This window comes from Cupressus sempervirens, chromosome 4 (genome assembly GCF_028749045.1).
Source record: "Cupressus sempervirens isolate cs-2001-9-10 chromosome 4, ASM2874904v1, whole genome shotgun sequence".
NCBI classification, from domain to species: domain Eukaryota; kingdom Viridiplantae; phylum Streptophyta; class Pinopsida; order Cupressales; family Cupressaceae; genus Cupressus; species Cupressus sempervirens.
Window position 1 is genome coordinate 916,269,556 of NC_143121.1, and position 72,089 is coordinate 916,341,644.

Below are 72,089 nucleotides of genomic sequence, written 5' to 3' on the forward strand. Positions count from 1 at the left end.
TTCCTACCTGAGGTGTAGTCGGATGAGTGGGATCTAGAGACAAAGACACATAATTGGAGTTCTCCGAGCGAGCATATTTCGTTAGGTTGAAGATGTGGATCTGGTTGTCTAATTGATCTACGGAGAAGATCTGAAAATTTGGATACTTAATATCTTCAGTGTGGAAACTAGGAATCTTCAAGGTAGGGATTTGAGCATGATTTGTCCTCATTTGATATTCATTCACTCTGATGCATTGTTGGCTGTGAGACTCATCATCAATATCATTAAAAACTTCAAATTTATTTGTTGTATTAACTGCGAATCTGCCATCATATATAGATTGGGAACTCTTTTGATGCCTTTTCTGAGCATTGGTTGACCTAGAGTTTTGCCAGTTCAAGCCCTTATCGTAGGAATTCCTATTCCACTTCTTTTCCAAGAATTTTCATCGTGACTTTTTCGCAGGCTGAGTGGAAATCAACATTTTTCGCAGAGTTTTTTTTAATTGCCAATTTTTCCTAAATTAGAACTTTTAATATTTTAATCAATAATAAATTATATTATTATATGTTTTATAATGATATCTATATTAATAAAAAAAATTATAATTATATAAATAATTATTAATGATTAATTATTAGATTTATTATAATTATATTAATAATTCTTAATTATTAAATTTTATTAATCATGTATAATTAATTCAAATCTATAATTTTATTTTATTTATAAATATAATTATTGATATATATTTTCTATTTATATCATATGATAATATTATATTATAAATAAATTATAATATCAATATAATAATAAGTAGTAATATTTCATAAAAGATTATATAATATAAATATATATTATTTTTAAAAATATTTTCATTGGATAATAGAAATTACTTTTTTTTAAATAGAAAAAATAATGATCAATTAAAATAATATCTTATAATATAATAATAAAAAGTATAGAAGTCTCATAAATATAATTTGAAATATAACTTACCTAACTAAAATGAATTGTTTGTCTGGAATTTAGATAAAAAGACATTAGAAAATTGTGAGAGGATAGATATTCAATTTTTGAAAAACAATGTTACACATATATTAAGATATAATTAGAAATATTAGAATAAAATATTGTTACTTAAAATATGAAATCTTATATAGAACTAATATAATTCTCTTTAGTAAAATTGACAATTGAATAATTTATGTCAAACTTGTACATGTGAAATAAGAAATTTTTAATATTGTATATATTTTACAAAAGATTATTCAAAATAAAGATGATTGAATGATACATGAAATACCCAATCACCCAAACACTTAGAATTAATTAATTTGATTCATCTAAATATGAAATCTCTTTCATTTTAATAATAGGTTAATAAAAATTCAATAGACTAGATGATTAATCTAGCATGAGATCATAAATAACTCAAACATCTAAACAAAATTATCGATTATATTCACAAAGCAAGCATCTAAGCCTCAATAATCTAGATAATGATTGATCCAAAAATAAAATCAATTTCATTTCGATAATAGATTATTAAAAACCCAATAAACTATACCACTGATTCAAATATGAAATCATTTTTGGCCATGATAATTTCAGTGATTACTTCATATTAGTTAGCTAGTTGAAGTATGAGATTTCTTGATTATAATTATTGACAATCTAAAGATCTAATTATTGACAATCTAAAGATCTAAATGCTCTCTTAGGCCCTATTTTAGCATTCCTTCCCTTTCATGTCTTATATGCTTGATGTAGTTCAATTTTGTATATAATTTTGATTTATCCTTCCTATGTTGGACCTCATAATCTATAATTATAATTTATTACTTTTTCCATAATATATTATGAATCAACCAAACATGTGAATCTAAATATTTAATAATGATTGATCCAAATAAAATATCATAATGATAGACTAACTAATAATAAGACACCTACACTTAAATAGATTGAATGATTATTCTGAAATATCAAGTTTATGTCATAACGCAAGTTTTAATGAAAGCTTAATGAGATCCAAAAAAGAAATTTCTAGATTGATCCAAAAAAAAGTTTAAATGACGATAGCTTAATCTAAACCTAAATAAATTAGATGATTGATCTGTATATAAAATTTATGTCAAAGATTAAATTTAACAAAACCTAGACAATTGATCCAAATAAAAATCCTCTATTATAAATATTAAAAAAATATATAATATATGAATCTAAATAAATTATATGATTATTTTTGTCAAGGGTAAAATTTAAATGATGGATAAAAAAGAAATGTGTTATGATAGATTGCTAAAACTCTAGATATAGGAACAAATTGGTTCAAATATGAAACTTAAGTCAACTTTAATTGTACTAAAATCTAAATGCTTTATCCAAATTAAAAAAAATCTCCATGGAAAGCCCAAACATTTAAACCTAAATAAATTAGATGGTTGATTCAAATATGACTAATTATTAGATGGTTGATTCAAATATGACTAATTTTATATTTTATGGAAAAAGTAATCCTAGAAGATTAGTGGAAATAGACTAGGTTTTACTTTTGCAACTGCATTGAAAAAATTAATTCTAATAAAATCTTTAGAACTTTTACCTATTCAATCCAATATAGCATTCAGAAATGAGACTGATTTATCACAAAACCAATTGTATCAAAGATTTCTCAAACAATTAGTATAGTGATGTTGATCTATCATAAAAGTTTCATGAATCAACTTGTTCAAGAAAAGCAGTGGAAACCTAGGTTTTTAGTTTCACAACAACGTAGAACATGATTCTTTTCTTTGTTATTACATGGAAATGTAATCTCTTAAATGCGAAGGAAAGCAGAGAGACCTAGACCAACTCTTTACATGCAATTTAAGTACCTCTTTGGCCTTTTGCTTGGTCTTCACACCCCCATCCATCTGCAACACCGTACAAAGCTTTTTCACACCTCCAAACTAAATCATATCATGAAGAGGAGAAGCACTTGGTGAAGAAATAGAAATGAGCCAGAGCACTTGAACCACTCTCCTAGTATCACATTTAGAAACCCTTATTATCTTCTTCAAAATAGCAGCAATACCAATGGCATGCTCAACCATAGCAACCCTCCCTTCAGCACACTCAACCAATTTGTCCAAAACATCCAAGAATGTCTCATCCTTTCTCCCCTTGGCCTATGGCAAAAGCTCTATCAATACAAAAACAAAAACCAGCTTCAACTACCTTGAGTTAGCTAGTTGAAGTATGAGATTTCTTGATTATAATTATTGACAATCTAAAGATATAAATCTAAATAAACTAGATGATTAATTTAAATATGAAATATCTCTCAAAACATCAATCTTTATGCAATTTTGTGCTCTCTTAGGCCCTATTTTTGCATTCCTTCCCTTTCATGTCTTATATGCTTGATGTAGTTCAATTTTGTATATAATTTTGATTTATACTTCCTATGTTGGACCTCATATCCCAATTTAGAACAAAATTGGAAGGAGAAAGATAAATTGGATGCCCTACCCTTGGCAACAATCCAATTAGGGTATCATTTTCCTTGATGTTTGCACCTAAATTCAAAGCATGCAATACTAAGTTCATTTGAGTCAGAATTTTAAGCCCTTTGAATGTTTCTCTAATTTTTGCACACCAAAATTCTTGGAGATGTATAAAAGGAACTCTTCTTTACTCATTTTGATATGCACACATAAGAATTAAATCTCTTAACTATACTTTTGCATCTAACTATTCAAGAGAAAGTTATAAATCATCTAAGGCATTGAAGAAAACCTAGCAAGTGTAAAGTATATTCCTCTTTCAAATGCACACATGAACTTGTGGATCCAATTTCACCTTGTACCACATACCTTAAAAATCTTAATATTAATTATGAAATATTGTTTTTGAAAAGAAATGGGATATAATCTATAATTATAATTTATTACTTTTTTCATAATATATTATGAATCAACCAAACATGTGAATATAAATATTTATTAATGATTGATCCAAATAAAATATCTTAATCATAGAATAATTAATAATAAGACACCTACACTTAAATAGATTGAATGATTACTCTGAAATTGGTTCAAATATGAAACTTAAGTCAACTTTAATTTTACTAAAATCTAAATGCTTTATCCAAATTAAACAAATTCTCCATGGAAAGCCCAAACATCTAAACCTAAATAAATTAGATGGTTGATTCAAATATGACTAATTTTATATTTTATGGAAAAAGTAATCCCAAAAGATTAGTGGAAATAGCCTAGGTTTTACTTTTGCAACTGCATTGAAAACATTAATTCTAATAAATTCTTTAGAATTTTTACTTATTCAATCCAATATAGCATTTAGCAATGAGATTGATTTATCACAAAACTAATTGTATCAAAGATTTCTCAAACAATTAGTATAGTGATGTTGATCCATCATAAAAGTTTCATGAATCAACTTCTTCAAGAAAAGCAATGGAAACCTAGGTTTTTAGTTTCACAACAACATAGAACATGATTCTTTTCTTCATTATTACATGGAAATGTAATCTCTGAAATGTGAAGGAAAGCAAGGAGACCTAGACCAGCTCTTTACATGCAATTTAAGTACCTCTTTGGCCTTTTGCTTAGTCTTCACACCCCCATCCATCTGCAACACCATGCAAAGCTTTTTCACACCTCCAGACTAAATCATATCATGAACAAGAGAAGCACTTGGTGAAGAAATAGAGACAAGCTAGAGGACTTGAACCACTTTCCTAGTCCCACATTCAAAATCCCTCATTATCTTCTTCGAAATAGTAGCAATACCCATGGCATGCTCAACCATAGCAGCCCTCCCTTCAGCACACTCAACCAATTTATCAAGAACATCCAAGATTGTCTCAGCCTTTCTCCCCTTGGCCTCTAGCAAAAGCTCTATCAATACAAAAACAAGACCAGCTTCAACTACCTTGAGTTTATTATTTCTTGACTCACCATAGATTCTTTTGACAACATCCAAGGCAGCCATTGTGAAGGGATCATGATTGTTTATTATATCTCCTTGAGAAGGGATCATGATTGTGACCATGAGTGGTCTACACGGTTGAGGTGATTTGATTTATGTTGTTGTATCTATTGCTTTGATTATGCTCAAAACTAATTTTTGAGATTATGATGTGATTTTTGGTTCACTGAGTTTTTCGCCAATGGTTATCAGGATTGATGTGGTATCATGATGTTATTCCATGATTACCCTGAGATGTGTGTATAGAGATTGCACTGCATACTATTACCATGCTACAGTGGACTAGGTCCTTGTAGTAGTGGTTATTCATGTTTATGAATGTCTTCTCTGATGTGTTTTAAGTGCCTTTTCATGTTGTTTAAAAAAGCCATTATTAAATGCTTAAATAATTAGAAATGGACTATCCATGTTGGATTCATTGGTTTTGTGTTGTAGATATTTACGTTGTTATATTTTGATCCAAGCGATATTTGTTACTCATGTTATGTTTTACTTTGAGATGACTTGAGGGTCGAATATTATACCTTGATTTCAGTATCATATATGTTAGACTACTATGTTATTCAATTGATCATATTGCATGATGATGTCGTTTTGAGATGATAGTGTATTTTATGATGATATCTGGTTATCTGGTATTTTGACATATCTCTGATTATGTTATGTGATGGATTTAATGTTATGGGTATTTACTTCATTCCTATGTTGTTATGCTTTATGTGAACATGAGTGATGTAAATAGATTATTTTGATATAATTAAATAAATGGTTAAATTAGTGATTTAATACATTTATTACTTCGGCTATGTTATTAAATGCAATTGCACTTGATCGTGTTGTTTAGTGTACAAGGTTTATATCCCTGGCAGTGGCACATGGAGTTAGTGATTCAACCATTCATATTTTACCAATGTCACCCTTGTATGGTCGATGTATCCTTATTTTAGTTGTTTAATTAATCCATTTGGTGATTATTAAATCTGAACTCATTTGCATTATGTGATTAGACCAATGAGTGTGTACATTTAGAGTTTTGCGTTATCGTGAAAGTTGTTAAGAAATTTTTTGTATTTTTGGGTTTTGAAGTTTTTTAATTGATTTATTTTAATTCCTGACAGCTTTCCCATAGATGAATTCCTATTTCTAGGAATAACCTCTTTTTGTTTGGGTTGATTTGGAGTTTAACTAGGTTGGCTAGTTATTTGTCCTTATCAATTATTCACTCAAAAAGTGAATAAATATCCAAAAAGGAATTTAATTCCTCACTTCTCACTTTTGAATTAGAAAGTTTGAGAGTAAAACCCAAAATATTCTTCATGAGGATTTACTATTTTGATTGTTGCAAGAGCTAGGCGCATGGGATCGTTGTGAGGTTGGTCTCATTGGATCCAGCTTAGGGAGACCTTGGATGGCTGTGATTTTTAGCTACTTTTGTGGGCCTTTTATTTTATGGCTCAGATTTTCATTTTTCCCTTTTGGCTGTGAGGTAGGGCTCTCCCATTTTATTGTTTCTACTTTGTTTATGCTTTTAGTTTTTGTAGCCATTTGTTAGGAGGCTTGGAGCTACTATTCCCCTCCATTTTTGTTTGTTGGTTTATGCCCAATTAGTGGATTATGAGCATTTCCCTATTTTTCAGATGAGGATTTGGGGTTTTGTGTTATCATGCTGGCCATTTTTGCATACAGTGTCAAAACTTAGTTATTTTTTGATTTTTTAGGTTTTTGTACCCAAAGGGAAAATGGGTTTTAATTTTGAAGTTTTCCAAAATTTGGGGGTTTTCACCTCGTTTTGTGTGCTACCTTGTTCTTGGGTTATGGACCTGGATTATCCATTTAGATATCAGTCAAACCATTGTTGCACCTTTATGTTTGCATTGGGATGCATGTCGCATCTGTACTCTGAATTTTGTGTTCGGTTGAGTTATTTTACACCTGTTATTATGGTTTCTTTTGGACCTTTGTTCTTGTTCCATGGACACTAGGATTTGTGTAGAATCCATACTCCTAGATTGAGGCTGATTGAGTGAGTTCACATGATGTTTTTTCTTCTTACATCAGTGGGATTTATGTAGAATCCATACTCCCAGATTGAGGTCGGTTGAGTGATTTCATGATGCATGGTTTTATTGGTTCTTGGGATTCATGTAGAATCCACACTCTTGAGTTGTTTCTGGTTGAGTGTTGTTTTGCACTATGTTCTCATCCTATCCCTATGTTATGATCTCCATGATGGTGGTGCACAACACATGAGTACATGTGTGTACAACTGTTGGGTGACTTGTGAGGTCCAATCTTTCGTAGTACTTTTCAAAGTTATGATCATTAGGGTTGGGTTGGGAATATGTATGCCCTTAGGCACTTGTCATAGGATAAGCATGGGTAGGGTAGGGTAACATATGGAGGGGGCTTCTATCTCATAGCCTAACAATCATGGTGTCATGGGTTGGCAGAGGGAGTTTTAATTAAGTCATAACTAAATAAAATGTGTGAGTGGTAATAAAACTTAAGATAATAAAATTTCATGTGATGGTTCCCAGGGAGTGCCTTAAGAGGGAAGTACCTTGTGAGAGTTTCCCAATGCCAAGTGACTCTTCATGATGTTAGCCCCTCCTTAGTAGCCCTTTAAGTGTCTGACTAGGACCTGTACTACTTGCATTGTCTTAGGTTCTAGGTTATAGCCATCATACTATCTGGCATGAGTGTTAGCCATGGATGCTTTTTTTGCATGTGTTTGTGGTTGGATCTTTATCTCCATCAGCACAACAGGTGTGGAATTATGGGTTCCACATGGTTGGGAGGCGTAGCTACCTATACCACTACTAGGGACCAATGTATAGAGATGCTCTTTTGTCATAGTGCAATCGTTGATGGATGTTTTCTCTTTATACTTCGGGTTCCAGAGTATGCTTTCTTGTGATATATGCTTTCATCGGAATGCTTGGATATCATGTTTAAATGATGCTAGTTTATTTGATGGTTTCCTATATTATGATATTTAGCATATGATTAGATGATGTGAATTGCTTTATTAGCATATCTATTGTTTATTGGTTTAGCATGTTAGATTTTTTATTTTTATGATGTTAGAATTTGATAGATGATGTGGTAGGCTTATTAGATTATCTAATACTTTACTATTAGCATGTTGGATTTCCTTAATCTAATGTTGTAGCACATTTTAGTAGAGACGTCCTCATAAGATAATATCAACGATCTAGTTCGTAGTTTGGGATGTTACACGTAGGGGATGGCTAGGATCCATGATAGTCTTATGATGCTATTGATGGTTTGGAGGAACCATGTACTTAGTTTGAATGTTTAGTTATTGTGATGTTATTTTTGTACATTTTGATGTTACTTCTATTCATTGCGATGTTTCTTTTAGTACATTCTTTACTACTCTGGTTTAGATGGATAGATGTTCCTCTTTCTTGTTGTTTATGCACTTGAGTGTTTGTTCATCAATTTACATGGATCTAGCACTTCCCAGTGTGGAGGTTTTCATATTTTTATAATTTTTAGTCTTGTCCTTTTGTTGCATTGTTGTGTTTCCTCACACAAGAATGTACTTCCTCAAACAAAGAAACAAGGTCTTGCATGGTATGTTGTGAATCCTAGCGTGGTTTGGTGCAAATCCTCATGCAAAGTCATGCACATGCACTTTTTCGTGTGCAATGATGTAAAGTCTCATGTGAAACTCGAGACAAGTGCACTTACTCATGCGAGAAATAGGGAGTTGTTAGGCTTGGTCAAGGAAGTTTTGAAAGTTGGTTTTGGACACCTTATTGGATTTCACACCTTTCCAATTCAAAATAGTCTTTCTTAGGGGTTTAAAATATATCATTTAACTATAAGAATTCCTTACTTAAGATATATTTTAATATATGTGACGAGTCTTTTGAGATAGGTTTCAGACCTCTCCAAGATAATATAAAGTTTCTAGGAAATTTTAGAGTTTCAAAAATTCAGACTTAGCCAAATTTTAGGGCTTCAGGATTTTAGATGTTGACAAATTTTAGGATTCTGCATTTTACCCCAACATGGTGTTTTGTTGATGAGTGGTCATTTCTTTGAGCCCTCATCATGTGCATGGTCATTGTTGGCCTATGTTTGTGTGTGTTAGTTTGGTAGTGGCGTTCGAAGATTCGTTGGTTGATGAGATTGTGGTGAAGTCTTCCATTGTGATCTTTGTGACCCCTATATGATGTTGTCATGTGCATTCATACTTGTAAAAAAAAAAAAATCTTGGCTTGAATTGAATCTTTCTTCCAAGGATTTTGGGCAGGGCATTACATATTAATTAAGCTAATAGGCTTATTGTGAGAGCTTTGCTCCCAAAATTATTTTTTAACCAAAATTTTTGTAAGAATTCATCGATTTTTTCAAATTTTTGATTTCTTTTTCTGTCAAATTTATTCTCAACTAATGAAATCCCACTTTCCTTATGGTTTTGTTTATCCCTCTCAACAATTGCAACTTTCTCATTTTTGTTCAATAAAAATGTTAGAGGTTTTTTTGGTTTGCAATCAGCCTTTAGGGATGTCTGCTCTTTGGGATTTTTAGTTTCCTTATAAATCAGCCACAGATGAAATTATAAAGCCTAAAACAATCATAATCATATTTGAAATTCTTTTTCAATACTAAACTTTTTGTTTCATTTGATCTACAGTTTTTGTCTAATCAATATCTTGATTTTGTTTTCAAGGGAGTTTTCCTAGGGTTTCAAAAAACCATAATGGGTTTGGAAATATTGCAATGTTTGTAAAAATAGCTAAATTTTTTAAGAAAAATTAGGCTGTCATGAATTTTGAGTGAGCTCTTGGGTTAAAAAGTAGTTTTTTTGTCTGATTTTTTATAAGTAATAATGTTGCTCCATGCATTTCTTCCTAACTCAAAACCATTTATCTCTCCACATCATACTTGGGATCATCCTATGGTTTCAACCTCATAAACCACCTATCTACTAAAAGGTTTATACATATTACATTTTAAAATTTAAATAAATTATTTCCCAATTTTATATAGGTATATGATAGGCCAAAAATGATTTGGTCTATGGCAGATCGTTGAGTCTAAATTTGTTCTTGGCCTACTGAGACATGAGAAACTTGGTTGTGAATTTATTTCCTACTTTTCTTTAGACCTGGCCACCCAAAAAAGTCTTATGAAACTATTTAGCCACATTGGAATTTGATGGGCCTTTGGAGTGAGGCTCTAACACAAACAAAAACCTTGAATTGTAATCTACATGATGCCTAATCGTTCATATTCCATTCTAAAAGCTCATATTTCATCGCATCCATGCATGTTATGCAACTTGGGAACTCTCTAAAATAGGTTTAAAGCTCCTATGTTTGGATCATTTTTATATTTAATATTTGTCTACACTTGAAATATTTTTGAAGAATCCATTAGACTAGGGTGCCTTATTTTCTCAACTATGGCAATTTTAGCCATCATTCTTCATCTATTCATCTCTTTTGGTTGGTTATGTTGTCTACACTGTTGAGGTGATATTATTTATGTTGCTGCATCTATTGCTTTTATTATGCTTATGACTAATTTTTGAGATTATGATGTGATTTTTTGTTCACTGAGGTTTGTGCCAGTGGTTATCGGGATTGATGTGGTATCATTATGTTATTCCATGATTACCCTGAGATGTGTGTGTAGAGATTGCACTACATACTATTACCATCCTACACTGGACTAGGTCCCTGTAGTAGTGGTTAGTCATGTTTATGAATGTCTTTGCTAATGTGTTTTAAGTGTCATTTCATGTTGTTTAAAAAAGCCATTATTAAATGCTTAAATGATTAGAAATGGACTATCCATGTTGGATTCATTGGTTTTGTTTTGAGGATATTTACCTTGTTATATTTTTATCCAAGAGATATTTTGTTACTCATGTTATGTTTTACTTTGAGATGACCTGAGGGTCAAATGTTATACCTTGGTTTCAGTATCATAGATGCTAGACTACTATGTTATTCAGTTGATCATATTGCATGATGATATCATTTTGAGATGACAATGTGTTTTATGATGATATCTGGTTATCTAGTATTTGGACATATCTCTGATTATGTTATGCGATGGATTTAATGTTATGGGTATTTACTTCATTCATGTGTTGTTATGCTTTATGTGAACATGAGTGATGTAAATAGATTATTTTGATATAATTAAATAAATGGTTAAATTAGTGATTTAAATCATTTATTGCTTCAGCTATGTTATTATATGCAATTGCACTTGATCGTGTTGTTTAGTGTATAGGATTTATATCCGAGGCAATGGCACATGGAGTTAGTGGTTTAACCATTCATATTTTACCAATGTCACCCTTGTATGGTCAATGTATCCTTATTTTAGTTGTTTAATTAATCTTTTTGGTGATTATTAAATCTGAACTCATTTGCATTATGTGATTAGACCAATGAGTGTGTGCATTTAGAGTTTTGCATTGTCACAAAATTTGTTAAGATATTTTTGGTATTTTTGGGTTTTCAAGCTTTTTAATTGATTTATTTTAATTCTTGACAGCTTTTCCATAGATGAATTCCTATTTCTAGGAATAGCCTATTTTTGTTTTGGTTGATTTGGAGTTTAACTAGGTTGGCTAGTTATTTGCCCTAATCAATTATTCACTCAAAAAGTGAATAAATATCCAAAAAGGAATTTAATTCCTCACTTCTCACTTTTGAATTAGAAAGTTTGAGAGTAAAACCCAAAATCTTCCTCATGAGGATTTACTGTTTTGATCATTGCAAGAGCTAGGGGCGTGGGATCGTTGTGAGATTGGTGCCATGGGTTGGCAGAGGGAGTTTTAATTAAGTGATAACTAAATAAAATGTGTGAGTGGTAATAAAACTTAAGATAATAAAATTTCATGTGATGGTTCATAAGGAGTACCTTGAGAGGGAAGTACCTTGTGATAGTTTCCCAATGCCAAGTGACTCTTCATGATGTTAGCCCCTACTTAGTAGCCCTTTGAGTGTCTGACCAGGACCTGTACTACTTGCATTGTCTTAGGTTCTAGGATACAGCCATTATACTACCTGGCATGAGTGTTATCCATGGATGTTTTCTTTGCATGTGTTTGTGGTTGGATCTTTATCTCGATCAGCACAACGGGTATGAACTTATGGCTTCAATGTGGTTGGGAGGCATAGCTACCTATACCACTACTAGGGACTGATGTATAGAGATGCTCTTTTGTATTAGAATTCCTTACTTAAGATATATTTTAATATATGTGACGAGTCTTTTGAGATAGTTTTTAGACCTCTCCAAGATAATATAAAGATTCTAGGAAATTTTGGAGTTTCAAAAATTCAGACTTAGCCAAATTGTAGGGCTTCAGGATATTAGACTTAGCCAAATTTTAGGATTTTGCATTTAACCCCAACATGGTGTTTTGTTGATGAGTGGTCATTTCTTCAAGCCCTCATCATGTGCATGGTCATTGTTGGCCTATGTTTGCATGTGTTAGTTTGGTAGTGGCGTTCAAAGATTCATTGGTTGATGAGATTGTGGTGAAGTCTTCTATTGTGATCTTTGTGACCCCTATATGATGTTTTCATGTGCATTCATACTTGTAAAAAAAAAAGTATCTTGGCTTGAATTGAATCTTTGTTCCATGGATTTTGGGTAGGGCATTACATATTAATTAAGCTAATTGGCTTATTGTGAGAGCTTTGCTCCTAAAATTATTTTTTAACCAAAATTTTTGTAAGAATTCACCAATTTTTTCAAATTTTTGATTTCTTTTTCGGTCAAATTTATTCTCAACTAATGAAATCCCACTTTCCTTATGGTTTTCTTTATCCCTCTCCACAATTGCAACTTTCTCATTTTTGTTTAGTAAAAAAGTTAGATAGAGGTTTTTTTTGGTTTGCAATTAGCCTTTAGGGACCTCTGCTCATTGGGATTTTTAGTTTCCTTATAATAATGACACTTCATGACTAGGATACACCACCATTGAAGAAGGAGAGTCATTTAAGACTATAGAAGAAAGAAGTGACAAAGGTTAGAACACAAAACCCACTTGTCAGTTTTGTGGTAAAAGGGGAAATACCTCTAATGTGTGCAGGAGCAAGAATGCCAATCAACATGACAAACCTAAAAACATGGCTCACTATCACAAGTGCAACAAGCAAGGTCATCAAGCACATGACTGTAGAACTAGAACCATCAAGACACCAAGATTTGAAGGTCATAGCTACAATTGCAAGAAGTATGGACATAGAGCCTTTGAATGCAGATCCAAGCCTATGGTGACACCAAACCAGCAAGCAAAAAAAAATAGTCATGGACATCACTACAATTGGGACTACAACACTAGGTAGAGCTATCACTACTGTCAAGATTATGGACACATTCCTAAGAACTACATAATAACACACTTTAGTAGCAACTACAATAGGTGGTTGAGTCAAACCACTTGTTTTAGTTGCCTAAAGCTACGACACAACAGCAAGTATTTCCCAACAAGATCAAAGGCACCCAACTCTAAGTTCAACAAAGGAAAAGGGAAAGTTGATGTTGAACACATCAAAGGAGAGATGAATAAGATATGGAAGAAAAGAGATGGAAGTAGCACATCCAATGGAGGGATCCCTTCTCCTAAAAGGTCAAGTGATCACACTTCATCCAACTAAGATAAAGAAGGTATGAGGAACTGATATACAATGTTTTATCATACATCAGTTCCAAGATAAGTCAACACTGCAAAGGATATAAATAGCATGGATAAGGATTCAATTTTATCATCAAAAGCTTTCATATTGTTGCCGAGTATGAAAAGTTACGTTCAGTTGCCAAGTGAAATCATATTATCTGTCGAGTTGTTGGACAGAACTAGTCAAAGCCAAGTGATTAGTTGATGCTGAGTAAAAGTATGCTAGTTGATGTTGAGTAAGGGTAAATCCTTCAACTATCGAGTAAAAAGAAAATTGCATTAATGTTGAGTAACGCACGAAAATACATACAAGTTGAGTTCATAGTTTTATGAGCACTAAGCATTTAATGCTAGGTATTGAAGGGTATTTATTTGATTTTTTGACCATTTGTCATCATTCGAATGCAGAGCAAAGAACGAGTAGAGCGAAAAAAGTGATTTCAAGAAAAGACAAAATATTCAAACAAATTTTAGTAGAGATTTAGAGAAATTTCATTGATCTAAAGGTATTTATTTGAGTGTTGAGCTATGCAATGTTTGAATTCGTTAAACCCTAGTTTATGAAAATGGCATCTAGCTCTAGAAACCCCAAGGATAAGGAGTTGTTTAAAGTTCAATTGGTTAGTAGGGAGGTAAAATAGCTAGAATTCAAACCAATCCCTAAGGTAGCCTACAAGAATGATCTAACTGGTGCCCTCTCCATCATTCCCCCTTTAAGTAGTCATGGTTCAAGATGTTCAAAAATGCTATAATTGCAAAGTAGGTGGGATAGGAGACATGGAGATTAGGGAAGCATATAATAAATTATGTGACAACAGAGTGTTGAAGGAAGAATACAATATAGTTGAGAAAAAGGGACTTACATGTGCCCTAGACTTCCTTGTAGTCTTTAAAACAGAATGGATTAGACTTGTTCTAAGTAGAATTCATGATGGTTGCTTATGGTTAGAAGGAGGACCAATAAAGATAACCAAGATAATCATTCACCGAGCCATAGGGTATCCAACCCTAGATCAGCCTAAAACCTTAAGAAAAGACTCAAAGGATATCATTGAAAAGAACACTGGTGCTCAATGGAATAAGAGGGTATGACAATTGAAACAATTAAAGACCCTCTCATAGAATTTTCTATCAGAGTTATCTCTCACAAATTCTATCAATCAAGTAGATTGAATAGTGTGCCCTGCATTGCAATTGATGTAGGATATAAGATTGTGAAGAAGGATCATACATATGACCTAGCTAAGATGCAACTACAATAAATCATCGAGAACTCGGGAGCCATAAGAAGGCCCAAGAGTGCCCAATGCGAATTTGGATCAATTTTGATATGCATATTCTTTTATGTTCAAAATGAATTTCCTTCCTTTGGAAAGATAGGCTGGAAAACAAATAGATCAGCTACTATATATATATTAATGAATACATAGAGCAGATGGGGGAAAATTTTGAAACAATTTTGACAAGATATTTTGAAGACTTTAAGAATTCTATGAAACAAAGGCTTAGGATACATGTTTCCTTAGTTGAGCAGCACATCAATGACATCTTTTTTCTAATTGACATTGATTATACATATATTCAATTTGCAGTGCCAAGAGTTAGATGGCTAAGGTCACTTGGATATGAAATCAATATTGATGAAGCTTCAGTGGCAATAATAGCTTTACTTGCAAAGGAAGTAGATAAACATGTTGAACCCTTTCACACTTATGATGTTATCAAATCGAACACGAAGATGGAATTGAAAACAACATCAGCTTTGAAAAAGAAAGACAAATTAGTAAAGAACCTAAAGGCCAGATTTAGTGAAGGAATAGTAGAAGGTGAAGAGGATGATGAAGAAGAAGATGAGCAAGAAGGAGAGCAGGATCAAGGGACACTTTCCTTGACATAAGGCATGGGAGAAGACATAGAAGGTGGTGCCAAGGAAGCACCTACTAAAGCTCGGCCAAAGAAAAGAAAAGCCTCCACCAAACCAACTGCAAAGCCTAAGAAAGTTGCCAAGCAAAGCCCTACCAAGCCCACAAAAAGAGAAAGCACTAGGGCAACCACTTAGCAAGTCAAAAAATAGGCCAAGGAGAAGAAGGCAACAGAGCAACAAGAGCTAGCAAATAAAAAGTTGAGATGAATATATGTTTCTCAACATAACTCTGATGAAGAGAAGATTGAGTTAGAGGACATAAGCCAATTTAGAGTGGTAAGTCATGCATCTAAATCTAATTTAGAGAACATTTGTGATAATATTAAGGATAATGTTGACTTTACTAGCTTGAAAAGTGTTGATTTTGGTAGGTTGAGTAGAGAAGAGAAAAACATGGTAGAAGAATCTGTCTACACCATGATGTCCAAGTTCAAGTAAACTCCACTTGAACTTGACAACTGAATACCAAAAGATTTGTATTCAACTATCAAAATAAATGGCATTACTACCTGAGCATGGAAAAGGAAATAAGAGAATCTACCTTACCCAGGGTAATGCTTGAGCTAATGAAAGGTCGGATCATTAAGGCAAGCAAAAAGCATGGGAGTAAATTCTATTGCATGTATAGAGCCTTCAACATTCTACAGAATAACATTGAAGATGTTGTAAATAAATCAACAAAGATATGGAAGTTGATATATGGATCGACAATAGTAAAACCAAGAAAAGAGGATACCCTTGAAGATAAAGACAATGAAGAAGAAGAAGAGAATGAAAAGGGGGAGGAAGAAGAGAAAGAGTTAAGGGAAAACATAGTGGAGGAGACACAATAAAGGATATATAAAGTGGAAACTACTGAGGAGCCACAACAAGAATAGAGTGTGCAAGACACACAACTACCACCCTTGAGCCCTCCAAAGGATAACACCACATATACAAATACAATGACTGTAAAGGATGTACCTGAGAACTCTAATCAGAACATCAATCCACTAATTGCAGAGAATCTCAAAATGATTCTTGACCAAACTACATTGCAAGCACAATTGTATACAAATCCAGTTTTGGTCAGTGTGGAAGAACTACAAAAGTCTATAGCAGATATAACAAAGGATAAGGTGAATCCACAATAACCACCTTCTCACATCCCTACAACCACAAGTGGACAACCAATAGTGCAAATAGTAGAAGACACATCCACAAAGGTTGACTCCATAGTTCAATTCTTGATGATTGAATAAAAGACATAGAGTACAGAGGAGAAAGAGCCTACAAGGGAGAAAATAGGATACATAGATACATTTATCTCTACAACACAAGTACAAGGTGTAGCCCCATAGATCATAGTAATTGATAAGGAAAGATTTGAAGAGGACAAGGAAATTCCTAAGGAGAAAGAGCAAGAGGCAATACAAACATTGGTAAATTTGCCCACAACAGGGACTTCAACAATTCTTTAGAAGCTCAGCACTATTGGCATGCCACTATAATATCTGCACCAAGCTCAAGCTCAACAAAAGTAGCAAGGGTACTTCACTATGGAGACCTTGCATTAGATGAGGACATAGTCATCCCCAAGTATGACCATGAAACTATGGACATTGATCAAATCAATGAAGTGTAAGAGGCACTAGAGAGCGAAAAGAAGTAGGAGATACTTAAAAATGAGTCCAAGAATAGGCAATCTTTACATGAAATTAAGGACGTCTTTCTAGATGCCTTGAACTTGTAAACACCTGATGAAACAAGGCCAATTATGGAACAACTTTCAAATATAGTGGACCAGGTGCATAATGAAGACCTTGATACAAATGCCAAACTACTAGAATGGTTAGAAAGGAAATTTCAAGAGAAGGTAAATGAGAAAATCTATACTAAAATTTCACTTTCACAAGTTAAACTAGCTAAGAAAATTGAAAAATTGAAGGAAGTACTTGACAACATTTTCTCATTCTACACAAAGTAATGTGATCCTTCCATCTTCATACAGGAAACTAGCCAAAGGATTATGAGCTTGGAAAGAGACTTGAAGTTATCTACTATGGAAATACCAACGGATCTTGCTCAGAGTGAGAAGCATTTTCATACTATGCTTCACACTCAGAAGGAACTAGCTATGTTAACAATAGATGAGGCAAATACAAAGGCCAAACTAATCTAGATACAATCTACCCTAACCCTACACGTGAAAATTTTGCAAAAAGAACTAGCCTATGCAAAAAATGTGTTGAAGAAAGATCCTAATCTTTCCACATTAGATGGCTTAGTTTACCTTGCAACAGAGTCAGCCATCTAGATTAAATCACTAGAAGTGGCACTATAGAACTAGGATGCTGCTCTGAGGATAGTAATGGATGTAAACAGATCCTTTTTGGCAAAATATTTAGTTAATGTATAGACCCCTTTGACATAAGTGTCAAAAAAGGGGGAGATAAATTTTGAGGAGGAGAAATAGAAAAGCCAAAAGGAAACTATAATTGCAAGGGAAGATATGTGAAAGGGAGAGTTAGAACAGAGCAGATAGAGAAAGAATGATAGGGCAGGGCATAGATAAAGAGTATCAAAATCAACATGAGACAAATCCAGCATGAGAAGTTTTGGATACAGTAGAGGCACATCAACTCGGGGGGAGTTACAAATTTTGAGGTATAAAGTCCTTTACAAAATTTTGAACAAATTTGAAGTTTTGTATATATGCCAAAAAGAATGTATATTATACTCAAAAAGATTAGATTCATCATGTATAGTTAAGTGTTTTTGACACTCATGTCAAAGGGGGAGATTGTTGATCTTAGATTAGATTCGACAATTGAGTGTCAACACACTTAAGAAAATTTCTAAGTTGATGTCAAGTATAATATAGATGTCAAGTAGATAGACAGTGCAAATTCATTCAAATGTCGAATGAATAATAGATGTCAAGAAAGTTTTAACTATTGAGTAAACTATAGGTGCCGAGCAATATAGAATTTTTATATGTGTCGAGCATCAATAATCAGTAAGTGTCAAGTATTATAGAATCAGCATAAGATTTTGTGCCCTCACAAACTAATATGTAAACCATTTTTGAGCCGACATATGATAAATCTTGAAGGATTAAAAGATAAGATGAAATCTATTTGATTCCCTATGCAATCAACATGCAATCAATCAAAAAAATGGAAAAATTTGAGCTGGAAAGATGGATGAATCTTAATCATAGACTCATACCTAACCCTAAGTCATGAAACCTTTTTAAGGAGGTCAAAACCCCATAATTTAGTAATGTATGAGAGAGTATGAGAGAAGAGAATAGGGAAGGAGAGGAATAATAGATTGAAAGAGAGTGAAGAATAGAAGGATAAAGAGTACATTCAAGTTGACTTAGTAAAATAGGGGAATTGTTAGATTAGTTAACAAAAGAATAGAGTATCAACACTTAATATAGAATCATATCAGATCAAAGAGGATCATATCAAAATGGGTTGAACATCAATCTGAAATCAGCAATTGAAGATTGTAAGTGATCAAGTCAACACATGCTACTATACTTTCTAGCTATTGTATTAGGAGAATGAAAATCCTATGAAGATAGGTTGGTTTAATAGCCATTTTGTAAATCCTTTAATAGGGTGACATTCCAAGTGAATGTTTTGTAAATCCTTTAGAAAGGTACACTTTTAACATGGTGTTGGAGCCTTTAATAGGGCAGACCATTGCTGATGGTCAAACTTTGTAACCTTGACAAGTTACATATTGCTACAGTGATAAGTTGTGGGTGTCATCCCCACCCTAGTTTTACCTTCTTAATTTGGAGGGTTTCTAGGTGATCAAATATTATGTTATCTACTTTCATGCATGTCTTTATTTTCATGTTAATTAGAAATGTTACATGTGTGTATTGATTTCAATTAAAAGTTTTATAGCTTAAAGTTTGGTACTTTTGATTCACACCCCCCATCCCCCCCACTCCCCACCTCAAAAGTATACTTCCTACTTGTAAGTTCCAACAAGAAGTAGCATATTTTATTCATTTTTATCAATTTTCATTATACTAAGTATCATAGGTCAAGGAAACAATCATGAACAATACAATGAAATATAGTATTTCACTATTGAGGCTTAAATATTTAAATGAAACAACTATTTTATTATAAAATTTTCTATCATTTACTTTGACATTTTATTGGTGAAACTTATTTAAAATCTAGGAGCTACATGTTGCTTGTCGATCATTAAGTCTAACTCATAGAATTTTGGCACACCCATTTTTCTTTAAATTTTATTCTTTCTAAATCTATAATATGTGGTATAATGATCATGAGAGATCTATTTATTTTGCATTGGGCTCAACAAAACTATTGAAGTGTATTCTTATAGGTAGTGGTGCAATGTTGTACCAAAAAACATCTTCAAGATGCTAAACTATAAACCCTCTAATATCATGCTCATTGTTGATATTATAATCAAGTAATAGCCTCAAAATTATAAAACTTACCTCAAACCTTTGATATAAATTTAAGTCTCGCCATCTTTGGGGAATAATTTACATGTTTAATATCACAATCTGTATATCCACAAAATTGACAATATTGAAGAATGGCAAGAAGATACATTGCACAAATATCATTTTGGGATTCATTTTAAGTTCTTTGAAAAAAAATTGTTAAAAAAATTGAGACCACCAATTATAGTGGTTCACCAAGGGTCAACTAAAGGTGTAACTACTTAAGGCTATTATACTAACAATGAGCTTTAATTTGCACTTCCATACTAATTTTCACCAACATTTGATATCATATAAATGCAATGATTAATAAAATAGCCTCCACATTAACAGGTTGGGTTTAGTATGAAATCGAATGAACTTAGTTTAAAATAAAGAGGAAATTTTGAGAAAAAAAATTAATTTTTTGTCTGGCAAAGGCATAATCATGTCTCTTGAACTCATTCATTCAATCGGCCTAGTAGTCTTCAATGGTGGTAATGTGCTTGATAACACTTATGATTTGTAACATATCCCTTTTGTACCCATTTGGATCAAGCATGGGCCTCAATACTTCATATATCTCTAATTTATACCTCATTGCAAACACCTTCAACATATTCTTGGCATTTGAATGAGCGTCATAGCTAAAAGCTGCCACTTCATGAGAATCTCATACCCTTTCTCCTATAGACTCTTGCCCAATACGTTCACTTGAGTAGCTTGTCACACAATCTTGATCAACATAATAATATCACTAGGATATCTCGATAACTTCAGGGGGAAACCATCGAAAGCTATAAGATGCAAATAAGAAAAAAATGAGAATTGGATGAAATAACTCCCAAATTGGCTAATAGCTACCATGGCTTTAGGATTAAATCTCTTTTCTAGACATCCCTGTAGCTCCTGAAAAATCCTCATAGTGAATGCATCATGATCTTTCAAGTATTCTATACAGGTATTTTTAAACTATACATATAGATGAGGAAAGATGACATATAGAATGTATTGTAAAACTATGTGGCATAGAAAGCATTGGACATAATTTCACTTACTTCATAAGCCCAATCAATATATTGGGTGTCAGAGCAGATGACTTGCACTAAAAAGAAATATTCTTAAATTGGAGCAATTGGAGTGGGAGCAATCACTTTTGAAGAAGAGTGTCAAGCTACATCAAATTTGAATGATAGATCTTCAAATTTCATGTCATTAATGTTCAAAGGTGCTTTTACCTTGGAATTTTCAGACATGTAACTTCAATCTTCATATGATTTTAAATCTCTATTTTTATGAGATATTTCCTGTGTATACAATTATAGAGACATGTTAAAAGGCTTGAATTAGCCCATAGAGGGTACTTAACAGACAAAAACTTCTTGTTTTGATATTTTTCCCTGATTATGAACAATTATAGTATATTTATTTTTCTAATCTTACAATTATCTTGTCTTCTATAATGGTGGTAATCGAAAGGCCTGGTGTTTAACAGTGTTTTGAGTTTCAATAGATGAATTTCCCAGTCCAGTGTGTGCCATCTGCTATGAACTTAGTAGCTACAGGTTCCATGTTCAAATATTCACAATGCTTGTCACTTTTACAGTCTTAAAACATATGTATGGGTCAAACGCAAGTCAAAGATGATTTATTTTTTTAAATTTCCCTTTCTCATTACAAATGAATGTATGTGTTCTGAGTTTCAAATACTTATTGGGTGTATAAAGGATACATTAAAGTAAAAAGGAAATCATGTGTATAAAGGCTACAATAGAAGTAAAAGGAAATAAGACATTTCATATGTTAATATTGAGTCAAAAAAAATTATTCTAGATAAGAGAATTGGGTTCAAACATTTGTATTTAATGAAATTTGAAATAAAATAAAAAGTAATTGAATAAAATATTTATTTTGAGTTTAGACTTTAAAAGTTTATTTTCATTTCTAATAATATTTTTTAATTTTATAATCTTTACATGTATGTATTCATCAAGCATAAATCTTTAAGAAGAGAAATTTTTGAAAATTTAAAAATAAAATTTTAATGCTTATTACACCTATAAATAAGTGTTACATAATGACTTATTCTCTTTAGTTTTTAGTATAAACATAGTTTTAACTGAATAAATTTATTACAGTATATTAAATATTTTAATCAATAATTTATTTATTTTTTATTGATAAATGGCCAAGGCCTTGAATTATTTTATTAAAATTAAAATTAAAAATACACAGCGTTACTCTGTTCAAACGGGCACTGGTAGGAAAGAACAGAGAAGAAAACCTCTAGTCTTGCTTGGGACAGATCTCCTATATTATTAGATTTTCATAGGGGCATACCCCCAAACTCATAAAAATTATAGAATGATACTCATGGGCATTCCCTTGGAAATAAGGCTAAATAAAGATATTTGCCATGTAATCAACAATGAGGCCAAAGTCAAATCCTTCATACATCAATATACTTGTCTAAAGAACCTATCTTTAGAAAAAGCTTGGATCATTAGTAGAGTTAGGAAATCCAATACAAAGAGGGCCATTAATAAAATTCATTAAATTACCTAATCTTATTAGCAAGCAATATTCAAATTCATGAATTCATAAAACCAAAAACCAATAGGTTAATCAAATTTTAGAGGTTGCCACGAATCCCTAATTAGTTGGGACTCGGGAAACAGTACCTAGCTTACTGAGCTTTCACCTTAGCAAATTCATTCCTTAGACACTGAATTGCATAATGGCGACAGAGTAATGCCAATCTTTGTAATAGGTCGAAGTATTACCTTATTCACAAATCAGCCACTAGGCTAGATTCTAAACCATACTGTATGAATTTTCTAGCTGAGTTGTCTTGAAAATATACGTCATGGGATAGAGGAAAATCCTAATACGGAGTCCCTTGTTTTGAGCTTATTTAAAGTTACAGTTTCAGAAGTCCTATCAGAAACCCTTAATCAAACTACTTAGATATCTTAAGATAAAAATTACAAACCGTCAGTATCAAAGAGATCAAGATTACTGAAGAATCCCAATTAGTAAATTAGGAATTAGCAACCAAAAACATTTATATCTAACAAAAATCTCAAATAATCCATATACTCCTAAAGAATAATGTTGGGATTAGAGTTCACACCATATGAGATATCCGAGAAAGAATTTTAAAACCCAAACTAAACTAAGAGCAAGGCTCTGCTTAATCAGTAAAGACAAACACAATAGAAGATAGCATCTTTCATATACTCCATCTAACTCGAATCTAGAACTGCCCCTAGTACCCAGATTGTCTGATCAATTTCAAAATTAAGTGATCTTGTCTAAAAATTAGAACACATTCTTGGAAGATAAAAACTTAGGCCTGTATACAATAGCTAATCATCATAGAATAAACTCCAATCAAATCATTATTTCAAGGTCAAAAATTCAGCATTTAGATTATCATCAATTTGATATATACCCATGAAATGAAAAAGGAAAGTTACGAGAAAAATATAAACCCAGGCCAAATAAACTCGAGACAAGGGAGAGAACCTAGGTCAAAAAAAAACTCAAAGATTGGTAAAAGTAAAACTGAATCCAAATTTACATTAGTGAAAACATTACTATATATTCTAAAGCAAGAGGTAGAGAGATGAACGTTCTAAAGCCAGATTCACAGTTACCAGTAAATTTTCTCTCTACAAAATAAGACTTAAATGTTGAATCCTTGTAAAGGCAAAATAGTTTCATAGCATCACATGGATACATTCGATAGTGAAAAACTTTCACCAACAATATATATAAAACACCAAGAGTAGCTGAGATCACAGAATTTCTAACCATTCATGCAAGGAAAAAAACTTGTATAAACAAACCTCCTAAAATATATCCTTGATAGTTAATAGAAAATACCTATAAGAACATAAGTATCCAAGGATCCTTCGAGGGATCAAAAATAAAGGAATGGAGAGCTAAGAAGGGACAGTAAAATCATTAACAGGGTTTGACTTGATGCAAAATCCTTACAAACTGAAACCCACTGCCTACAGACTTTATAATCGAAATACATATGAAAGACCTTATGTATGGAAAATTTAAAAGCCTACCCTATACCTATTCTTTTTGTGTAACCATAACCACCTCTGGTTCATCAGCTGCCTCATCCATGACCATATTCGAGGGAAATCCAAAGTTTACTTTAGTTTTGCTTGTCTTCTCCGACTTGAGGATGCTAAAATTGAGGGCGCTCAGATTGTCGAAGGTCACACCCAGCTGCACATAAGTATTGAACAAATTGAGATACCTATGAACCCATTCTTTGTTCTCCTCAGCAATAATCCCTTGCCATCATAGTAGGAAATTAACACTAGCCTCCATGTGAGGCCATTCCTTATTGAAGGCAAAGCTTTCCCTGATGATGACGGATTGTCTGCGAGGGGACGTTTCCAAGTCTGATGCTCCTAGAGGAAGGCCCATATATTTCTCGAGTAGTAGAATTTTTCATTTGTCATCTATACTGCGCATAACTTTTTTTGAACCCGTCTTCCGAACCGGGCTGAAGATGTCAAAGCGAAGTCTAATGATGTAATCCTTGTCAATTTTTTCCCTAACCATGATCCCAATGAAGGAATCGATGATAGAACTATTAGTCCTCCATGTTCTTGAGTAGTCGAAGATATCTTTTCCCAAAGCTCTGATCGCTACAAATCAAACCATGTCATCAGAGGTTCTTAAGAGGTGACTCCAACATTCAAGCTTGACTTTACCTAGAAACGCAATACTTTAGGTTTTAATTGAATGGAATACATGAATATTGGTTTCCATCTTAGTCAAATTGGGGCTGTAAAAAGAAAACTCCTAACAAGCTGTCTACATAAGAGAGACCTAAAAGTAAAAACCCTTACTTTTTGCCTTTCTTCCTACTCTAATCGTGAGAGATACATAGGTAATTTGAAATGAGCGCTTAAAATCATCCGTAATCACATATCGACATGATCGCTGCTCATATCCCCTCACATGGGAGAGAATTACCTAGTTTTGTACTTGGCCATAATGAATTCATAGCTTGCATAACAAACTGAGATCGTGGAGTCCTTCCTAAATCTTATAATAATGGAAGGCAATCAAAATTCTGAGAGAACAAAGTTAACCAATAGAAAGGAATCCTAAGCCACTACCAAAGAAACAGAGGCAAAGTGTAACTGCAAACGGGTCCCTGAAAGGGATGTCCTTATTAAATGTAGAGAGATTTCCTACTAAAAAGAATCTGTCAAGCTTTTTTGCAATATAAGCATTATCCTTTCTTTTGTTGTTCCATGTAAATATACCATTATTAGACGAGATTTCCAGCAAACTATGTTTATCAATCCATAATTTGAAATCTAAAGATGAGGTCGCAAGATGATGTGAACTACCTACTTTTTCTTCCAAACTTAAAATAGTGTTGAAATCACCTCCTAATATAATCGGATTATCTTTGTACTCTAATAGAATCGTACTTAATTCTTCCCAAATAGCCTCTTTCCCTAATAAGATTTTAGGCCTATACATGTTGATAAGAGTGAATTTCATATCTAATTTTAAACTCTAAACACTAGCACACATCCAATTACCACTATTCACTAGAAACTTCAAAGTTACTTTCTTCGAGGTCCATATGATTCCTAAGCCCCCAAAAGCACCAATTGCTTCTAGGAAGATGGAATTCCAAAAGCCTAACATCTTACTTAATTTAATGCCTTCTATCTTATTTAATTTTTTTAATTGAATTAAAGTTATTTATGAATTAAAACTTTTAAGGTGTTGTTTGATTAGTCTTTTTTTGCTAGGGGCATTTAGTCCCCTAGCATTCCAAGTTGTAATCCGCATGGTGCCTTGGGAAGGCACTTCCCCTTCCCCATATTCAGAAGCTCATCAATTTTCCTCTGTTCCCTGGCAAGACCCTCAGTCTCTTGTAGCTCCTTTAGAGATTTCCTACCCCTTTTTTCCTTTAGGTTTTCCCTAATTTGGAGAGGTCAGGCCTTCTTGATTCATATGAAGTTCGAGCTCTTGCTAATATACAACCAGATCTTGTGCTCTAGGCAAAGTGCAATCCTCTATACTTTCATACTATTTATTTGAACTTTAATTCCTTGCAAATCATGCCCTCAAGATCATCCTTCTCTAGATTGTTATGTTCTTATCCTTAAAAAAATTACTTGCTTGGCCTATCGTTTCCTTGACATATTTTTATCTTGGTCCTAGTCTGTATGTCCTATTTCCTTAAACTATCTTCCATCTCAATTTTTAAAATATCGCTTCTGAGGTCCTCATCCATGTAATCCTCTCCTCCCAATTTGTTAATTTTTTGTATCAATTCCTCTTTTTGTGAAGAAGTTTTGTTGTCCAAGTTGTCAAAGTCAAAGACTTGTATAAGTTCCTCAGATATTTGATCAAGCTTCTTATCTCTAATCTCTAACATTTTTGGCTTTGGAGTAGAGTATAAATCCTTGTTTATAAACTGTTGGAAATTTTTTTAAATTGATCCATCTAGATTTCTGTCCTTGAGCTATATTTCTAGCTAATCCTCCATTGTGGTGAAAGGTGAGATGGGATGTCCATCAGGTGTCTGCCAGAATTTGGAAGCACCTCTTATGCCATTATCTTTTATTGTAAGTATCTCTGCCTTGGGGTTTATATCAATTGCTAACTTTTGATGATCTTGATTTCCTCTTCTTGAGGTTGATTCTTTTGTTCTCATCTTGGGTGAGGAAAAGAGGATTTCATTTTCAGCCTCACCTAGATCACAAATATCTGTTGGTCCTAAAGCTCTGAGTTGTGACTCTCCTTGTGTCATTAATTCCTGCTCTAAATTTATGGAAGTTGAAATACTTACTTTTAAGCCAATGTCAACTTTGTCACTGATTGTTTGTTTCTTTTGTGAGATATCAAATTTTTCGATCTCATTTCCTCTATTCTCCTTACCTTTTCTATCTGTGGCCTTTTTGTTTTTTCCTTTTTTCTTTTTGGGGGGTACTCCATCCAATCCCAACTATTATAGACTTGAGCCTTCTATTTTCTAGTAGAACCATGTCTGAAGCCTTGGATTTCATCCTTTGTTTCTGATGATCCTTAGTTAGAGCTTCTGTTGGGTAGCTTTGATGTTCCAATGCTCGAAGAATCTTGTTCTTTATTGCTCTCATCCAAGGGAATGTGCTTCTGAAATCTGAGGAAAGGGGAACGATTTTGAGCATAATTTTATGATATTCATCAAATCTTAATATGTCCACTATTCTCCCTTCATATATCTAAAATTTAATATCATAGGTTGCTTTGTTGGTTATACATTTTTTGTTAAATTTAGATGGATGATTAAATCTAACATTGATCAGCACCTTTACATTATTATAGCAATAGCAAGACGCATCAATACCTCTGACCTCTCCTACATCAGATCTAATAGATTTGATAATATCTTCATGACAAAGCTCCAGAGGTAGAGATGGCAAAACAAACTAGGAAGGTAAAAAATAATCTAGGTGTTCTATCTTAAAGTTATGAATCCAATCTAAAAATTTAACACAGTGGCCATGGAAAAAACATTCAGAGAATGAAAGAAACTCCTTTTTAATGGACTCATTAGAACATTGTAAAAATAAGTTATTATCTGAGAAAGAGGTGATACGTACCTGGTCTTCGCAATTCTCCTCCAACCAGTCAAGTAACAGAGGGAAATCGTCATGTGGTCCATTCCATGTGGCAAAGATTCCTCCTTTAAGACATTTATTCTAGACGACTTCGATTTCTTCGAGATTCTAGCCAATTCATTATCCTTTTGGTGAGATAAGGACCTCTGGGGCAAGCTAGGGTTGAGATGATGGGATATGATCTATCCCCTTCAATGCGGAGGGATATAGGAACCTGGGCAATCTGACCTTGAAGGTAACCTTCCTACCTGAGGTGTAGTAAGATGAGTGGGATCTAGAGACAAAGACACAGAATTGGAGTTCTCCGAGCGAGCATATTTCGTTAGGTTGAAGATGTGGATCTGGTTGTCTAATTGATCTACGGAGAAGATCTAAAAATTTGGACACTTAATATCTTTAGTGTGGAAACTAGGAATCTTCAAGGTAGGGATCCGAGCATGATTTGTCCTCATTTGATCTTCATTCCCTCTCATGCATTGTTGGTTGTGAGGCTCATCATCGATATCATTAAAAACTTCAAATTTATTTGTTGTATTAACTACGAATCTGCCATCATATATAGATTAGGAACTCTATTGATGCCTTTTTCGAGCATTGGTTGACCTAGAGTTTTGCCAATTCAAGCCCTAATCGTAGGAATTCCTATTCCACTTCTTTTGCAAGAATTTTCATCGTGACTTTTTCACAAGCTGAGTGGAAATCAACATTTTTCCAAGAGCTTTTTTTTTATTGCCAATTTTTCCCAAATTAGAACTTTTAATATTTTAATCAATAATAAATTATATGTTTTATAATGATATCTGTATTAATAAAAAAATTTATAATTATATAAATAATTATTAATGATTAATTATTAAATTTATTATAATTATATTAATAATTCTTAATTATTAAATTTTATTAATCATGTATAATTAATTCAAATCTACAATTTTATTTTATTTATAAATATAATTATTGATATATATTTTCTATTTATATCATATGATAATATTATATTATAAATAAATTATAATATCAATATAATAATAAATAGTAATATTTCATAAAAGATTATATAATATGAATATATATTATTTTTAAAAATATTTTCATTGGATAGTAGAAATTACTTTTTTTTAAATATAATTTGAAATATAACTAACATAACTAAAATGAAATGTTTCTCTTGAATTTAGATAAAAGGACATTAGAAAATTGTGAGAGGATAGATATTAAAATTTTGAAAATCAATGTTACACATATATTAAGATATAATTAGAAATATTAGAATAAAATATTGTTACTTAAAACATGAAATCTTATATAGAACTAATATGATTCTCTTTAGTAAAATTTACAATTGAATAATTGATATCAAACTTGTACATGTGAAATAAGAAATTTTTAATATTGTATAATAATTGTTTAATATATACTATGTCATAGAATATTAAGCAAAACAAAAATAAACTATAATTATAATAATAAGTAATTTATAAAAAGTCTATAACATGATTTATAATTAATATATTTTATTTTATTTTACAAAAGATTATTCAAAATAAAGATGATTGAATGATACATGAAATACCCAATAACCCAAACACTTAGAATTAATTAATTTGATTCATCTAAATATGAAATCTCTTTCATCTTAATAATAGGTTAATAAAAATTCAATAAACCAGATGATTAATCTAGCATGAAATCATAAATAACTCAAACATCTAAAGAAAATTATCGATTATACTCACAAAGCAAGCATCTAAGCCTCAATAATCTAGATAATGATTGATCCAAAAATAAATTCAATTTCATCTCGATAATAGATTATTAAAAACCCAATAAACTACACCACTGATTCAAATATGAAATCATTTTTGGCCATGATAATTTCAATGATTACTTCACATTAGTTAGCTAGTTGGAGTATGAGATTTCTTGATTATAATTATTGACAATCTAAAGATCTAAATCTAAATAAACTAGATGATTAATTTAAATATGAAATATCTCTAAAAACATCAATCTCTATGCAATTTTGTGCTCTCTTAGGCCCTATTTTAGCATACCTTCCCTTTCATGTCTTATATGCTTGATGTAGTTCAATTTTGTATATAATTTTGATTTATCCTTCCTATGTTGGACCTCATATCTCAATTTAGAACAACATTGGAAGGAGAAAGATAACTTGGATGCCCTACCCTTGGCAACAAACCAATTAGGGCATCATTTTCCTTGATGTTTGCACCTAGATTCAAATCATGCAATACTAAGTTCATTTGAGTGAGACTTTTAAGCCCTTCGAATCTTTCTCTAATTTTTGCACACAAAAATTCTTGGAGATGTATAAAAGGAAATCTTCTTTACTCATTTTCATATGCACACATAAGAATTAAATCTCTTAACTATACTTTTGCATCTAACTATTCAAGAGAAAGTTATAAATCATCTAAGGCATTGAAGAAAACCTAGTAAGTGTAAAGTATATTCCTCTTTCAAATGCACACATGAACTTGCGGATCCTATTTCACCTTGTACCACATACCTTACAAAGCTTAATATTAATTATGAAATATTGTTTTTGAAAAGAAATGGGATATAATCTATAATTATAATTTATTACTTTTTCCATAATATATTATGAATCAACCAAACATGTGAATCCAAATATTTATTCATGATTTATCCAAATAAAATGTCTTAATGATAGACTAATTAATAATAAGACACCTAAACTTAAATAGATTGAATGATTATTCTAAAATATCAAGTTTATGTCATAATGCAAGTTTTAATGAAAGCTTAATGAGATCCAAAAAAGAAATTTCTAGATTGATCCAAAAAAAGTTTAAATGATGAAAGCTTAATCTAAACCTTAAAAAATTAGATGATTGATCTGTATATAAAATTTATGTCAAAGATTAAATTTAACAAAACCTAGACAATTGATCCAAATAAAAATCCTCTATTATAAATATTAGAAAAATATATCATGTATGAATCTAAATAAATTATATGATTATTTTTGTCAAGGGTAAAATTTAAATGATGGATTAAAAAGAAATGTGTTATGATAGATTGTTAAAACTCTAGATATAGGAACAAATCGGTTTAAATATGAAACTTAAGTCAACTTTAATTTTACTAAAATCTAAATGCTTTATCCAAATTTAGAAAATTCTCGATGGAAAGCCCAAACATCTAAACCTAAATAAATTAGATGGTTGATTCAAATATGACTAATTTTATATTTTATGGAAAAAGTAATCCCAGAAGATTAGTGGAAATAGCCAAGGTTTTACTTTTGCAACTGCATTGAAAACATTAATTCTAATAAAATATTTAGAATTTTTACTTATTCAATCCAATATAGCATTTAACAATGAGATTGATTTATCACAAAACCAATTGTATCAAAGATTTCTCAAACAATTAGTATAGTGATGTTGATCCATCATAAAAGTTTCATGAATCAACTTGTTCAAGAAAAGCAGTGGAAACTTAGGTTTTTAGTTTCATAGCAACGTAGAACATGATTCTTTTCTTCGTTATTACATGAAAATGTAATCTCTTAAATGCGAAGGAAAGAAAGGAGACCTAGACCAGCTCTTTACATGCAATATAAGTACCTCTTTGTCCTTTTGCTTGGTCTTCACACACCCATCCATCTGCAACACCGTGCAAAGCTTTTTCACACCTCCAAACTAAATCATATTATGAACAAGAGAAGCACTTGGTGAAGAAATAGAGACGAGCCAAAGGACTCGAACCACTTTGCTAGTCCTATATTCAAAAACCCTCATTATCTTCTTCGAAATAGCAGCAATATGCATGGCATGCTCAACCATAGCAGCCCTCCCTTTAGCACACTCAACCAATTTATCCAAAACATCCAATATTATCTCAGCCTTTCTCCCCTTGGCCTTTGGCAAAAGCTCTATCAATACAAAAAAAAGACCAGCTTCAACTACCTTGAGTTTATTCTTTCTTGACTTGCCACAGATTCCTTTGACAACATCCAAGGCAGCCATGTTGTCTGGTTAAGTTATCTTGTTGATCTCTCCTTGAGAAGGGATCATGATTGTGACCATGAGTGTTCTACACGGTTGAAGTAATTTGATTTATGTTGTTGTATCTATTACTTTGATTATGCTTAAGACTAATTTTTGAGATTATGATGTGATTTTTGGTTCACTGAGGTTTGTGCCAATGGTTATCGAGATTGATGTTGTATCATAATGTTATTCCATGATTACTTTGAGATGTGTGTATAGAGATTGCACTGCATACTATTACCATGCTACATTGGACTAGGTCCTTGTAGTAGTGGTTAGTCATGTTTATGAATATCTTCACTAATGTGTTTTAAGTGCCTTTTCATGTTGTTTAAAAAAGCCATTATTAAATGCTTAAATAATTAGAAATGGACTATCCATGTTGGATTCAATTGTTTTGTGTTGCAGATATTGACCTTGTTATATTTTGATCCAAGAGATATTTTGTTACTCATGTTATGTTTTACTTTGAGATGACCTGAGGGTCGAATGTTATACCTTGATTTCAATATCATAGATGTTAGACTACTATGTTATTCAGTTGATCATATTGCATGATGATGTCATTTTGAGATGACAGTGTGTTTTATGATGATATCTAGTTATCTAGTATTTGGACATGTCTCTGATTATGTTATGTGATGGATTTAATGTTATGGGTATTTACTTCATTCATGTGTTGTTATGCTTTATGTGAACATGAGTGATGTAAATAGATTATTTTGACATAATTAAATAAATGGTTAAATTAGTGATTTAATACATTTATTGCTTCGGCTATGTTATTAAATGCAATTGCACTTGATCGTGTTGTTTAGTGTACAAGGTTTATATCCCTGGCAGTGGCACATGGAGTTAGTGATTCAACCATTCATATTTTACCAATGTCACCCTTGTATGGTCGATGTATCCTTATTTTAGTTGTTTAATTAATCCATTTGGTGATTATTAAGTCTGAACTCATTTGCATTATGTGATTAGACCAACGAGTGTGTGCATTTAAAGTTTTGCATTGTCGCGAAAGTTGATAAGAAATTTTTTGTATTTTTGGTGTTTTCAAGTTTTTTAATTGATTTATTTTAATTCCTGACAACTTTTCCATAGATGAATTCCTATTTCGAGGAATAGCCTCTTTTTGTTTGGGTTGATTTGGAGTTTAACTAGGTTGGCTAGTTATTTGCCCTAATCAATTATTCACTCAAAAAGTGAATAAATATCCAAAAAGGAATTTAATTCCTCACTTCTCACTTTTGAATTAGAAAGTTTGAGAGTAAAACCCAAAAAAAATTTCATGAGGATTTACTGTTTTGATTGTTGCAAGAGCTAGGGGCGTGGGATCATTGTGAGGTTGGTCTCATTGGATCCAGCTTGGGGAGACCTTGGATTGCTAAGATTTTTAGCTACTTTTGTGGGCTTTTTATTTTATGGCTCAAATTTCCATTTTTCCGTTTTGGCTGTGAGGTAGGGCTCTCCCATTTTATTGTTTCTACTTCATTTATGCTTCTATTTTTTGTAGCCATTTGTTAGAAGGCTGAGAGCTAGTATTTCCCTCCATTTTTTTTGTTGGTTCTGCCCAATTAGTCGATTATGAGCATTTCCCTATTTTTCAGGATGAGGGTTTGGGGTTTTGTGTTGTCATGCTGGCCATTTTTGCATACGGTGTCAAAAATTAATTATTTTTGAATTTTTTCGGTTGGTTATGTGCAGGATCATGGTGTGCCAAAAAGTGGCAATGTGAAAAAAATAGAGTTTGAACACGTCTAAAAGTGCTTCAAAATCCGCTCTGACTTTTTTTCACCTATCCAGGTACCAAACCTGAAAAGTAAGGCCCAAGCCTTATCAGATATCCGATTTGAGATCGGATATCCGATATGAGATTGGATATCAGATCTCATATCGGATATCGGATCTCATATCAGATATCTGATATGAGATCTGATATCTAATATCGATGGCATAAAAATTGGAGGGAAAAGGCACAAAAATTAGAGGAAAAAATAAATTTGTAAGTGATATAACTAATTTGAGTTATGAAATGTGTAAAGATATAATATATAACCTATAAATATATAGTATAATAACATAACTATTATATATAAAATTATATATATATATATATATATATATATATATATAATGTAATGTAAAGATATAATATATAACCTATTAATATATAATAATATATTATGTTATTATTATTATTATTATCTATAAATATAATATATATTATTATAATATATTATTATTATTTTTACTATATTTTTATTAAATATAATAATGTAATATATTATATATATGTTATTAATACATATTATTATTATTATCATATATAAATTATAATCTATAATATATTATTATTATTAAATTATCATATGTAAATTATAATATATAATATATTATGTTATTATTATTATAATCTATAAATTAGATATATATAAATGTATATATATATGTATATGTATATATATATATATGATTGTTATACTATATTATTATTATGTTTACTATATTATTTCTAGTGGAGTCATTTATATGGGTCAAAAGGGTTCACAGGATGACTTATGACCCCTTTTGAGACATTCCATGTTGACATATGTCCCTAAGGGATCTTAAGACCCTTAGAGACATATTAGAATAGTTTATATGGGTTGAAGGGGGTCACAGGATGACCTATGAACCCTTTCGACATATTTCAAGATGACATTTGTCCCTAGGGGTCCTAGGACACTTAGGGACATATTAGAATCATTCATATGAGTCGAAGGGGGTTATAGGGTGACCAATGACCACCTTCAACACATTCCATGATGACATATGTCCTTAGGGATACTAAGACCCCTAGGGACATATTAGAATCATTCATATGGGTCGAAGGGGATCATAGGGTGACATATGACCCCCTTCGACACATTCCACGATGACATATGTCTCTAAGGGTCCTAAGAACCCTAAGCACATATTAGAATCTTTCATATGGTTTGAAGGGGGTCATAGGGTGAACTATGACACCCTTCGACAATTACATGATGACATATGTCCATAGGGGTCCTAGGACACCTAGGGACATATTAGAATGCTTCATATGGGACAAAGAGGGTTATAGGTTGACCTATGACCCCCTTTGACCCATTAAATGATGACATATGTCTCTAGGGGTCCTAGGACCCCTAGGGACATATTAGAATCATTCTTATCAGTCAAAGGGGCTCATAGGGTGACCTATGACCCCCTTTGACCCATTAGATGATGACATATGTCCCTAGGGGTCCTAGGGCCCCTAAGGACATATTAGAATCATTCTTATGGGTCAAAGGGTGTCATAGGTTGACTTATGACCCTCTTCGACACATTACATGACAACATATGTCCCTAGGGGTCCTAGGACACCTAGGGACATATTAGAATACTTCATATGGGTCAAACGGTGTCATAGGTTGACCTATGACCCCCTTCGACCCATTAAATGATGACATATATAGCTAGGGGTCCTAAGAACCTTAGGGACATATTATAATCATTCTTATGGGTCAAAGGGGATCATAGGTTGACCTATAACCCCCTCTTACCCATTACATGACGACATATGTTCCTAGGGGTCCTAAGAACCCTAGGGACATATTAGAATGTTTCATATGGGTCAAAGGGGGTCATAGGTTGACCTATGACCCCCTTCAAACCATTAAATGACAACATATATCCATAGGGGTCCTAAGACCCCTAGGGACATATTAGAATCTTCAACCCATTACATGACGATATATGTTCCTAGGGGTCCTAAGATACCTAGGGACATATTAGAATTATTCATATGGGTTAAAGGGGGTTGTAGATTGACCTATGACCCTATTCGACCCATTACATGATGAAATATGTCCCTAGGGGTCTTAGGATCCCTCGAGACATATTAGAATCATTCATATGGGTCAAAGTGGGTCATAGGTTTACCAATGACCCCCTTTGACCTATTAAATGATGACATATGTCCCTACCGGTCCTAGGACCCCTAGGGACATATTAGAATTGTTCTTATGGATCAACAGAGGCTATGGGTTGACCTATGACCCTCTTCAACTCATTAAATGATGACATTTGTCCCTAGGGGTGCTAGGACCCCTAAGGACATATTAGAATTGTTCTTATGGGTCAAAGGGGGTCATTGGTTTACTTATAACCCCCTTTGACCCATTACATGACAAAATATGTCCCTAGGGGTCCTAAGACCCCTAGGGACATATTAAAATCCTTCTAATCGATCAAAGGGGGTCATACCCTATGACCCCCTTCGACCCATTACCTGACGACATATGTCCATAGGGGTCCTAGGACTCCTAAGGACATATTAGAATGCTTCATATGGGTCAAAGCAAGTCATAAGTTGACAATTGACACCTTTCAACCCATCAAATGATGACATATCTCTCTAGGGGTCCTAAGACCCCTAGGAAAATATTAGAATCATTTTTATGGCTCAAAGGGAGTCACAGGTTAATCTCTAACCCACTTCGACATATTCCATGATGACATATGTCCCTAGGGGTCCTAGGACCCCTAGGAACATATTAGATTCGTTCATATGGGTCAAACAGGGTCAAAGGTTGACCTATGACCCCCTTCGACCCATTAAATGATGACATATGTCCTTAGGGGTCCTAGGAGCCCTAGGGACATATTAGAATCATTCTTATGGGTCAAAGGAGGTCATAGGTTGACCTATGACCCCCTTTGACCAATTACAGAATGACATATTTCTGCAGGGGTCCTAGGACCCCTAAGAATGTCTTAAAATTGTTTATGACCCATTACATGATGACATATGTCCCTAGGGGTCCTAAGACCCCTAGGGACATATTAGAATCTTTCATATGGGTCTAAGGGGGTCATATGTTGACCTATGACCCCCTTCGATGCATTATATGATGACATATGTTCCTAGGGGTCCTAGGACTCATAGGGACATATTAGAATCATTAATATAGATCAAAGGGGGTCACAGGTTGACCTATGACCCGCTTCAACCTATTAAATGATGACATATGTTCTTAGGGGTCTTAGGACCCCTAGGAACATATTAGAATCGTTCGTATGGGTCAAAGGGAGTCATAGGTTGACCTATGACAACCTTCAACACATTACATGATGACATATGTCCTTACGGGTCCTAGTGTAGACACCTAAAAATCCTTTAGAAAATAAAGTATTTTTATTTTCTGAAAAATTCCCGATGACATCATCATTAATTAATTAATTAATTATTTAATTAATTAATTAATTAATTTTTATGCCATTAAATCCTTTTATCTTAATTAAAAATATTTAATTAAGGAATCCCTCCCAAAAATGTTTAAATCTTATTTAAACATTATTTCCTTATTTATTAATTATTTAATTAATAAATTGACAAAAAATCCTAAAATAAATAAAAAAATTATTTTTTTCCCAAAAGTTGGCCAATTTCCTTATGACCAATAACCTCTTCCAAAATCTTCTAATCCTTCTTTAATTTTGATTAAAGGCTAATCCCATCATTTCCTACCCCTAATCCCAACTCAAAATATTTAATTAAAGTTAAATATTAATCCTCATGTTTATTAAAAAAGTTTTAATAAATATCTCCTCAACCCAAACCCTTGAAATAAATAAAACTTTATTTATTTCCTAAAAATCTAATTTATCCTCATCCTAAGAAGTTCTAGACTCTTCTAGAAAGTCTTTATCCTCACCCTAGGAAATTCTAGACTATTCTGGAAAGTCTTTATCCTCATCCAAAATCTAGACTCTTCTAGAAGATGTCTTTAAACCTAATCCTAATCCCTTCCTAACCTTGTCACATTCCCTAAACATGGGTTAAGACTTACTAACCCAAGCCAAAGTTAACAAATATCTCCTCCTTCACCCACCCTCATTAAATGCCATCCACTTGCCTATCCCTAAGCTAATCCTAAACCATCCTAATCCATCCTCTAATCATTTGCACAAGCCTAAGCAAGCTTAAAACCTTCCTAATCAAGTCCAAGTCGAATTTGCTCTCATCACCCTCAAAATATCTCAACCATAAAACTTTATGAAGTCCACTAGGTCATAAATGACTCTTACAAGCCCTTTTATTGCTCTTACAAGTCATTATGAGGGTCTTTATGAAGATTTTATCCCTTGAGCCTCCTTTGTTGATTCATCCTTCCCCTTTCCTCCATCCTCTCACCATGTGACATGTGTCACTCCTTGATTGGCTATAAGGAAGCACAATCCATGTGCTCTCCTCTCTTGCAATCTGAGCCCTCCATGAGCTTTTTCCCATCCTTGCATCTTAGCCCTCAATCCCTCAAGCCTCTTGCCTATAAATTGAATCCTCTTCCAAGCCATTTTAACACAATCTATGAAGTAAAGTTATAATGCTATTTTGAGAGCCAAATCCATACTAAATCCATCTATCCACACCAAAAATCCACAATCATCCATTGAAGCCCTTTTTGAAGCATAAAGCTTGAGCATACATCCTATCTATTTAGACAAAGCTACTCAACAAGAGAGCTTCTTATTGAGAGAGCCCATTAATGGCTCATATTCTCAATTAAGAGCTCATCTTAGTCTATCTTGAAGTTTATGAATTTTGTTTAGTTTGTAGAAGCTTTATTTAAATTTGGTTTCTATTAGCATACTAACATTAATTTTATGATATTCATCAAATCTTAATATGTCCACTATTCTCCCTTTATATATCTAAAATTTAGTATCATAGGTTGCTTTGCTGGTTATACATTTTTTGTTAAATTTAGATGGATGATTAAATCTAACATTGATCAGCACCTTTACATTATTACAACAATAGAAGGATGCATCAATAACTCTAACCTCTCCTACATCGGATCTAATAGATTTAATAATATCTTCATGACAAAGCTCCAAAGGTAGAGAGGGCAAAACAAACCAGGAAGGCAAAAAATAATCTAGGTGTTCTATCTTAAAGTTATGAATCCAATCTAAACATTTAACATAGTGGCCATGGAAAAAACATTCAGAGACTAAAAGAAACTCCTTTTTAATGGACTCATTAGAACATTGTAAAAATAAGGTGTTATCTAAGAAAGAGGTGATACTTACCTGGTCTTCACAATTCTCCTCCAGCCAGTCAAGTAATAGAGGGAAATCATCTAGTGGTCCATTCCATATGGAAAAGATTCCTCCTTTAAGACATTTATTCCAAACGACTTCAATTTCTTTACTCGAGATTCTAGCCAATTCATTCTCCTTTTGGTGAGATAAGGACCTTTGAGGCGAGCTAGGGTTGAGATGAGGGGATCTGATCTATCCCCTTTGATGCGGAGGGATATAGGAACCTGGGCAATCTGACCTTGAAGGTAAACTTCCTACCTGAGGTGTAGTCAGATGAGTGGGACCTAGAGACAAAGACACAGAATTGGAGTTCTCTGAGTTAGCATATTTCGTTAGGTTGAAGATGCAGATCTGGTTGTCTAATTGATCTACAGAGAATATTGAAAAATTTGGATACTTAATATCTTCAATGTGGAAACTAGGAATCTTCGAGGTAGGGATTCGAGCATGATTTGTCCTCATTTGATCTTCATTCCCTCTGATGCATTGCTGGCTACAAGGCTCATCATCAATATCATTAAAAACTTCAAATTTATTTGTTGTACTAGCCGCGAATCTGCCATCATATATAGATTGGGAACACTTTTGATACCTTTTCCAAGCATTGGTTAACCTAGAGTTTTGCCAGTTCAAGCCCTGATGACAGGAATTCCTATTCCACTTCTTTTGCAAGAATTTTCCTCGTGACTTTTTCGCAGGCTAAGTGGAAATCGACATTTTTCGCAGAGCTTTTTTTTTTATTGCCAATTTTTCCTAAATTAGATCTTTTAATATTTTAATCAATAATAAATTATATTATTATATGTTTTATAACAATAATTGTATTAATAAAAAAAATATTATAATTATATAAATAATTATTAATTATTAATTATTAAATTCATTATAATTATATTAATAATTGTTAATTATTAAATTTTATTAATCATGTATAATTAATTCAAATCTACAATTTAATTTTATTTATAAATATAATTATTGATATATATTTTCTATTTATATCATATGATAATATTATATTATAAATAATTATAATATCAATATAATAATAAGTAGTAATATTTCATAAAAGATTATATAATATAAATATATATTATTTTTAAAAATATTTTCATTGGATAATAGAAATTACTTTTTTTAAAATAGAAAAATTAATGATCAACTAAAATAATATTTTATAATATAATAATAAAAAGTATAGAAGACTCATAAATATAATTTGAAATATAACTAACATAACTAAAATGAAATGTTTGTCTTGAATTTAGATAAAAAGACATTCGAAAATTGTGAGAGGATAGATGTTCAAATTTTGAAAATCAATGTTACACATATATTAAGATATAATTAGAAATATTAGAATAAAATATTGTTACTTAAAATATGAAATCTTATATAGAACTAATATAATTCCCTTTAGTAAAATTTACAATTGAATAATTTATATCAAACTTGTACATGTGAAATAAGAAATTTTTAATATTGTATAATAATTGTTTAATATATACTATGTCATAGAATATTAAACAAAACAAAAATAAATTATAATAATCATAATAAGTAATTTATAAAAGGCCTATAACATGATTTATAATTAATATATTTTATTTTATTTTACAAAAGATTATTCAAAATAAAGATGATTGAACGATACATGAAATACCCAATATTCCAAACACCTAGACTTAATTAATTTGGTTCATCTAAGTATGAAATCTCTTTCATCTTAATAATAGGTTAATAAAAATTCAATAAACTAGATGATTAATTTGGCATGAAATCATAAATAACTCAAACATCTAAAGAAAATTATCGATTATATTCACAAAGCAAGCATCTAAGCCTCAATAATCTAGTTAATGACTGATCCAAAAATAAAATCAATTTCATTTTGGTAATAGATTATGTAAAACCCAATAAACTACACCACTAATTCAAATATGAAATCATTTTTGGCCATGATCATTTCAATGATTGCTTCATATTAGTTAGCTAGTTGAAGTTTGAGATTTCTTGATTATAATTATTGACAATCTAAAGATCTAAATCTAAATAAACTAGATGATTATTTTAAATATGACATATCTCTCAAAACATCAATCTCTATGCAATTTTGTGCTCTCTTAGGCCCTATTTTAGCATTCCTTCCCTTTCATGTCTTATATGCTTGATGTAGTTCAATTTTGTATATAATTTTGATTTATCCTTCCTATATTGGACCTCATATCCCAATTTAGAACAACATTGGAAGGAGAAAGATAACTCGGATGCCCTACCCTTGGCAACAATCCAATTCGGGCATCATTTTCCTTGATGGTTGCACCTAAATTCAAAGCATGCAATACTAAGTTCGTTTGAGTGAGAATTTTAAGGCCTTTGAATCTTTCTCTAATTTTTGCACACCAAAATTCTTAGAGATGTATAAAAAGAACTCTTCTTTACTCATTTTGATATGCACACATAAGAATTAAATCTCTTAACTATAATTTTGCATCTAACTATTCAAGAGAAAGTTATAAATCATCTAAGGCATTGAAGAAAAACCTAGTAAGTGTAAAGTATATTCCTCTTTCAAATGCACTTGTGGATCCTATTTCACCTTGTACCACATACCTTACAAATCTTAATATTAATTATGAAATATTGTTTTTGAAAAGAAATGGGATGTAATCTATAATTATAATTTATTACTTTTTTCATAATATATTAAGAATCAACCAAACATGTAAATGTAAATATTTATTAATGATTGATCCGAATAAAATATCTTAATGATAGACTAATTAATAATAAGACACCTACACTTAAATAGATTGAATGATTATTCTGAAATATCAAGTTTATGTCATAACGCAAGTTTTAATGAAAGCTTAATGAGATCCAAAAAAGAAATTTCTAGATTGATCCAAAAAAAAGTTTAAATGATGATAGCTTAATCTAAACCTAAATAAATTAGATGATTGATCTGTATATAAAATTTATGTCAAAGATTAAATTTAACAAAACCTAGACAATTGATCCAAATAAAAATCCTCTATTATAAATATTAAAAAAAATATAATGTATGAATCTAAATAAATTATATGATTATTTTTGTTGAGATTAAAATTTAAATGATTGATAAAAAAGAAATGTGTTATGATAGATTGTTAAAACTCTAGATATAGGAACAGATTGGTTCAAATATGAAACTTAAGTCAACTTTAATTTTACTAAAATCTAAATGCTTTATCCAAATTTTTAAAAAACTCCATGGAAAGCCCAAACATCTAAACCTAAATAAATTAGATGGTTGATTCAAATATGAATAATTTTATATTTTATGGAAAAAGTAATCCCAGAAGAGCAGTGGAAATAGCCTAGGTTTTACTTTTGCAACTGCATTGAAAACATTAATTCTAATAAAATCTTTAGAATTTTTACCTATTCAGTCTAATATAACTGAATATAGCATTTAGCAATGAGACTGATTTATCACAAAATCAATTGTGTCAAAGATTTCTCAAACAATTAGTATAGTGATGTTGATCTATCATAAAGGTTTCATGAATCAACTTGTTCAAGAAAAGTAGTGGAAACCTACGTTTTTAGTTTCACAAAAATATAGAACATGATTCTTTTCTTTTTTATTACATGCAAATGTAATCTCTTAAATGCGAAGGAAAGCAAGAAGACCTAGACCAACTCTTTACATGCAATTTAAGTACCTGTTTGGCCTTTTGCTTGGTCTTCACACCCCCATCCATCTACAACACCGTGCAAAGCGTTTTCACACCTCCAAAATAAATCATATCATGAACAAGAGAAGCACTTGGTGAAGAAATAGAGACCAGCCAGGACTCGAACCACTCTCCTAGTCCCACATTCAGAAACCCTCACTATCTTCTTCGAAATAGTAGCAATACCCATGGCATGCTCAACCATAGCAGCCCTCCCTTTAGCACACTCAACCAATTTATCCAAAACATCCAAGATTGTCTCAGCCTTTCTCCCCTTGGCCTCTAGCAAAAGCTCTATCAATACAAAAACAAGACCAGCTTCAACTACCTTGAGTTTATTCTTTCTTGACTCACCACAGATTCCTTTGACAACATCCAAGGCAACCATTGTTGCCTGGTTAAGTTATCTTGTTGATCTCTCCTTGAGAAGGGATCATGATTGTGACCATGAGTGGTCTACACTATTGAGGTGATTTGATTTATGTTGCTGCATCTATTGCTTTGATTATGCTTTTCCTGACAGATGAATCAGAACAAGAAAAACAAGAAAAAGAACGTGCAGTACGAGTCCCTGCCTTTGGCGGGCTCGGTGAGAGGTTTGCTAGTCGGACAGTGTGAATGGGTGAAAGGAACATAGAGTATTACAAGTGGGCAAGAGTAATAGCAGGTGTAACTGGTTCAATGCAAGTGCAGTTTGTGAGCATAACCCATGCATATACAGTAGTGCAATTAATTCTACGCACCGTATCTTAAATGAACAAGATTGCTTCAGGCCAGTAATCTAATAATTGCACAAAAGCATTGTAACTCTGCAATCATATGGTTGGAACTAGAAAACTTGCTTGCTAAAGCTAGAATCAAATAAGCTGATCAGAAGTTAAATAGGCCACCTTCCCTTACACATATAACAATCCTCACGAAGATTTACAAAAATCAAATCACAAATATAGACTAAAATTAAACAAAATTATAAGTCAGATGTTAAGATGTAATTCTAGAATTCAAGAATCAATGCATTTTGGCTTGAAATTGCATATAAAATATAAGAGTTCAATAGCTGTGGCTTCTTTCTTAAATCATCTTTGTATTAGGTTGAGCGATCCAGTTGGATAAAGTCATATTTTCCTTTTATAAACTCCATCAGAAAATTCCTACTAGTCGTCCATGTTGTGCAATACCTAACTTTGAACATGTTGAAGTTGCATCCACAAAAAAAAGTTGTAGAGCCACCTCATGACAATTCATTAACGTCCTGATCAAAACATGATTACTGCAATGTAACACCTCCATTTTTATCAAATGTTGCTATTCCAATATTTCTGCTCAGAGATGTGAAAATTAATGTCTAAGAAAGTAATCTCTCGTGCTTTTTTCATTCTTAGCCTGTCCTCTGCATCTATAAGATACAACACCATAACAAATTTTTCCATCTCCAAACCCCAGTCATGGGATATCAGAGAAATCTGATTTGTCTATGAGCTATACATCTAATTCAGGGTTTATATGTCTACATTTTGTTATGCCTCTTTTTATATCTATGGGATTTAGACTGTTTTGTTTCAGTGTTTCTGAAAATTTAAGCCATCGAAAATAGTTTCCAACTCTTATAGTATGAGCACCAGAACAAATTCTAATATGTTGTTTGGTTAATTTCAATTTATTTGTCAAATATCTTTAACATTTTTCAGATAGGATTTTTCAAATCGATTCATTTATGTTTTTTCTTCAACCACTATTAATTTTGTATTGTTTACATCAATTAATTTGAAGTGGATTTTTGGGGCAAGATTACAAAAGCAACTTTGCGATTTAAATCGGGTAACTTGACTGACCTGTAAATTTTTATGCTCTTCCATGGAAGATCATTGTTAAATGTTTCTCCTTTCAGCCAATTAGAATTCTTTTTTGGTTCTTTTTTGGTTGTGCATATGTTTCATTATGGTTTCTTAATATAAATTATGATTTTCTGTAAAGAATAGCTAATTTTTAGTGCCATGACTATTTGACACCATTGAAACCTTCAAGAAACCTAGAAGCCAAAATCTTTGCAAGCTCATTTTATAGATGCAGACCTAACATCCTTCTAGGCAATATTACAACACCAGGTACAAGTACCGGTCGATTTCTCAATGGGTATCAGATATACATCTATATGGAGATCAGAAGAGAGAATGAAAATACATCTATATGGAGATCAGAAGAGAGAATGAAAATAACAAGGAGCAATGGAATAATTTAAACAAATGCCTACTGTGGAAAACATTCTGTTAGTGTTATGAGGTGAAATGAGCACAGATAGGTCGTCAAAAATGCATACATGATGACTAGCTGCTTGCAGGAAAAGAAATTTTGTGCGGGGGTAAAGCGAAGCCAACGATGATAAAGAAGGAGAAGCCACGGTAGAAAGGTTACCTGGGAATGTCAGTGACACATGCAAGAGACACATGTACGCTGCAGAAGAACAGATGTAATGCATGCAGCTTTTATGTTGATTTCTAAGTCAAGAAAATAAATAGACTACGGGGAAAATCGTCCCCAGCCAACAGAAATGGAGGGAAATTCAATGGAAGAATAATGAAAAATGGAAATGCTTCTACACAGATGATTTTAATAGGATTGTTTTAAGATTTTCTACGACTCCTAAGGCAGCCATTAATTCAAAAGGGTGGTGAAAACATTAGTCCCCGCCTATAGGCGGCAGGGACTAACAAAGGAAGAGGAAAACTTTGAGAGCAGAGCAGAGAGCAAAACAAACCATGATTCGTATTTTGCGGATGAATCGCCCATAAATAACTAAACAAAAATATTTTAATGTGTGGTAATCCAACTGCTGCTATATTAGTCAAGTCCAATACAACAGTAGAATTTGTTAAGATTTCAATTTAATTTCTCTCAATCTAATTAATCGTCCCACCAGATTCTTCTCAGTTGCTAATTAATCCTCTGAAAACAACAGTACTAAAAAGGAAGTTGTGGATTTTTCATTAATGGTAGCAGTAGAAAAGGAAACTTTCCATTTCTGTGATCAAGAGTGGCAACTTACCATTGTTATGAAACAGTCATTTACAATTGAAAAATCATTCTACAAAAGTTAAGATTTCAATTTAATTTCTCTCAATCTAATTAATCGTCCGACCAGATTCTTCTCAGTTGCTAATTAATCTTTCGAAAATAGTAGTACTAACAAGGAAGTTGTGGATTTTTCATTAATGGCAATAGTAGAAAAAGAAACTTTCCATTACTGTGATCAAGAGAGGCAACTTACCATTGCTATGAAACGGTCATTTATAGAAGATGTACGTTTCAAATTAAGAATAAATCTTTTCTGTAGCATCGCATCGCAAAAAAAAAAGATTAGGAAATACCTTGTGCAAATTTCAAAATAGGGGAATGGCATTCGCTAAGGAGATAATGAGAAGAGTTGTGAATCTGGTCTGCCATGTTATGAAAGAATTTGTCATCAAATGCTTCAACTATGCCTTCAAAAAGCAAAATTTTGAACAATTTGAGGAAGAAAACAATCTGTAAAATGTAGAGCAAGAATAGAGGGAAAAGGAAAGGAGAGATTATGCCACCCCTCTTCCTATAATATTAGCTAAAGAATACATGGTGGCACGGCGGAATTTCGTAAAGAACCCAACAGAGTCTCGAATTATAGATGAGCCTCAGGTCAGAATCCGTATTTTACAAAAAAAGGATTTACCATTCTTTTCTTATTAATTTCTCTTTGATTTTGGTTTTCAACATATTATGTTGTTTATTAACAGGATACTATTTTTAAAAAGAAGAAACCAACACGGTCTCTAATTGCAGATGAACAAAAGGTAAGAATCTGTTTTCCACCAAACAAAAATTACCAAGTTTTTTATGGTTCACTTTTATTTGGGTTTTCAAGATTAACTTTTGTTCATTAACGTGATATAATTTTAGAAAAAGAGTAGCTGGTTTTTCATAGATCCCATGAGGGGGAGGAATCGAGAAAGGGCTAGCTTTTATATCTCATTGGGTAATGCTAATTTTATTTCATTTGATTCAAGAAGTTAAAATAGTTAAACTATTTTGATTCAATCTAATGAATTTGTTATCATTACATGCAGCTAAATCTAGGTCTAAATCAGCAGCTCATTTCCAATTGCTACGTCAATCAATTCATAAATTGGAGCGATTGGAGTGGGAGCAGTCACTTTCGAAGAAGAGTGTCACGCTACATCAAATTTCCTGTGTATACAATTACAGAGACATGTTAAAAGGCTTGAATTAGCCTATAGAGCCTACTTAACAGACAAAAACTTCTTGTTTTGATCTTTTGCTCTGAATATGAACAATTGTAGTATATTTATTTTTCTGATTTTACAATTATCTTGTCTTCTATAATGGTGGTAATCGAAAAGTCGGGTGCTTAACAGTGTTTTGAGTTTCAATAGATGAATTTCCCAGTCCAGCGTGTGCCATCTGCTATGAACTTAGTGGCTATAGGTTCCACGTTCAAATCTTCACAATGTTTGTCACTTTCACTGTCTTAAAACATATGCACGGGTCAAACACAAGTCAAAGATGATTTTTTTTTTAAATTTCACTTTCTCATTACAAATTAATGTATGTGTTTTTGAGTTTCAAATACATATTGGGTGTACAAAGGATACAATAAAAGTAAAAAAGAAATCACGTGTACAAAGGATACAATAGAAGTAAAAGGAAATCAAACATTTCATATGTTAATATTGAGTAAAAAAATTATTCTAGATAAGAGGATTGGGTTCAAACATTTGTATTTACTGAAATTTGAAATAAATTAAAAAGTAATTAAATAAAATATTTATTTTGAGTTTAGATTTTGTAAAGTTCAGTTTCATTTTTAATAATATTTTTTTATTTTATAATCTTTACATGTATGTATTCATTAAACATAAATCTTTGAGAAGAGAGATTTTTGAAAATTTAAAAATAATTTTTTAATGCTTATTATAGCTATAAACAAGTGTTATCATAATGATTTGTTGCCTTTAGTTTTTAGTATAAACATATTTTTATTTGAATAGATTTATTAAAGTATATTAAACATTTTAATCAATAACAAATTATATTACTATATGTTTTATAATGATAATTGTATTAATAAAAAAATTATTATAATTATATTAATAATTAATAATTATTAAATTTTATTAATCAAGTATAATTAATTCAAATTTTCAATTTTATTTTATTTATAAATGTAATTATTGATATATATTTTCTATTATATCATACTATTATATGATAAATAAATTATAATATCAATATAATAATAAATAGTAATATTTCATAAAAGATTATATAATATAAATATATATTATTTTTAAAAATATTTTCATTGAATAATAGAAATTACTTTTTTTTAAATAGAAAAAATAATGACAAATCAAAATAATATTTTACAATATAATAATAAAAAGCATAGAAGACTCATAAATATAATTTGAAATATAACTAGCATAACAAAAATGAAATGTTTGTCTTGAATGTAGATAAAAAGATATTAGAAAATTGTGAGAGGATAGATATTCAAATTTTGAAAATCAATGTTGCACATATATTAAGATATGATTAAAAATATTAGAATAAAATATTGATATTTAAAATATCAAATCTTATATAGAACTAATATAATTCTGTTTAGTAAAATTTACAATTGAATAATTTATATCAAGCTTGTGCATATGAAATAATAAATATTTAATATTGTATAATAATTGTTTAATATATCTTATGTCATAGAATATTAAACATTAAAAAAAAAAATTATAATAATCATAATAAGTAATTTATAAAAACTCAATAACATGATTTATAATTAATATATTTTATTTTATTTTACAAAAGAATATTGAAAATCAAAATGATTGAATGATACATGAATACCCAATAATCCAATCACCTAGACCTAAATAATTTGATTCATCTAAATATGAAATCTCTTTCATCTTAATGATAGGTTAATAAAAATTCAATAAACTAGATGATTAATCTAACATGAAATCCTAAATAACTCAAACATCTAAAAAAAATTATCCATTATATTCACAAACCAAGCATCTAAACCTCAATAATCTAGATAATGATTGATCCAAATATAATTTTGATAATAGAATATTAAAAACCCAATAAACTACACAATGATTCAAATATGGAATCATTTTCGGTCATGATAATTTCAATGATTGGTTCATATTAGTTAGCTAGTTCAAGTATGAGATTTCTTGATTATAATTATTGACAATCTAAAGATCTAAATCTAAATAAACTAGATGATTAATTTAAATATGAAATGTCTCTCAAAACATCAATCTCTATGCAATTTTGTGCTCTCTTAGGCCCTATTTTAGCATTCCTTCCCTTTCATGTCTTATATGTTTGATGTAGCTCAATTTTGTATATAATTTTGATTTATCCTTTCTATGTTAGACCTCATTTCCCAATTTAGAACAACATTGGAGGGAGAAAGATAACTTGGATGCCCTACCCTTGGCAACAATCCAAATTAGGGCATCATTTTCCTTTATGTTTGCACCTAAATTCAAAGCATGCAATACTAAGCTTGTTTGAGTGAGAATTTTAAGCCCTTTGAATCTTTCTCTAATTTTTGCACACCAAAATTCTTTGAGATGTATAGAAGGAACTCTTCTTTACTCTTTTGATATGCACACATAAGAATTCAATCTCTTAACTATAATTTTGCATCTAGTTATTCAAGAGAAAGTTATAAATCATCTAAGGCATTGAAGAAAAACCTAGTAATTGTAAAGTATATTCCTCTTTCAAATGCACACATGAACTTGTGGATCCTACTTCACCTCATACCACATACCTTACAAATCTTAATATTAATTGTGAAATATTGTTTGTGAAAAGAAATGGGATATAATCTATAGTTATAATTTATTACATTTTTTTCATAATAGATTATGAATCAACCAAACATTTGAATCTAAATATTTATTAATGATTGATCCAAATAAAATATCTTAATGATAGACTGATTAATAAGACACCTACACTTAAATAGATTTAATGATTATTTTGAAATATCAAGTTTATCGTAAGTTTTAATGAAAGCTTAATGAGATCCAAAAAAGAAATTTCTATATTGATCCAAAAAAAAAAATTAAATGATGATAGCTTAATTTGAACCTAAATAAATTAGATGATTGATCTGTATATAAAATTTATGTCAAAGATTAAATTTAACAAAACCTAGAGAATTGATCCAACTGAAAATTTTCTATTATAAATATTTAAATAAATAACGTATAAATCTAAATAAATTATATGATTATATTTGTCAAGGTTGAAATTTAAATGATTGATAAAATAGAAATGTGTTATGATAGATTATTAAAACTCTAGATATAAGAACGGATTGGTTCAAATATGAAACTTATGTTAAGTTTGCTTTTACTAAAATCTAAATGCTTTATCCAAATTAAACAAATTCTCATGGAAAGCCCAAACATCTAAACCTAAATAAGTTAGATGATTGATTCAAATATGATTAATTTTATTTGTGACATTTTCTTTCAAATTTTATTTTTTCTTTGCATTCATTGGCCTTATGACCATGTTGATTACAATTGTCACATTTTCCATTGAATTTTTCTTTTCCATTGCTCCAACATTTGTTAGAAGTATGACCTGTCTTACCACAATGACTACAAGTAGGTGTTTGATTATTTTAAGCCCCTTGCTTGGATGACTGTCCTTCTTCTGTATATCCAATTCGTGCTTTTTTTTTGTCTATAAAGATTTTTTTGATTCAACTAATTCATGTCTTCTTGGGATTTCATCATTCTTTCATTGATTTGTCTTTTAGAGTTTAAGTCATTCTGCAATATTTCATTTTCAAATCTTAGGCTCATGATTTCTTCATTTGCATTGAGAGTTGATCAATGAAGTCTACTTGCTAAAGGGATTCGTGTTGTATTTCATTGTTCTTTCCTTCTATCTTTTCTTTTATCTTATTTTTCTCTTACATTACTTCACATAGCCTTACTGACTAAATTTCTTGTTCTCTTCTTAGTTTTCTTACTTATTATAGGGAACCATTATTTTCTAGGAGTTCTTTGATTGCTTTATTGGCTTCACCAGGATTTCTTGAATGTAGGGCTTCAATCTTTTCTTCAATGTAGAGGTGATCATTCATTTGAATTGCAAGTTCTTTTCTTCTTTTCAAGGATTGAGAGAGTTACTCCTTTGCTTTCTTGAGTTGGGCAATAGCCATTTCCAAATCTAGCTTCTTATCATCAATAGCTTTGTCTATTTTGAATATCTCAATGGCCTTGATCTTTGCTCAAGTTGTTAAAATTTCTCCTGAGAACCACAATGCTCTAATACCAATTGTTGAAACTATTCTTAACAAGGCTAAGTTACTGAGAGGGGAGGGTGAATTAGTAACTTCTAAAACTTTAATCTAATTAACACTTAATCCAATACAAATATTCTGATCTAACTACATGCATGAGAAAATTAAAACATGAAAGCATACATAACACTTTGACATAAAGATTTGGTGACTTAGAAACCTACCAAATAGAAAGTAAAACTGGGGTGAGGATGATACCCACAAGCTTTAGTACTATAGTATAAAGTTGGCCTATTAAGGCTTACATTGATCACTTCTGATGATTTTCCCTATTAGGAGCAATAGGACTGTTAGGTCCACCTTGTGAAAGGATTTAGAAACATACAATAAAGTATGCACTCAGTAAAGAGATTTGAAAAAGACTATTAGGTCTACCTTGTTAAAGAATTTTATTGATTCACCTGTTAGGATGAAACAGTAGTTGATCTCTGATCTACAACTAGGTTTTTTGAATAAGATTCCTTTAAGTGTATTAATAACCTTTTTGTGATAGATGAATCTTTTCTGCTCCTTATACTGTTGTAGCCTTTGTAATTCACAGTTTCTGCTCTTCTCTAATGATCACATTGATTTTAGGCATATATTTACACATACATTCACATTCTGCTCATTCAATCACATATTGGATGTGATACAATACATTACATATATACCAATCCAATTATACAAATTACAAAGTCAGCCACAATACAAGTTTACACAAATATTACAAAGTTGTCTCAAATGTAGACACTCAAGCTCTAAAGACTGACTCGGTGAGGTTTTGATACTTGACATCTACTAGTATTGCTTGGCATTGTCATGCACTTGGTAGACGTAGAATCTCAGTCCATATTGATCATTTCTAAGTGGTCTTGAACTCAGTCTACACTAGTGATTCAGTGAGAAGTATAAAACTCGTCATGTGAATTGAATCACTTGTTTACCTCTACATAGCTTGGTAAACACTATCTCCTAGAGCTCGGCATAAACTAAGTCACTTGGTTAACACAAAGTAGCTCAGTTAACACTAGACGCACATTACATTTACTACGAACTTGGTAACATCTGCACAACTCTGTTTGCACTAGTAAACTTGGCATACACTGATATGCTTGGTTTACACTATTGATCTTCACACTAACTATAGATACTTGGTAGACATTTGAATTTTTCCAAAGGACTTGGTACCAACTGTAGAATTTGGCAACAACTAAAATGTTTGTCAAACACTATTAACTATACAATAAACTTGGTAGATACTTACAAACTAAAAAAGTGTATGTCACTAATAACAAACTTGACTGATATGTCAACAAGCTCTTCCTCAGAATCTTCATAAGGCTTTGAGCTTATTGGAGTGCCTCTAAGCTTGGTTGGGTAAGTATTTCTATACATGTTCTGACCATCATCCTCCACTCCTTCCACATCAATATTGAATTTGTACACTTTCACTTGATTAATTATTTATCTGGCAAACGCATAATCATGTCTCTTGAACTCATTCTTTCAATCAGCCTAGTAGTCTTCAATGGTGGTAATGTGCTTGATAACACTTTTGTTTTGCAACATATCCCTTTTGTACCCATTTGGATCAAGCATGGGCCTCAATACTTCATATATCTCTAATTTATACCTCATTTCAAACACCTTCAACATATTCTTGGCATTTGAATGAGTGTCATAGCTGAAAGCTGCCACCTTCATGGGAAACTCATACCCTTTCTTCTATAGACTCTTGCCCAATACGTTCACTTGAGTAGCTTGCGACACAATCTTGATCAATATAATCATATCACTAGGATATCTCGATAACTTCAGGGGGAAACCATCGAAAGCTGTAAGATGCAAATAAGAAAAAAATGAGAATTGGATGAAATAACTCCAAAATTTGCTAATGGCTACCATGGCTTTAGGATTAAATTTCTTTTATAGACATCCCTGTAGCTCCGAAAAAATCCTCATAGTGAATGCATCATTAACTTTCATGTATTCTATACAACTATTTTTCAACTATAAGTGTGGATACAACTAATAAGATTTCACATCATCGGGATAATTTTCCACTCTTGGGAGGCCTGGCCATAATTATAATGAGGCCAACACATAGATGAGGAAAGATGACATATAGAATGTACTGTAAAACTATGTGGCATAGAAAGCGTTGGACATAATTTCACTTACTTCATGAGCCCAATCAATATATTGGGTGTTAGAGCAGATGACTTGCACTAAAAAGAAATATTGCTCAACAAAATTCAAAGCTTCTACCTCAACTTTTAGTCTATGTAGAAGGACCAAGATATCAATGATATTTGGTTTGAGATTAGTTCCAAACAAGATCTTAGGAACCTTACTCTTGGCACTATGTGGTTTTTGGAACCATGTCTGAATGATTTCTTTCCTCTAGATCATCTTCTTTGTGAAGAACTCAGAAATGGCTCCTCAAAAGGTCAAATCCAAGAATTCATTTCATTTCAGTACTTGTAGGAAATTCAGCACAATTTTCCTATCAATGGAAATCAACACTATGTTATCTGGTAGTACAATCTACCTTGTCTTTGGTTTCTAATGGTGTATACATTCATAGATCAACTCTGGAGCCTGAACTGCAACTAGAAAACTAGCTACCTCGACCAACCCACATCCTTGGATCTTCTCAGTGATGGGATGAATTTGCTAAAACCTGACTCTCTTTTGAAAATCCCCCATGTCATAGAAATGAAGAGAGGTATCTATGAAATTTTGCAATCAGGATTTGATTCCATTTAACCCATTGAAACCTGTGAATCTGGTTGTCATTGTGTTGATAATGAGATTTGAATTAAGAAAGTAAAAGGAATGGCTAATGCAATAGATATTGGCCTTTTTAAAAAGTTATGCACATTAACAGAATAGAAGTTCAAAGAAAAGTGGTAGTTATTGAACTGTTTATGTTCTCATATATATAGGAGCATAGATTCATCTGTTGATCTTCAAAATTTGCACCACATGAATGAATTGAAGGAGAGATCCATTGAAATAGTAAATGCAATGGTTTAATGAATATCTAGGGTCTTTTCACTATTCCATTGGCTAAATGGTAACTTTTTACTTCCCCGTGACTTACTTTCCCATTTTCCTTTAAGTTTCAGGAAGTTACCAATAGAGTACTCCATGGAAAAATATCTGCTAGGTTGAATTTTGATCATTAACTCTTTTCTCGTAATGGTTAGATATCTTTTATCATCATTCTAAGATGTTTTATGCACAAATTGTGGGTCCAATTTTATTATCGGCTTGATTTTCTTTAAAATTTAGGAAATTGTCTTTGTGGGTTGAAAACCCACCGAGGAGAAGACAATTTTTGTTTTTTTGTTAATGCTTCCTTTTTAATTGACCTTTAGACAATTGCCCTTTTTGGGTTGAGAAATGTCTAAGTGAGGTGTAAAAATTCTATAGGGGCCCACTTATCATTTCTTTTCACTCTAAACTACCTTTTCAAAAAATCAACCTCATAGGTGGCAAACCTGCCAAGAAGAAGTTCATTCTAAGTTTTCTGTCAGAGATGATTATCAGATCCATGAGGAATTTTAACATTTTCTGAAACCATAATCAAAAAGTGAGCATTGATTCACCATAGGATATCTCTCTATTTTTGTGTCTTTGATCCATGTGTGTCATTTGGTGCCTTTTGCAGAGAACCAACTTCATGGGTTAGGAACCCACCGAGGAGAAGTTGATTTCCAAATTTCCACTAGCATTTGTTTATATTGAAAAAGTGATAGGTTGAAAGTTGACATAACTTGTAATTGATCATTGCATGAGTAACATGAATCTCCACTAGATCAACCACTAACCTACCCATAAGATCACTTCAAAAAAAAAGAAAATACAACTCGGATATGAAATGAGGAGAAGGGAAAAAGAAGAAATCTGATGGAGATTCATTCCACCTAAGAGGGATTATATCTAGACTCAATAAAAACTAAGAATTTACTTCTCTCACTATAACATGGGCATTCACCTTTGATAATCAATTAGAGGATGAAAAGTGGGGCAACATGTCATGTCCCCTTTTCAAATAATTAAAAAATAATAATCTTTGCTAAGGCAGGCAGGCCCAAGAAAGTGAAGTTTCAGAAAAAGGGGGTTAATCTTTGGAAACCGTTGGACTAATAAATGAAAATTATTATTAAAAAATGTTTCATTAACCTCTCTTGGACATGAGTTATGGTTATGCCCTCTTTTAAGGGGTTTGGAGGCATTTTGGGCGGATTCCAAAACTTGATTTTCGCTCATTCTTTGTTATTCTTCAGAGGCTGCCAAACCTGTGGAGAAGGAGACCCAAGAACGAGAGTTTGCAGGTTTCCAAGGAGACCTAAGAACGGGAGTTTGCAGGTTTCCAGGAAGGCTAAGGACGGGAGTTTGAAGCCATTCCATGTGCATGCTCATACAGAGTTTGCCAATGTGTTGAACAGTGTAGATTTGTGGGTTTTTGGGTGTGTTTTTTGCATGAGTTTGGTGTTTTCAGTTGAGCATTTCATATCAGCTTTGGTTGCTGCTGTATTTCAGACTTTAAGATGTTAAAATAGAGCTGAATATATGTATTGGGATGTGATTAAACTTCTGAGATAGTTTATTAGTGTTTTTGTGGTGTTTCCAAGCATTTTTGTGTTAATTTCGGGAGCCCGATGAGCATAGTTTTTGTCCTACATTTGTGAGCTGTTGTGTAAAGGCTATATAGATCTAGAAATGTCATTTTGTAGGTTTTTATGATTCTGAAATTTCTGTAAAAATATCCATTTTCAGATTTATTAATAATAGGTGAAGCTGTGAAGCTTTTGGCACCATTTCTGGCATACCCGATTTGGGGTTTCTTGAGAAATTTGGAGGATCTTTGTGATATTAGTTGTTTGATCTTAAAGATCTGATTAAAGGTTGGAAATATCATAAAAAACCAGTAAAGGGACATTTTAGTGGTATCAGAGCCATGATCTTGCCAGCCTGAGGGTTTGTAGAAGCTTGCATGTCAGTTTTGACAACTACCCAGATCTTGCATTTCAGTTTTGAGAACTACCCAGATCTTGCATGTCATAATTTGGTGGTTGCATGTTGCTTCTAATTAGTTGCATGTCAAAATATATGGTTGCATGATACTTCTAATCATTTTCATGTTAGTTCTTGGTGAATTTTGTGGTTGTAGAAGTTTGCATGTCAGTTTTGACAACTACCCAAATCTTGCATGTCAGTTTTGACAACTACCTAGATCTTGCATGTTAGTTTTGACAACTACCCAAATCTTGCATGTCAGTTTTGATAACTACCCAAATCTTGCATGTCAAAATTTATGGTTGCATTCTACTTCTAATCATATGCATGTTAGTTCTTGGTGAATTTGGTGGTTGCATGTTGCTTCTAATCAGCTGCATGTCAAAATTTATGGTTGCATGCAACTAAGTGAAAGAGAAAAAAGATATTTGCAGCATGAAAAGAATAAAGAAATTTTGATCAAACCTCCAGTTGAAAGTAAAAGTACAAAATCCAAGGAAGGGAAAAGTATGGCTAATCCAGATGAGATGGCAAAGAAATTCTTCCAAGACATCCAAAATACTCAGAAGCAAACAGTGGATAGTTTGGCAGAAACTAGAGAGGCTTTGCGAATATTGACAGAAAAACTACAAGGAGTTGCATCTATTAATGAGAAAGGGAGCACTTTAGAGGAGCCAAGAAATCTGAAATCCACACCATCTAAATCAACCAAAACTATTTTATTGCCTGCAGATGAGCCACCAATACCAAATCCAGCCATTAATCCTATGGAAGAGGTTACAGGTAACTTGATTACATTAAGAGCTACTTATAATGGCTTAGATGATGAATTTCGTAGTTCAGTTCCTTTTAGAGAATATGTGGATATGATGAACACTTTGATGCCCAAGAAAGAGTACAGAAGAGAGCATGACATAAGTGGAAGAGAGGTCAAAAATAAAATAAACAAGTTTATAGCACCTACTTTTGATGGAACAAATAAAATTTCAGCTAGAGCATGGCTACAAAAATTATAGACGTTCTTCACACTTAACCCCATGAAGGAGAGTGATGTTGTTCAAATTGCAAGTCTACACTTGGAAGCTGTAGCCTATGATTGGTGGTATCATGGAATGACTACTCAAGGTCATGATCAGGTAACTACATTTGATGATTTTAGTCAAAGAGTGATAGATAGATTTGACCTCAAGGATGATGATTATGAGGATGTTGTTGTGCATGATGGTGAGGTACCTGGTGTAGATGAGCAGACATTGAGCATTCATGACTTTTCTGAGAGAGAGTACCAGGCACAGTTAGATGCTTCGTCACATGAGGTTGAGGCTAGTAGTACTTCACATGATTTATCCCGCCAGCTGAAGGTGAGTGAAGATAGTATTGTCACTACATTATCTCATCATGACAGGTATGTGGAGTTAGTTGGTATTGGTCATATTACTCAAGTCAGGATTTTGCTTGAGTTACCAGCTAATTCTAGTTTACAGATATGGACTCGAGATTGTTATATTGGCATTTGAGGTTCAGTTGACTGTAAATCTTTAACACTTTTTGGTAGCAGTGATTGTTTGGGTGCTACCATGGATTTGATCAGCAGATTGCACGGTGTTGTCTTTTCTTGTGCCAGGAGCTTATCCGATGTTGGTATTAGTTTTTATACACTGGTTTTGGGCTTTGTTCATATATCCAGTCGACCATACTTGCTGGAATGTGTTGATGATATTTCATATTTGGTAGTGTGTACCGATGAGTCCCAGGATCATATTGGCATTGATGACATCCAGGAGGATGGAGTGGGAAGTTTTGAAGACTTAGTTTCCTTGGGTACAGAGGAGTTGGACAGTAGTGCTAATGTTTTTGATACTCCGTATGTTGATATGAGCTTTAGATTTGATTCACAGGGTATGGATTGTAATACTCTAGAGACTAGTGACTTTGAGGATACTCCTTTAGACAGTGCATCAGAGGAGGTTTGTAGGAGACAGTCAAGCCAGTGCCATCATGTGTCTAATCAGTTAAGAGTTAGTGACCAAGACATTGCTATCACTTGCCAGCATTTTGATGCTACTCGTCAATTGTTAGCAGTTTATGGATGGGTTTCTCCTACTAGTGATGAGCAGGAAGGCAGTTATCTTTCCTTGACAGAGTTCCACTCTTTATGGGAGGCTATTCAAATTTTGAGACAGAATTATATGCAGTTGGTAGCCGACAGAGATTATCTTATGGAATGGGGTAGTATATCATATGATGCATTGTTGGCTAAGGAAGATGAGGCGAGTGAGCTTACTGAGCAGCTTGAGGTGACTTCTAAGATTCTTGAGAGTACACAGTTGGCTTTCAAGGAGTCACAGTTTCATTTGGCTAAGGTGACCATGGAGTTAGAGTGACTACAGTCTTTACCTGATTCTATACAGTCACAAGATGTGGTATTTGGTGATCCGAGGATGTCCATGGCCAAGATTGTTAGAGACAGTGGAGATGGGGATGCATCCATCCTTGATACTAACATTGGCATATCAGGTTCATTCCCACTAGAGTCAGGTTCAATTGAGTTGGGTGTTGTAGCAGATTTTTGTGGTGTGCCTGACATGGTGGTGACCTCTAGTACTAATGGCATGAAGACTAGAGATGTTGTATCAAAGACCATGTGTGATGTTGGTGAGCTAATAGTTGGCATGGTTCTTGCTAGTAATACTACTCCCTTGGCAATGTCTTCAGAGGTAGTAGTCAGTTCCAACTTGGTTAAGGATTGATTGTAGTTAGTTACATCTGGATTACAGTTTGAGCCACTAATTGAGATTGGTGCATTCTATTGGCATTAAACTGTGAGGTATGTTCATCAATCTACCTTTGATTACCATGTTGATGAGATGATGATACAAAGATGTACTTTGGTTCCTAGTTCTTATCATCAGTTATGGGATAGTTTGATGCCTCGGGATGAGAGTTGTGATGGGCATGACATGGCGATAGGTCCTACAGTTGACAAGTTGATAATACATGACTTAGAGTAGGAGTTTTGGAGTGATGCTTCAGCAGGTGTTGTTATTGATTCTACTCCTTTGGCTATGACATCTCCTGACTTAGCTGGTGATCAGCCACAGTGGGTTGTATCACTTCTTCATGGTGAGCTGTTGACTGAGGTTGGTTTTTTTTATCAACATTATATTGCAGGGTATGTACATCAGTTAGCATTTGATCCTTGTGTTGAGGAGTTGATGGTAGACAAATTTGGTTTGGATTCCATTTCTTACTCTTTATCTTGTAATGTCTTTTCACCATCAGCAGTGCATGGGAGTTATGGTTATGAGATAGTGGCCGATGATTTGCAGAGTTGTGTTGACTGCAGGAGTTGTACAATGTGTGGATTCTCCATACTTGGTACAGTTTCATTCGAGAGGGTTCACCATTGTTGCAGAGTTGGATTGTACATTCCATATAGGCCAGTGGGATGCGTTGATGGTAGTTACTGTGTTGGTAGTTTGATTTGTCCACTTTACTTGGGTTCTGATGTTCTAAGAGTTTGTGTCTCATGGGTTTTTGACTGTGGTAGTGGTGATTTTGGAGTTTGGTTGAGCTATAATTGTCAGTTTGATTATGGATTCCTCTTGGTCATATTGCAGAGGATATTGCAGGAGCCTGTGTTAATTGGTAGTAGTATAGTTCATGACTACATTTGGAATCCAGGTGGATTGATTGGTTTATTGTTCAGCCATTACTTGAGGACAAGCAATGTTTGGGAGGGGAGGACTTGTCATGTCCCCTTTTCAAATAATTAAAAAATAATAATCTTTGCTAAGGCAGGCAGGCCCAAGAAAGTAAAGTTTCAGAAAAAGGGGGTTAATCTTTGGAAACTGTTGGACTAATAAATGAAAATTATTATTATAAAATGTTTCATTAACCTCTCTTAGACGTGAGTTATGGTTATGCCCTCTTTTAAGGGGTTTGGAGGCATTTTGGGCGGATTCCAGAACTTGATTTTCGCTCATTCTTTGTTATTCTTCAGAGGCTGCCAAACCTGTGGAGAAGGAGACCCAAGAACGGGAGTTTGCAGGTTTCCAGGGAGACCCAAGAATGGGAGTTTTCAGGTTTCTAGGAAGGCTAAGGACAGGAGTTTGAAGCCATTCCATGTGCATGCTCATACAGAGTTTGCCTTTGTGCTGAACAGTGTAGATTTGTGGGTTTTTGGGTGTGTTTTTTGCATGAGTTTGGTGTTTTCAGTTGAGCATTTCATATCAGTTTTGGTTGCTGCTGTATTTAAAACTTTAAGATGTTAAAATAGAGCTAAATATATGTATTGGGACGTGATTAAACTTATGAGATAGTTTATTAGTGTTTTTGTGGTGTTTTCGAGCATTTTTGTGTTAATTTTGGGAGCCCGATGAGCATAGTTTTTGTCCTACATTTGTGAGCTTTTGTGTAAAGGCTATATAGATCTATAAATGTCATTTTTTAGGTTTTTATGCTGCTGAAATTTCTGTAAAAATATCCATTTTCAGATTTATTAATAATAGGTGAAGCTGTGAAGCTTTTGGCACCATTTCTGGCATACCCGATTTGGGGTTTCTTGAGAAATTTGGAGGATCTTTGTGATATTAGTTGTTTGATCTTAAAGATATGATTAAAGGTTTGAATTATCATACAAAACCAGTAAAGGGAAATTTCACAACATAAAGGTCACAAAATGGACACTTGCATCAACCTACATCACAAAGTTCAAGACTTAATTGGCAATGGTGAAATTGTCATGGATGGACATAACAAGAATTTGGACCACAAGGCTTTTAAGGAGCCATTTTTACATTATGAGAAAGGAGAAAAATCTAAACAAAAAGCCCATAACAAGGTCATCTATAAAGAAAGGAGAAAACTCTAAACAGAAAGCCCATAACAAGCTCAACTATACATACATCAATAATGATAATGTGATCAACATGGTTGAGCTTTTAGATTTTGAATATTGTGACATCATCATGACTAAGGGAAAACAAGACAACACAAAACCTAAGATGTCATTTGTCTAAAAAGGTGCCACATCTACTACATTTGACAAAGAAAAATCACAATCTTGTGCCAATGTTGTTATGTATTCTGAAGCCAAGATAATACTCAAAGGCCTTGCACCTTCTACTCTTAAGTTAGATCAACACAAAGACAAACACCTTGCTGGTCCATCTAGAAAAGGTACAAAAATTGCAACATCTTCTATAGTTACCAATTATAGTATCCTTGACCAATTGCAATAGACATGTGCTCAAATAACAATCTTGGAATTTCTCAAAATCTCACCTGCTAATAGGAAGATTCTTGACATAGCCCACAATGAGGTAAACATACCTCAAGATCTTGATCTTGATAGGTTTCAATCTATAATGGGTCATCCAACTTCACCTCATTACTTTTCCTTTTCTAAAGAGGATGATAATTCATTGAGTCATCTACATAACCAACCATTACACATTGAAGTCATGATACATCAAAAGAGTGTTTTTTCATGTGCTCATTGATAATGGAGCTTGTTTAAACATCTACCCTACTACTTTTCTTAGGCGGTTGGGCTATTCTAAAGAGTCTATTGATCCATGCCACAAAATAACCATCAGGCATATGATGAAGTTGAGCATAAATCCCTAGGTCTTATTGTGTTGCCTCTTTGAGTTATTCCTATAGAAAAAGATGTTACTTTTCAAGTTTTTGACATTCAAATAGTGTACAATATTTTCTAGGGAGACCATGGATACATGAGATGCAAGTTGTGCCTTCAACATACCATCAGTGTGTCAAGTTTCCATTCCATGGCTTTGAAGTCACCATACCTGCTAATACTAGTAACATGCTGAAATCTACTGAAAGCTTTCTACCTACTAGTAGGAAATCTACAGATCATCATGATTATAAGATGAAATAGATCAAGAAGTCACTCAAGTTGATAGAAACTGGGATGGGTAAATATCACATAGAACCTATTCTATCTTTGACATCTCTTCCTGAATCTCCTCGACATTATGGGAGACCATCTAAAGTGAAGAGACCTTTTGTGCTATCACCTTAGACTAAGTTTAATGGTACCTTTGTCAAAGATACTATGCCTCTAGAGGAGGAAGATTTGAAGACAAAACCATTGATGCATGTATATATAGAGAGGAAACTCTAGTGGATCTCATAGAATAGTCTCGTGAAAGCCACATTGTGGCAGTTTTAGAACCTAAAATAGTAAAAATAAAAGACATATCCAAAGGTGAAAACCTCTCTGAGGTGCCTAAGGATGAGATATTTAATCCAGTTCCTAGTCATTTTTAGGAGAGATCACCAGTGTTGATAGAGCCAACATAGTTGATCAACTTGGGAATAAAGGAACAACCTCACATGATACACCTTGCATAGTCTTTATTTGCACAAGAGAAAGAGGAATTTATTGCCTTCTTTCAAGAGAAAAAGATAAATCTTGTGTGGACATATTCATACATGCTAGGCTTGGATCCTGACCTCATAATGCACAATTTATCTATTGCTCTAGGAGTAAAACTAGTCAAACAGAAGCTCAGGAAAATGCATCCTCATGTTGCATTACTTGTTAAAGCTAAATTGGAAAAGCTTTTAAAATTTGGTTTCATTTGTGCTATTAACTATGCTGAATGGATATCAAACCTTGTTCTAGTCTCCAAACATGACAAGTCTATCTGAGTTTGTATGAATTTTTGAGATTTGAATTTAACATGTCTAAAAGATGATTTTCCACTTCCCAAAATTGATATGATAGTGGATATGATAGCAGGTAATGAAATGCACTCACTCATGGATGGTTTTTCTAGTTATAATCATATCAAAATGACACTAGAAGACTAAGAGAAAATTTCCTTTACTTGCACATGGGGAATCTTCTATTGGAATGTGATGTCATTTGGTTTGAAAAATGTTGGTGCCATGTATCAAAGGGAAGCTACAACCATATTCCATGATATGATGCATAAGACAATGGAGGACTATGTCGATCACACCTTGGTTAAGAGTACACAATGCAACACTCACCTTCAAGATTCGGGACCCATACTAGATCATATGGAGAAGTTCAGTTTCAAACTCAATCCCAAGAAATGTGCATTTGGTGTAACTTTTGGCAAACTACTTGGCTACATTGTCTCTACAAAAGGAGTGTAGGGCCCACTTGTCATTGCACCAAAAGCCATGACTGTTAGTGAACATGGAACACCACATAATTAACCACCTGTGGCCAGGGGAGCACATCGCATCACCCAACAATCTCCCCCTCGATGCACATACCAGGTGCTTACGCGGGTCGGGAAGGCACCGGGGAGATTTGAACCCATGACCAAGCCAAAACTAGGTTCTGATACCAATTGTAGGGCCCACTTGCCGTTGCACCAAAAGCCATGACTGTTAGTGAACATGGAACACCACATAATTAACCACCTGTGGGAAGGGGAGTGCGTCGCATCACCCAACAAGGAGTCGAGGTAAATCTAGAGAAAGTTTAAGTAATCATGGACATGCCTCCAAACCATAATATCAATCAAATGAGGGGCTTGAAAGGAAGACTTTAATCTATTCATAGGATCAACTCATAGTTGGCAGATAGATCACAACTTTTTACTAAGACTCTAGATAAGGGTGTGAAATATGAATAGAATAAAGATTGTGATTAGAGTCTAACATAGATAAAGAAATACCTTGCTAATCTACTAATCTTGATGCCTCCTATCTATGAAAAGCCTCTCATTCTATATATCTCAGCAACAAATTTGTCTCATGGTATCTTGCTAGCTCAGGAGGACAATGATAACAAGGAATGACCTACCTACTATCTTAGTCACATGTTGATTTCTTATGAAATGAACTATAGCATCATTGAGAAAGTTTTCTTGGTAGTTGTATTTACTTCCCAAAAGTTGAGACACTACATGCTTGCTCACACTACATGATTGGTTGCTAAGATTGATCCACTAAAGTACTTACTTAGCAAGGTTGGCTCTAACATGAAGGTTAGCCAGATGGGTCATGATATTAAGTAAATTTGATATCACCTATGTTGAAAGAAAGGATATTAAAGGACATACAATTGTTGATCAATTAGTAGAAGCACCAACACAAAGTCTTCTTTTGTTGATCATTGACTTTCATGATGAGTCCATTTTAAAGCTAACACATCAAACCTAGGTGATGTTCTTTGATGATTCCTTCACACAACAAGGTTATGGTGTTGGGCTCTTATTCATAACACCACAAAAGTATTCATTGCCTAAGGTGTACAATATTTTGTTTACTTGTACAAACAATATTGCAAAATATGAAGCCCTAATCAATGGCATGAAGATTGCAGTAGAATGGTGAGTAGATGAATTAAATATCTTTGGTTATTCACAACTTGTAATCAACTAGGTCAATAATGTGTATTAGACAAAGGATGAGAAGTTGATACCCTAAGTGAATGGTGGATGATTTGAAGAAATACTTTTCTCATGTCACTTTTCATGAAATTCCTTAGGTGGACAACAAAGCGGCTGATGCAATGGCTACTCTTGCTTCCATGCTATAGATTCTTGAGAATGATCTTTGACACAAATTCCTAGTGGATATGTTACTCTACCCTACTTATAATTCCCCTAAATCCTAGATGATCTATTCTATCATAAGACAGAATTCATCCCACTACCATCATATATACTCTTACCTACATGACCAAACACTTTTGGACAATCTAACCTGGAATGAAAAATTTCACCTTAGCTGCAGTGCTTCACAGTATGTTATTATTGTTGATGACTTGTTTAGGAGAGGTCTTAGGTTTCTATAACTCCATGATTTCAAACACACATTAATCGATGTACACAAAGGAATTTGTAGATCTCACTCTAATAGCTTGAGATTGGATCATAAACTTATCAAAGCTAGTTACTATTGGTTGAATATGGAACAAGAGGCAATAAAAAATGCCAAGTCCTACAAAAAATGCCAGCTCCATGAAAATTTCACTCACACTCCATCCAGGGAGCTAATTCCATCTATCACATTGTGGCCATTTCAACAATGGGAATTTGATCTAGTGGGTTAGATTCATCTTCTTCAAATGGACATAAGTTCATTATTATAGCTACAGACTACTTCCATAAATGGGTAGAGGCAGTCCCTCTCTCTACAAAAAATGGAAAACTATAGCTCTATTAACTATGAATTACATCATATGCAGGTATGGTGTACCCTCTTCCATCATTACTGACAATGGGGGACAATTTAAAAACAAAGATCTTAAAGAGTTGTGCTCAAAGTTCATAATCAAGCAAGATTGGTCTTCTTTTTATTACCTTGGGGTAATGGTCAAGAGAAAGCATCCAACAAGGCTATCTTTAAGATCTTACATCACATAGTCAACAAATTTTGATGGGACTAGCACCTTCAAATTAATATAGCTTTATGGGTTTACAAAACTAGTATCAGAACTCAAATGGGTACAATGCCCTTTGCTTTGGTATATGGAGTAGATGTTGTGCTTCCAATTGAGGTTGAGATTCCTACTTTGAGAATCTCCATGAAAGGTCTCATCACTGATGATGACTATAGAATATCTTGGCTTCAAGAGATAGAATTGTTAGATGAACATCGACAAGTGGCATGTGATCATCTTTGAGCTTACCAAAAACACATCTAAGAGCTACAACAAGAAATCTCTTGTTCTCTCATCCTGATGATGGATCACATAGTGTGATTTGAAACATTGATGGTAAAAATCACACACAATCTAATCTAGAAACTGATTTACAATACAACAAGAAAGTCAAGCCATGTAAATTCAAAGTGGGTGATCTCTTCCTGAGGGAGAACCCTAAAAATTAACAACAATGGGTATAGAAAGGCAAGTTTGAATCCAACTGGCTTGGTCCATACATAGTTACTATAGTGTTTGGATCTGGTGCTTACCAAATTTTAGTAACTGAGGGAGAATCGCTCAAGGAGTCAATCAACACTCTTTAGCTAAAGAGGTTCTTTTTGGAAGCATGAATGATGATGATATTCCTATGGGGGAGTATTTTAGAAACATTATTAGATCAATATTTTGATTATATGTTATAAGAACCATTAGATAAGAATGTCATAGGAACAAAATGGGTATTCAAGAAGATGAATGAACAAGGTGAAGTTGTAACGAAGAAAGAAAAATTGGTATGTAAAGGTTACTCACAACAAGAAAGAGTGGATAATGGCCTTATAACCTTGTTTAACACTATAGATTCCATCCTTTGCTCTAGCCCAAATAAGACTATCTAACCATTCAAATTGTTTAATGTTTCTATTAGCGATAATCTTATCATACGCTTTAGTTGAATTCATGTCAAGATCTAGTCCATCTAGAGAGCACCATCTCCATCGAAGAACCCCATCCTAGACCTTGATCTTGTAGTCCTCAACCTTACTTCCCCACAAATATGTCAACATAACTTTAAGAGAATCAATGTTAGGGGAAGATTGAATTGGGGGATGTCCATCCCAAGAATCCTCCCAAAATAATGCTTTATCTCCTGCCACCACATCCCAATTTAAATATTTACTAATAATTTTCTAACACTTTGACATAAAATTCCAGCATTCTGATCCTTTAGGAATATTTTTCATTCTAGATATCGACTCTAGGTCAAATGGATTTAGGTATTTATAATAAAAGATCTTAGCCCATTTATGTTCATGTTCTTGTTATAACCTCCAAACAAGTTTTTCTCCCAAAGCCTCATTTTGCCACTGTGGCTTCTTGATCCCTAAACCCCCACATTCTTTTGGTTTACATAAATTGTCCCATTTAATAAGGGCAAGCTTCTTATCATCTTCTTTATCTTTCCAAAGAAAGTTCTTAAGTTTGGATTCAAATCGCTTTGACATCCAATTGGATAGAGGTAGGCATGCCATAGGGAAGATTGGAATGACTAAAAGGATTGATCTGATCTTGGTAATCTTACCAGCCTTCGAGAGCCATTTGTTTTTCTTGCTTCCAATCTGCTTGTCTACCTTTCCAATCATCTCCTACCAGACTCTACTATATTTTGAGTTCTTATCCAGGGAAATACCGAAGTACTTGCAAGGAAACAGTCCCTTTTTATATCCCATAATCCCACAAATCTAAGATTCCATCTCCGTGGGGGTATTCAAAAAGAAAATCTCAGATTTATCCTTATTTACCTTCTGCCTTGAAGCATCCATATAAGATTGTAAAATGCTTTTAAAGCCCAAAGGTTCTTGAACAGAGCTCTTGCCAGGTAAAATGGTATCATCTCCGTACTATTGGTGGGTAATATTCGGGAGATTTCTAGTAATAGAGATTCCCAAAATCTTTCATCTCAGATATGCATCTGAGACAGCTCTACCAAAAGCCTTAACCATAAGGATGAAAAGAGAGGGAGATAAGGGATCTCCCTGTCTAATACCCTTGGAGATTTTAAAAAACCCTTCAGGAGTTCCATTAATGAGAATAGAAATCTTTGGCATGGAAATAAACTTGAAAATGAGATTAACCCATTGATGGGAAAAGCCGAAAGCTTCTAAGACCTTGCATAGAAAATGCCAATCAACCATATAATAAGCCTTTTGTATGTCTAGCTTCATAAACATATATGCTTCTTTTTTTATGGAAGCTAAATGAATAGTCTCCTAAATAATAAGTATAGCATCCAAAATGGATCTCCCTGGAACAAAACCTGTATGTTCTTCAGAGATCAATTTTGGCATAAGTACCTTGAGCCTGTTAGCCAAGATCTTTGAGAAAATTTTGTAAATGGTGTTACACAATTCTATAGGGTGAAAGTCACCAGGATGTTCTGGCCCATCCTTCTTAGGGATCAAGATAAAGGAGTAATTGATTTCAGCCAGCAAGGAACCACCATTTCGTGAAGCCTCAGTCGCTCTCCATAAATCTTCCCCTAGTATGTCCCAGCATTTTTGGAAAAAGAATGCTTGAAAACCATCAGGGCTAGGGAATTTATCTAGGCTCATATTAAATACCACAATCCAGATCTCCTCCAAGGTTATTGGTCTATTAAGGTTTTTGTTGTCTTCAAGTGTAACTAGTTTAGGAAATAAATTTAAGCATTCGAGACTTGGCTTCCCTATTGGATCCTTCATAAGTGTTCAGTAAGTTTTTAAAATGTGTTATTAATGTATCTGCTATTGCTTGTGGATTTTCTGTACACAAACCTAGTGGAGTAGTAATACTAGTAATTTTTTGTAGAGAACGGTTTTGAATGGTAGAATTATGAAAAAACTTTGTATTCCGATCTCCCTCATCCAACCATTTCTCCCTAGATTTTTGTCTCCAAAATGTCTCTTCTTTGGAAAGGATAACTTCTTGTTTCATGAGAAGTTCTTTTTCCAAGAGATATTTCTCGTAGTTCATACCATACTTTATAATATCCTAATTTAGATTTTTAATCTTTTCTTTAGTCTCCAATTTCTCTCTAAAAATATTGTTGAAGTGCTCTCTATTCCACTTTAAAATGTTTTCTTTAAGCAACTTGAGTTTAGAGATAAAAACAAACATTTTAGAGCCCTCGAAGTTCGCTTGGGACCACCATGTCTTAAGAAGTTCAAGAAATTTTGGATCATGAAACCACATCTTTTCACACTGGTGGGTTTAGATGGCTCAAAAATTTCCATACATACCAGGAAATGATCTGATCTTGTGAAAGGTAGAATAGAGGACTGGACGTCCTTATTAAATGTAGAGAGATTGCCTACTAAAAAGAATCTGTCAAGCTTTTCTGCAATATAAGCATTATCCTTTCTTTTGTTGTTCCACATAAATATACCATTATTAGACAGGATTTCCAGCAGACTATATTTATCAATCCATAATTTGAAATCTAAAGATGGTCTCGCAAGATGACGTGAACTACCTACTTTTTCATCCAAACTGAAAATAGTGTTGAAATCACCTCCTAATATAATCGAATTATCTTTGTACTCTAATAGAACTGTACTTAATTCTTCCCAAATAGCCTTTTTCCCTGATAAGCTGTTAGGCCTGTACATGTTGATAAGAGTGAATTTCATATCTAATTTTAAACTTTGAACACTAGCACACATCCAATTACCGCTATTCACGAGAAACTTCAAAGTTACTTTCTTCGAGTTCCATATGATTCCTAAGCCCCCAAAAGCACCAATTACTTCTAGGAAGAATGAATTCCAAAAGCCTAACATCTTACTTAATTTAATGCCTTCTATCTTATTTAATTTTGTTTCTTGAATTAAAATTATTTATGAATTAAAAATTTTAAGGTGTCGTTTGATTAGTCTTTTTTTGCTAGGGGCATTTAGTCCCCTAGTATTCCAAGTTGTAATCCTCATGGTGCCTTGGAAAGGCACTTCCCCTTCCCTGTATTCAGAAGCTCATCAATTTTCCTCTGTTCCTTGGCAAGACCCTCAGTCTCTCGTAGCTCCTTCAGAGATTTCCTACCCCTTTTTCCTTTAGGCTTGCCATAATTTGGAGAGGTCAAGCCTTCCTGATTCATATGAAGTCTGAGCTCTTCCTGATATACATCCAGATCTTGTGTTGTAGGCAAAGTGCAATCCTCTGTACTTTCATACTCTTCATTTGAACTTTAATTCCCTGCAAATCTTGTCCTGGAGATCATCCTTCTCTAGATTGTTATGTTCTGATCCTAAAAAAAATTCCTTGCTTGGCCTATCCTTTCCTTGACATATTTTTATCTTGGTCCCAGTCTGTATGTCATATTTCCTTAAACTGTCTTCCATCTCAATTTTTAAAATATCCCTTCTGAGGTCCTTAGCCGTGTAATCCTCTCCTCCCAATTTGATAATTTTTTGTATCAATTCCTCTTTTTGAGAAGAAGTGTTGTTGTCCAAGTTTTCAAAGTCAAAGACTTGTATAAGTTCCTTAGATATTTGATCAAGCTTCTTATCTCTAATCTCTAACATTTTTGGCTTTGGAGTAGAGTATAAATCCTTGTTTATAAACTACTGAAAAATTTTGAAAATTGATCCTTCTAGATTTCTGTCCTTGAGCTATATTTCTGGCTGATCCTCCATTGTGGTGAAAGGCGAGATGGGATGTCCATCAGGTGTCTGCCAGATTTTGGAAGCTCCTCTTATGCCATTATATTTTATTGTAAGTATCTTTGCCTTGGGGTTTATATCAATTGTTGACTTTTGATGATCTTGATTTCCTCTTCTTGAGATTAATTCTTTCATCCTCATCTTGGGTGAGGAAAAGAGGAGTTCATTTTTAGCCTCACCTAGATCACAAATATATGTTGGTCCTGAAGCTCTGAGTTGTGACTCTCCTTGTGTATCAGATTGCTTAATCCTATCAAGTTCCTTTGAATTCACCTATATTAAGGAACCAACTGTAGAGTCATTTCCAGATTGGTTCTTTCCTTTTCCATCACCGAATTTGTTGTATCTTTTTTTGTGAGCTAAAGGTTCCTTATGTGTCATTAATTCCTGCTCTAAATTTATGGAAGTTGAAATACTTACTTTTGAGCCAATGTCAACTTTATCACTGATTGTTTGCTTCTTTTGCGAGATATCAAGTTTTCTGATCTCATTTCCTCTATTCTCCTTACCTTGTCTATTTGTGGCCTTATTCTTTTTTCCTTTTTGCCTTTTTGGGGGTACTCCATCCAATCCCAACTATTATATGTTAGTGTAGTTTTTTATTTTTCCTATTTTGCTAAGTTTTTCCTACACTTTTTAATAATCTCACTTAGGTTAATAAAGCATGTCTTATTAGGTGAATGGTTGTGAGGTGTCACCTTCCTACTTGTGAGCATCCATTAGCTATCTTGGGAAGATACTTTTCTATCTTTAGTCCAATAGATAGTTGCACCTCATTGGTTGGTGTTGCCACCTCCTCCCTTTTCCTAGCCTATATAAGCATGTTACCTGGCTTGCATTTGCATCTCTTATTTTTGCATCCTCTTAATGTTATTTTGCTTCCAGCATTTGCATTACTCTCTTGGAGACTAACTCTATGATGCTATTTTGATTTTGTATCATTTGCATTCATAGTTTAGATATTTACTCTTTGCACTAGTTTTCTAGGTTGTTAATCTTTTCAGATTCTAACATGGTATCAAAGTTTTTCTATGTGCAAGAGTAGATTTTAGTTTGATTATTTGAGAGATTCGGGGGGGGGCAAATAAACTTTATTGTAGTTTTTTGAAAAACGAAGTATGCTCTTCTCTTGCATCTTTGGATGATCCTGAGAATCAGAAAAGTTTTGACAAAAACAGTTTTTCTCTAGGGTTTCAATCTCAAATCTGACAACCAACTTGCATATTTGGAGTTTTCAATCAGTTTTGTAGGTTCCAGCATGCCATTGATGGACTTAAGAAGCTGATCCAGCATTTGCATGTTACATTTTGGTTGCTGGGGTCGTTTTTTGATTTTTGGAGCCATTTTTTACTATTAAAGGTGTCTGATTTACAAAATGCTTTCTGGGTTTTGTTCGCAGCCCCGAAAAACCATCTGGGTATCTTTTAGATTTTGCATGCAAGCTGTATATTTTCAAAATCGAGCATGCAAAGCTACAGCCATACCCCTCTCCATTGGCAATCGTAGATTTGAATGCAGTTTTCAAATGTCTCGTTCTTGCTCATACGAACTCCAATTTTGATGATTCTTATTATGAACTTGGCTATTTTTTTGTGCTCTATCCACTAGTGGAGTTGTTTTTTGATTTTTATGCATGAATTCTTCAGAAATTGCAAATTCTCAGTTGTGACTGTACACAGTTCTCATTTTCGAAACTTTGAAGGATCGTAACTTTCTCATACGACCTCGTATCGAGGCAATTCTTTTTTGGAAAGTGCATGATTTTTCGAGTAGATCGCAGTGGTGCTATTTGTTTCCTTGATTATTGTGCCTAAGTTTTACTTTTAGCATATGCTCTTCATGAGGGTTTGTAATGCATTGAAATCAAGACCACTAAGTATCTCTTTCTAGTGGTAGTTGTAAATACACTAAAATAAAGTGTCAAATCATATTTCTTTGGCAGGGTTCTTTGATTAAGTAAAAAGGGGGGGGGCATTGTCGTGGTTGGGTTCTCTTCTTTTTAGCATTTCTTTGCATTTCT